Genomic DNA, 72089 nt, shown 5'->3' with positions numbered 1-72089 from the left:
AGCTCCGCATAATGATAAAAGCCAGCTCGTCCTTTTATTCTACAATTTTACAATCGGAGGCGGCTGATTTAAATAAAGTTGTCATAATCAAATGCAAATTTGGCAAAGTTTCATCTCCAGTTTCTAAATTATTATCCCCTGTTATTGCGCTTCAAATCTCTGAGGGCTTTCTATTTAAATCCACAAATCAAAGCTCAGACTTGTTGAGAATTGTAATAACGATAAGTAAAACCTTATTTGCCGTGGGTGAATCAAAGGAAATGTTTGATGACAGCATATAACCAGAGCTATAATTTTAGCATGTTGCTATAGCTACTGTTAGATTAGCACTGTTGACAAATATAGCACAATGACATGTCTCAAAAAAAAAGTAAATACATCTGACAGCTTCTCATTGCTTCAGTGACACCGTAGATGCATCTGCGCCAGATGGAAATGCCAACATGTGATTGCGTATGTTTTTACCTGTCAACAGTGAAGTAAATAGTTACTAGTCTGTCAAAGCAGTTCCTTTCATTCAGTAATTTACACCAGTGGTCCTCAACCTTTTTATCACCGTGGACCGGTCAACGCTTGACAACTGGTGTTTTGTATTTGTCTGTGATAATTAGTCTTACTGAAATGTTTATATTCCAGATAAGCTAAAGCTGATCGGTTAATTCTTGTCACGTGACTCATGCTGCTTGTGCACGCAAGCCGCACACCTTCATTGGAAATAACGCACTTGTGCTAACTCTAGAAAAGATGCGAAAATGCGAAATGCCCCCTAAAAGGCCATTATTTGGGATCTCCAGCTGTTGATCTTCTTGCACAGACATGGTGGATTCACCTGATTTGTTGACAAATGGGTTGTGGATCCATTCTTTTAAGCTCGTGGGTCTTTCACTGGGCCTTTTCCCCTGTCCAAAGACGTCTGTTTCTTACTCATTTTGCTGCTTGTGGGTTAAATTTTGAGTGACCGAGATGTAAGCGAGAAAATACTGTCATTTTTTAAAATAAAAGACTTTTCAAACATTAAACTCACATAGAAGACTCACATAATAAATAAAACAGAAATAATTAATGATTTCTTGTGCAGCCTAGTGGTTGAAGACCACTGATTTACACACAAAAAAATTTATGTTTGCAGTTTGTTCAAATGACATATTTAAAAAGAGCTAAATCCACACAATTCTTAAGTGTATTGCTACAACTTAATTGTTTTATGGTCAATCTACCTAAATTTGTTAAAACTAATAAGTTAACTTAATTTTGTCATGTTGAGCCAACACAAATCGATTTTTCACAGTGTTCACTCAAAAAAATGATATTTGCTGTTTGTTCTAACTATTTATCTAAGACAAGCTTAAACACAATTTTTGAGATTTTTTTTGGGACAACTTACCGTAATTGTTTTATCTGATTTATCTTCAGTCAAAGACTAGTGCAGGGGTGTCAAACTCAATTCCTGGAGGGCCGAAGCCCTGCACAGTTTAGTTCCAACCCTGCTCCAACACACTTACCTGTAGGTTTCAAACAAGCCTGAAGGACTCAATTAGTTTGATCAGGTGTGTTTAATTAGGGTTGGAACTAAACTGTGCAGAGCTGCGGCCCTTTTGGAACGGAGTTTGACACCTGTGGACTAGTGAATGCAATAACAGGGCTTTGGTTCCTAGATTTAAAATCTTTGGGTGTTTTCACACCTGCCTTATTTAGTTCACACTAGAGCTCGTTTTCCCTCTTGGTGTGGTTCATTTGGGCAGGTGTGAATGTAGCAATCACACTCGAGTGTAGGGTTGGGCGATGTCAACCAATTTGTCATCACAAGCAGCAGTGAATTAATATTTATGAAGAATTAATTAATTCAAAACGAATTAATTATTTGTAGCCTACCGTTTTAACTACCTGGCATCATAAATACACCTTTCCAAATCATAAATAAATAAAGATAAGTTACACACAAATTACCACCTGTCAATCACTTTTTCCGCAGGACTCTGATATGAATAGGTAGAGTGATCTGTGTCGTTACAATGGTGACCACAAACTTGGTTGGTAAAAAAGTTGCACAACCAACAGGAACCAACCAACAGTATCTGAGGTTTTCGGTAAAATTATTAAGTACAAGCACGAAAGCTAGAGATTGAAGCAGTGTACTGACACGTTACCTGATAGATTCAAAAGACAGAAGAGTCGGTATAGAGACAAGATTAATTAAATATCACGTTTAATAACTTTAGTGAAACGCGATCCAGCGGTACATTCGTGATAAATTGTGCACTGATCTCTGGGTTGACTGCTGCAGCTCAGATGCTGCAGTGCATGACAGAGTGTTTGTGTGTGTTCACATGATGTGCATTTTCAGCGGTATAGTGTGGAAGGATGGCTGTTCGAGTGAGAGAGAAAGATAGAGACAGAGGGAAAAACAGTACCTGATGGATCCTTGGTAATATTTCCGGAAGATGTAGCAGTTTAGCTAAATTGACTCACGTCTGCAGCTGAGGTGACTTGCGATGTGCCTTCGCCGTTTGCATTACATTAAACATTGTTTTCAGCCACAGCCATGCTACATTCTCAAAATGTAATGTCTGTCTAAAGTGATTCATACAAACTATATACTATGACCAGAGATACAATCAGGAATAGGAAATACGTTCAATAACATCTGGCGATTGAGTGATGTGGATTTTGTCACATGGCTACATTTTGGATCTTTTCAACTGGTTCAGACCAAAGCAATCAGTGTGGTGTGAAAAGGACCCAAAAAGGGCAGAAAAATGCTACAATGTATCAATTGTTGCCCTTGGTCTGGACCAAATGAACCCAACCACAGATTTGAAAGCACCCTTAACTAAAAAGTGTTTGGACAACATGAGGCAATCGTGTGGAACCCAGCATCTTTTATATTAGTTGTATTTCTTGCCAATTAAACTGTAAGGTACTCTAAACGCAGAAATCATTCACAATTGATAGAAATTCCCATTTGTTTCAGTAGCTGCTGTGAGTGCTGTTGTTTACTCAGAAGAAAAGACATGTTTCACTTAGCCTTGTTCGCATGAGTGAATGAGACTTGGTCTTTAATGCAGCAAAAACGCACACAAAAAAAAAACCTCCCAATAAAAGTAGGTCAAAAGACTTGAGCGCTATATTTCAAGTCTTCTGAAGCCATACGATAGCTTTGTGTGAGGAAACCTTTTGTATTCCCTCACACAAAGTGGTCTTTTTTTATTTTCGTCGACTGGAAGCACTTGTTTACTAAAACTGTGCATCGTTTGAGGCGAAGTAAAATGCACCGAAATGACAACCTTTATCAAAATAAACAATTTAAAAGATGATAAAAACTTGTAAAGACAATAAATGAAGAGTATTTTCTGTTGTGTGCGAATTTGAAACCTTTTTTTTCTATAATTTAAGTAGAAACTGTTGGTTCTTGTGTATAAATGGCCACTTTTACATATTTTTTTTAAATTGATTTTTAAACGTAGTGTTTAAAATGTTATGTTAAGTAATGAATGAAAAATGAATGTTAAGTAATGTGTATGTGCGTTAATAATACATAATGGTCAAAATTATAAATTTTTGTGATTTATTATATGGTTTATGACTAGCATCCTTTGAATATTATTTAAAGATCGTGTTTCATGAAGGCATTTGAAAAATTTCCAACTGTAAATATATGAAACTTAATTTCTGATTAGTAATAAGCATAGCAAACAGAATAATTAGCTTTAATTTTAAACGTTATTTAGATTCCTTTGAGCCCTCAGACTTTTAATAGTTATATCTCAACCAAATGTTGTCATATTCTAACAAACCAGACATCAACAGAACGCGTATTTGTTCAGCTTTTGCAATCTCACTTCTACAAATATTGGGTCATACAGCTTTGTGTTGTGCTGTCGTATTTATCAAGCAGTAAAATTGCCCATTCCCTTTGGCCAAAACATATCATCTGTGGATGAGAGTAGAAAGCGAGTACTGATGGATTTGTTTTTTTAGTTTGGAAAGAGAATATGAAAATAACATGTCTTTTATGACACTTCATACTCCAAAAGAGCAGCTCGTTGTATGTGTCTTACATCATTTCGCCACTTCTACATCACTGCGCCAGATTTCAATCTGATAAAGTGTTTACATGTTCTCTTGATTGGATAAAAAGGTCAATTTAATTGAAAGTTCATTTGGATTAATCTCACTCAGATTGATTAAGGTGTTTACATGAAGGATTTCCAATCCAATTAAGCTGTCAATCTGATTACTAATGAATTGTCAGGTTAAAGTGTTGGTTCACTCAAAAAATTTTAATTCTGTCATTAATTATTCAGCCTCACGTTGTTGCAACCCCCTGAGACCTTCATCCATCTCAAGACCACAAATTAAGGTATTTTAGATGAAATGTAAGAGCTCTCACATCCTCCATAGACATTAACAGTCCTGAGAGGTTCAAAGTGCAGACAAGGAAGTAAAAACATTTAGAAATGTTTCATGTGTCTTCAGTGGTTCAACTGCTCGCTAATGTCTTCTACATCAGATCAGGGTTTGCGTTCACTAAAGGGGCAATACAGTAGCCCCTTTCACACATACAGACCTTTCCGGAAAATAGCCGTCTGAATGTGTGAACAAGCCCTTTTTGAAAATACCAGTAAATTCGTCCTGGCTATTTTCCGGAAAAAGAGAAGTTGTAACATTACCGGTAATTTGCTGGAATGCTGCGCTGTGTGAACACTGAAGGAAAAATTGCCGGAAAGAGCACGTTCATGTCTAGAAAACGCTGATGTGAGACATCTACTCAAATCAGAACATTCACACGCATTCACGTCCATGCTGTTTATAAAAATTAAAGTCTTTGAATATTTTTCCAGACCCTTTTAGCTGCTAGATATTAGTCAGATAACATTTCTTTGTTCCTTCTTAATGCCAACTGTGTAAAAAATATCGATGAGATGCTTATGATAAGCCGTTGTTTACCTTCAAGCTCTTGTGCTCGTGAAGCAGCCAGTGAGCGCCAGCACACACATATTATGTACATCTTGACATGTGAAAGTGTTCCTCCATTTGTTTTCATCAAAGTTGTTCACAATACTGATCCATCAACAGAGATTGTAATGTATGTTTGCGAATACAAGCGCTGCCATTTAGAGCTCATTTCTGGTTAATGATGTCAAAATTTACCGGTATTTTGGAATGGATGTGTGAATGGTCTGTTCGAGAAATTAAATTCCGTAATGTCTGTGCCTGTGTGAACAGCGTTTTTTTGAATTTACTGGTAAAATCTTTCCGGAAATGTTCCGGATATTTATTGGTATCACTGTGTGAAAGGGGTAATTGTTTCCTGTTGAGCTGGTGTCTATCATTTTTCACGATCACCCTGACTAACTAACGAGTGACAGAACATATAGGTGAACCATTTCGTATTTACTGCTTTTTGGTGCACAATATGGTTCTTGGAGCTTCATATGATTACAGTTGAACTGCTGAAGTCACATGAATTGTTTTATTTTGTTAACATTGCCAGATTGGTTCATTTTAGAGATTTCACAACTATTAACATCTCCCAAATCAAGTCTAGGGTGGGGAAATACACTGTAAAGAATGCTGTGTTTCACACAATTGACAACATTAAGAAATTAATTAAACTTAGTTTTTATAAATTTAAGTAGATTAAACATTAAACAATTAAGTTTTTTTCAGTTCACTTTAAATTAGTTTGAACAAACAGCAAACATCATTGTTTTGAGTGTGTACATGCATACATATTTTACACATGCACACACAAACATGTATTTATGTATGTATTTATTGATTTACCTTGCCCACCCAATATTTAAAGGAATCATCCGCCAAAAACTTTTCACTTGATCCAAACCTGTTTGAGTTTCTTTATTTTGTTTAACATAATGTGTTTAAAGTTATGATATTGGTTATGTAGAAGTTATCCAGAGTTAGAATTATCCTGAAGACTGATGGAAAAGACTGAAAGACTGATGGAAAGCAGCAGCCATTGACTTCCATTGTTGGAAGAAAAAGTATTGTGGAAGTCAATTTACAAAAGATTTTCAGAATAATTTGATTTGTGTTCAATAGAAGTAAGAAATTCATAAAAGTATGGAACCACGTGAGTGTGATTAAATGGTGAAGAAATGTTCTTTTTAGGTGAACTACTGTATCTCATTAGCGTCTGAAAACATACATTTTTTTACTGGCCTGTTGACATTTTCTGCAAATTAATGCTCTAAATGAAAAACAGTATTACTAGAAATGTTGAAGATTATCAGATTATATTTTACCTAAAACAAATAGGCTACACTCAAGAAAATGATTTTGCTGTTTTTTTTTTAAATATACTTATTTAAACTGACCTGCAGCATTACAATTATTAAGATTTTTCAGGACAACTTAATTTTTTTGTGTTCAATCCACTTAAATTTGTTAAGGTAACTTAATGGATTTGTGTTGGGACAACATGAATAAATTGCATGGAACCCTGCATTGTCCACATAAACATGCATGTAAGATTTCCCCCACAATATTTGAAAGTCTGAAAACACTGAATATTTTATACTAACCCAAAACATCTTCAAAGATAATGGATCTCATCTACTCAAAAGCGTCTGTTTTCCCCTTGGTGTCTTGGTGAAACGTAAAGCAGCAGCAGATCATACACATCTATTTTCATTTACTTTCAAACTGCAGCGCGCTGCCTTAGAATAAACAGATCATTATCATTTACTGGTGTGAATACAAACATACTTGGCGTGAACAAGCCTAAAAATAAGGATTTCAGTATTAGCCTGCCTGCATTGTAAAAAAACAATGTTGCCGCCTCAAATTATTAAGTTAAATCCAACGAATTAACTAACATTAACAAAAATAAATAAATACTTCAGTACATGTGTTTTTCATTGTTTTTTCATGTTAGTAAATACTAAAGTCGGGCGATGTAGACCAATTTGACACCCGTACGATGTCTAATGTGAAACATTGCGATGGACGATGGCATCGTCATCATAGGCGGTGAATTAATTTTTTATGAATAATTAATTCATAATGAATAATTTTTTTGTGGCCTACCGTTTCAACTATAGGAAAACAAAATAACAAAATCATGAATAAATAAAGATAAGATACACACAAATTACCGTCTGTCAATCACTTTTTTTCCGTGGTTATTCTAGTATGAATAGGCAGAGTGATCTGTGTCGCTATAATGGCGACAAACTTGGATGGTAAAAAAGGTGCACATCCAACAGGAACCAACAGACAGTATCTGAGGTTTTCGCTAAAATTACTAAGTACAAGCGCGAAAGCGAAAGATTGAAGCAGTCTACTGACGCTGTGACACGTTACCTGATAGATTCAAAAGACCAAAGAGTCGTTAGATAGGGACAAGATTAATTATCATGTTTAACAATTATAGTAAGATGCAATCCAGCGGTACATCCTTGTTAAACTGTCCAACGTGCACTGCTGTCTGGGGCTTTGTGCTCAAAACTGTGCTCACTGCCTGGAGCTCAGACATGTGAATTTGCTGCTGTACATGCCAGAGTGTGTGTGTGTGTGTGTGTGTGTGTGTGAGATTACGTGATGTGCGTTTTCAGCGGTATAATGTGGAAGGTGGGCCTTTCAAAAAATGCTAGATGAAATGCCAGTGTGGACGTGAATTGTTTTTCGTTCTAAAATGGCATTTTAAAGCTAAGATATATTAGTGTAAATGGGGCCTAAACGACTGTTTTTTGCGAGCGGGTTGCTGCTGTGACAGGGGTAGGGTGGAGGATCAAGATGCCACCTCAGCATCGTGACATCGTCTATCAACCCAACCTTAGTAAATACAATAACTAACTAACAAAGCCTTACTGTACTGTGTTACCAATTAACCTTTCAAGTAATTTCAAACGACATTAGTCAAACTGACTTAAAACACAGAGTTAAAATTGTTACAACTTAAAAATGTATTTTAACTTGATGTACTTCTTTTTTTAAGTAAAATTTTTTAAGTAAAATTTAAAACAATTATTGGTTAAATTAATTTCTTTATCCTCGAAGATATAAATGTCCCAACACAAATCGACTAAATGAACTTAATCTTTTTACAAATTTAAGAGAATTGAACGTAAAACAATTAGGTTGTACCCCATAAAACCTTAAGAACTCATTTAAATAAGTAGTTTGAACAAGCAGCAAAAGTAATTTTTTATACACATTTTTTAATCACAAACATATTAAACACGTCTATTTGGCATCTGACAGGCAACATAGGCTATTATAGAAGAACAAATACTCAAAAAGTAAGTCTTCCATCTGTAAAAATGTTCATTAAATAGACATCTCTGCATCTGCGATGTACCCTATGTGTGTTATCAGAAATCTTGCTTTAATGATTGTTGTGCTTCATCACAAATTAAATTGAGTAATTTAAAATCCCCCTAATGGAAAAAGCCCCACTGAGTTAAAGCCTTGACAACAAAAACACTTCGCCAGTTACGTCTAAATTACCATTGTATTCCAATATCAATCTATCCCTGGCCAAAATGATAGCTGACCTCTAGTAACAGCTCACTTGGTCTCCCCTAAGGACTGTGTTTGAGAACACAGCCCTCACGCCACGATGATAATAGTCCAATTACAGAAGCAAAATCGTCTGAGTTGTTATTTCGGACAGAGAGCGGTATTAAACTCGCTGCTATTTGCCAAGAAAATGGAGGCCACTGCCGCGCCGAGGGATTATGTGTCAGTCAGTCCTAATGTGGGTAAAAATGAAAAAATGGACTGTAAAGACACGGGGCAGCTGCCGACGGCGTTCTAGCGCAGCTAACTACTAACCCGCCTCTGATAAATGCATCCGGAGGGAGCCATGAAAGTCAAATCAGAAATAGAGGACAACATAAAAAATACTCTCTTCGGGTATTCTGGAAATGCGCATACTGTATTAATATGATTCTGTGTGGATATGAGAAAGTCTGAAGGAAGGCAGTGGAGTTCAGGATTTTTAGGGAAGTAAATGTGAGTAGATTGTCAGTAACTTGTTTAATATCACCACAAGATGTTTCTTTTTAGCCCAATCAAGTTTCTCATCAATCAAATTCGATTAATACCCTTTTGATTAAATTTAATTGAAACCTACTTGCGTACACAGCATGGCTGAATGTTTTTTTTTAAACAATAATCTAATTGCTTTTGACCAATATTGCAATTTCGATTTAATATGAGACCCTGGAGACAAAAAAATAGTCAAAATTGCCTTTGCATTGATATTTTACCTTTACATGAAAGCTAAACAAATGAGCTTTCCATTGATGTATGGTTTGTTGTCACAGGATATTTGGCGGAGATACCACTATCTGAAAATCTGTATTATGAGGGTACAAAATAGATGATTTAAAAAATACTGAGGAAAAAAAAAAGTTGTCTTAAAAGTTTATTCATTTTCATCCGTTTTTCCAGGGCTGGGTCACGGAAAGAAATCCAGAACACTTTCCTTTCCCTAGACACTACCGCCAGCTCCTCCGGGGGGATCCAGAGATGTGCCCAGATCAACTGAGAGACAGTCCCTACAGCATGTCCATGTCTTCCCCAAGGCCTCCTACTGGTGCAATATTCTTGAAACACCCTTCTATAGGTGTCCAGAAGGCATCCGAAACAGAGACACAAGCCACCTCAGCTGACTTTTCTCAATGTGGCGGAGCAGAGGCTCTACTCCAAGTTCCTCATGGTGACAGAGCTGCTCACCCTGTGAAAAACACTAATTTCGGCCGCTTTTATTTGAGATCTTGTCCTTTCAGTCATGACCCAAAGCTTATGACCACGGGTGAAAGTAGGAATGTAGATTGACCAGTAAATCGAGAGCTTTGCTTTTTGGCTTCTTTACCACAACAGACCGGTACATCGACCACATTACTGCTGCCGCCGCACCAATCCGCCAGTCAATTTCACGTTCCACCCTTTAATTACTCTTGAACAAAACCCCAAGATATTGAACTCCTTCACCTGCGGTAAGGACTTTCTTTCAACCTGGAGATGGCAAACCACCTTTTTCCAGTGGAGCACCATGGCCTTGGACGTGCTGATTCTCATTTACGTAAGTCTTTAAAGTTGTCTAAATGAAATACCTAGAGAAACTGAGTTTTAATATATTTACAGTAGGACATTTACTAAGTATCCTAATGGAGCCTGATTTATGCTTAATAAATTTTGGCAATTTTATTTATTTATTTATTTATTTATTTATTTATTTTAATTTCATTTAGCTAGACATGTATTTCTGCAACATAAGACTGATCCAGGGTCACATATGTGATTTTTTTCCACACAAAGTGTTTAATCTTTATTGTTCAACAAAGGAAAACAATAAATCATTTTATAAATAACACCAACACCAAGTAATTGTAAATCAGTCAGGTTTACAGTTGCTGCAAATCTTTTTTTATGCTATTAATTACAAATGGCATCACTTCATTATATCAGCAATAATAAGTGTGTGTAAAAACAAAGAAATATTGTAAGTTCCATTGTATATTTCCACTAGAAGATGCAATTAACTCAGGCTTTTCAAAGCGAAAGTGAAAGTAAAAAAGTTAACTTGAATTCAAAGGCAATTTAAAAAAACTACATAGCAGCTCCCTGATTAGTGCATTATTGTACTGCACACAATTATACAATATATGCACATGTCATGTGTCCGATAATATGTAATTCCGTAACCTAGGACATATTTAAGATCAAACTGCACAGTTTTGTGGTTAAAGCCTCATTCACACTACAAGCGACTCGCAGCAACAAAGCGACAAGTGATCGTTTGTTTCAACCGAGAGTGAATGACTTCTAGCAACCTCCATCTACATGAGCATCGGTGACCAGGTGGGCGTGTTGAGCCATGTGACAAAATTGATCCTTCAACTATATGCAAATTAAATGCAACTTTCTTGAGTGACAGCCAATAGGAGCTTTAGTTGAGCTCGCATGATTCTCTCTCAGCTCGCTCAGAGGCCGGTTTTATACGTGCTGAATAGATCTACACAGACCTATGTTTGCAGCTAGTCGCCACCCAGAGCGACAGGCAGCTACAAAGTCACTGTTAGTGTGAATAAGGCGAAATTCAGTTGTAGGAGTTCAAAATTGTACGATTTTAAAGGAGGCTGGGCAAAAAAATACTAAATTGTACGAATAAGATCGTATAGAAATTCATATGATCAGCCATTAAATCAAAAGGTTATGAATTGTTGTGAGATAGTGTTGGCATTTCAGTGCACAATATTGTTTATTTAATTATGATTTAATTTAATTATGATTTTGAGATATTTTCTCATTTTGTGGGTGTCAAAAATTTCCCCCCAGTCGGCAGCTACGTATATAAAACACGAAAAAATAAACAGTTTTCACAATAACTACAAGAGCTGTTTTATTGTTTGCACATTTATTGAAATAAAGGCAAAATTACCCAATTAGAAGAAGCACAAGTGTAGATCTAGAACTTTTTTCAGTCTTTAATCTGTCTAGATATCATGTAGTAATTACAGTGTCTTGAGGTCATATATATACATAAATATTTGGACATCGACACAATTCAAACATCTTTGGCTCTATACACAAACACAAGGGATTTGAACAAATGAACAAGATGTGCTTGAACTGCAGCTTTATTTAAGGGGATTTACATCCAATTGAGATGAACAGTGCAACAATTACAAAAGTTTGCATATGTGCCTCCCACTTGTTAAGGGTCCAAACGCATTTGGACAGTCTGACAGTGTGCAGTTAAAGCACATCCTATTCGTTGGATTTCTAATCTATGGGCTCAATGCACAGCTATAGTTTAAAAGCCAATGATAAACTTCCGTTGAAAGGTTAATGTGACTATTTTCAATTTCTCAAGGTTGTTTTTACAGCATCGATGTTGTAATGTAATTACAATACATTCAGCTAAATAAACTTAAGCATTTATTTAGTTGTTCAAGCATATAATGAGATGAAAGACATCAGTAGCAACAGGCTAGCGCAGAAATTCCATTGAAAACACTGAGGTAAAATAAACTGTCATATATTAAAGACATGGCGGGGGGAAATGGAATTCAATGCAGTGCTTCTTGTCCGATCTGAGACTCACTTCATATCATACATTTAACAGGCAGTGTAGATTTTTGATTTTTTAAGAAATCAGATCTTAATCGTGACAATTGACGGGAAATCCTTGAACTGCCTAGCTGAAAATGAACAGTCTGTGTGCATATAGCCCATTGTGCTGGTGTTTAGAGCCAAAAATGCTAGAATTGTTTCAATGTCCAAATATTTATGAACCTAACTGTGTATATATATATATATATATATATATATATATATATATATATATATATATATATATATATATATATATATATATATATTAGATTTTTAAAATATTTTATTATGGTGTAATACTTTCATAAACTTTTCTAAACTTCTCTGATGAAATCTTGGTAAATATTAGAATGCCAATGCACCACAACAATAACCAGTAATAATGATAAGCCTAATACTACAACATAAATAGTAGTCATAAAAATTATAACACAGTCTCAAAGGACTTTTCTTCACCTGAAATGTTTATCTTTTCATCATGAAATGTTTGATCGCAATAATTACCTTGAATTTCCCTTCACTTGATTGGCATGATCTTTTTAATCTGTATGGCAGGGACAGTCACTGTAACATTGAACATATTTTGCAGTATTAAACATATTAATAAAGATTTCATCAGGCCCAGAAAATTCTTCAAAAATAACATAAAGAATGGTCTTGTCAGCTGCCATAGTCCCAGGGCTTGCATCATCAGAACTGGCTGCTTGCTTTTCAAAATGTTTCGTAACATCGTGTCAAGGCTCAATTCAGCCCTGATGCTTTCTCCGCAGACTGTTTCACTCTTGCGTGTCACATGACCAGGCAGCATTCGATGTTTAAAAAAATGCATTTTTAAAACATTACAATATGATTGCAAATGCAACTAATCTTTCAGCCCTAGTAGACTGCTGATGATAATTCACTCATAATCCGAGATGGATACAGAAAAGCTTTAACACACTTCCCCCACCATGATTCAGAGCCGTTGGCACCTGTTGACAGAACCAGTGGGTGGCAATTAAGCTGCATTTGGAAGAACATGGCATTTCAACACATTGCGGCTACAGTCATATACTGGAACAGCTTCAGCAGCATTTAATTGGACACATCATTATCTGTCGGCCCTGCATTTGGATTCTTGAATTACATGATTGTGTATTTTTGTTCTTGCCACAAAACCTACGGGGGGTCTCAGTCCTCTTCTTTCCACTTCAATTAGACTAACAATTCATTCAGTTGGCCGCTTTTCCACCCCGGTGCCCAGGCCGCCACAGAAGACCAAAACACAATGTGTCACGCAGACACTTGTTTACTCGAGGATGCCATCAATCTGTTACTCTGTTTAATTTACCATGGCAATTTGGTAATTAAAGAACTAACACTCTATTCTTTATTAAAGCTTCTCATTAGCTCTTGTTATCTGAGATTGTTTACCTCCTTGGAAAATGAGCTTAGAAAAATGCACCAAATGAGCTGATACAGAAGTGAAATAAACATTTAAGCAATTTTAGAGTGTGTTTTGCATAATTAACCATTAAACGCATACTCTGTAAATAATGCAGGGTTCCACACAATTCCATTAAGTTAACTAATAATGATTAAGTGGATTGAATATAAAACAATTAGGTTGTGCCAAAAAGATCTCAAGAATTGTTATTAAAGCTCATTTGAAATAAGTCATTTGAACAAGCATGGGTGACTTGGTGGCTCAGTGGTTAGCACCGTCATCTCCCAGCAAGAAGGTCGCTGGTTTGAGTCCCAACTGAGCCGGTTTTGAGTAAACAAAATTGGCCTTAGTGTATGAATGCATGTATGAATGTGAGAGCGTATGGGTGTTTCCCAGTACTGGGTTGCAGCTGGAAGGGCATCCCCTACCTAAAACATATGTGGAAACAGTTGTCTGTTCATTCCGCTCTGGCGACCCGTGATAAATAAGGGAGTAAGCCGGAGAAAAATGAATGAATGAATTTGAACAAGCAGCAATAACCTTTTTCTCGAGTGCATATTTACATGTTTGTGCGTGTATAGCTCTATTGTTATACTGTGCTCTCGATGTCAGAATTAGGGAGGGGAAATGAGTCATTTGCTTAATTTAGTTCTTTTGAACAAATTAGCAGTTTAGTCAAAGAACTCACATAATGTCATTTTATATGTTCTAGAACAATAATAAACTTCATAATATGTCAACGAGTCCAAGGTTTTTGATTCGAGTACCGCTTGGACTGATTCTATTTAAATCATGCTTTTTAGACCGATGATGTTTTAGTAAACGAAGTCTAAGACTAAAACTATTGGCACTATTATGTTTCAAAGAGCCAGTATAGGCAAAACACAGGCGAAAATGATTCATGATGGTGCGCAAACTGAAGAGCGGGAAGCAGGTATGAAGATAGTTGCGCGTTGGGTTCGGTGCGCATGGGGGCTGAACCAAAAAGCGAGCCAGACTAAAAAAAAACCGTAGAGCTGGGGGGTTGGGGGTGGAATTACTGGAGTTTTCTGGAAGACAGAACAATACGGGAGATGGGCGGGAGATGGCTCTGAAATACGGAAACTCCTGGGAAAAACGGGAGTGTTGGCAGGTATGTTTATATAGCGCTTTATTCGACTCAAAAAGTGCTTTACACATTGGGGGGTGGGGGGGGGGGGTTATTCACAGATATAACTTATTCACAGTTATGTCTGACTGAACCGCGCTGCTCTTCTGAACTAATACACAAGTTGGTCTTGATGGCGAATCTCCTCCAGAAATGACAGCAACTCTTTGTTTACAAGTTTGTAGGTGTTTGAGTAGTTGCTATCACTTGACGTGTATTCGTCAGGATCGACTATACCTCGCGTTTGTTTCATACAAATTACAAAACCAAAAAAACATTTGTTTTCAAGTGCCTGGTTCATTTAAAAGTAGAGATTTCAAGCTTTATCTAGATTTATTTCTTACGTCTTTTAAGCAAGTTTTCACTAAAATTCAGTGTGTTTGTTGAACACCAAAGTTTTGTAAAAGCAGACGTCTGGTACGAACTTTTTCATCAGTCTATAGCGATCGATGATTGGCTCTTTTGTACTAGTAGGCGGGGCTTCATTTACGTTATTGACGTTACACTTTTTCCCATTCAAAACTATTCAAGTGGCATGTCTTGTGTATTTTATGGTAGTTGATGTAACTCATTAAATAGGCTTAAAAACTGGTTAAGTTTGACCTCCATAATTTGGAAATAGACGTAGAATGTTCTCTAATTTGGATCTTCACTATTGACCTTATTCTCCGCAGACGAGTGGGTGCTGCCATTTAAATTTTTTTGGCACGAGACTTCCGGTCTCATTCACTTCCATTCATTTTTAGACATTAAAAACTGCTCGTTTCGCTGTTTGATGTTGCAAACCGATATTTCCTTGTTATATTATTCTACTTGGTCTGTATAGTCATGCAAACATTTGTTTGTAGAGCAAGTAGTTTGACCGTTTTTTGCCATTTATTATTCCTTGTCATTTCTCCCATAAGCGACTGAAACGGAAGTTCTAAGACAATCGCGAAAACAGGCGCACTTCCGCATTTTAGAATAAGGTCAATATCACAGCTATGTTATACAAGTGTAGTAGTTAAGCAGTTTGGATTTAGCTGTTTATCCAGATTTAATTAGTATTGGGTTCTATTCCCACATTCACCTCTGAAATGACATATAGCCATCTTAATTAACATATAAATAAAGTGAATTAAAATGAAGTAAATGGTGTCTTAGATTGTGAGCCGAAAGGTTCTTTTCGTAGACATTGGATGTAAGGGAAGCATCACCATCGCAACACTGAGGTGCCGTTGTCATTGTTGCCTCACACCTGAGGGGTTCCTATGGCAACGTGAGCCTCAGGTGAAACCGTTGCTGTTCTCAAAAAAGAAACCTGAGGTCTTTAAGCAGAGTCAACAATGAATCATTCTCTATGAGGGCATTGTCATATTCAAAGCTGCTGGGGTACGTTTGCGAACATGGCAGGTAATGTGATAACAGACCATTTGTTGAATGATAGTATCACTATGCAGGCTGTAAACGCAGAACTTTTTTATTTTTGGGGGGTCTCTTATAATACCATTTGCAATTGTATTTAATCATTTTCTGCAATGTTATCACAGCCGTCAGTGACGGCATTGTTTCCGAGTAGAAAGCCAATTTATTGCGCCATTATCAGTTAATATTTGATTAAACTGCAATGGAGACACTTGAAAGCATATGTTCGGTTAATCAGTCTCCGGCTTTGTTCGTTCGTTTTTTAAAAGACATTTGGAATATAATTAAGCGCCTTAACATTCCACACACATTCATCCCATTGTTAACAACTCCATATGGGGTGTGTTTCTTGCGGATGGATGAAACGAATATATCAGTGTCAAGACTCAAAGCAGTCAGCCTTTGAATGTTAAACACCAAAATAAAAATTAATTTCACACTTTTTGATAGTGTGTATTAAAAAGCCAAAGAAATAATAACTTTCCTCCGAAAGGCTAAACGAATGACAGTGATAGCTGCAGTTAAGACTGATTTGTTCGGCGGCCATTGAGTGAAAGATGAATCGGTCGTTCTTGTTTGTGCCTAAGAGGAGATGAGAGAAAGCTAGAGCCGCTGTGGGGGGAAGAAAATCTGCTGCAGATTTGTTTATATTGTCAAAAATTGTTTTCTTGAGGAGTCTTTTAAACTCCCATGTCTTTGCGCATAAGACGTTTTGTACACATATCTGTCATATTAAGCCTTGAAAAGTAACTGGGGGAAGACAAAAGGGGCTGCAGCATCGTGGGACATCTTTGTTTTATGTAAGCAAGCGATGCTACGCCATTAAATGCAGTTTTTGAATTTATATGCGCCTCACAGAATCTGTAAGATGTTTAGATTTTATAGATAGATAGATTTGGAGGCAAATGCAAGGTGCACTTAAAATGCACCGGTGGTACCAAAGAAACTTTGTTTAGTTTTTATGGATTTTTCTTGTTGGCCAAGGACGGCTGAGGTGACTGATTCTGCTCTGCGGTGTATTTGTGTGTGTTTGAAGTAGAAGAGTAGCTGTCTTTTTTCCCAAATAAAAGAAGAATCAAACCTGACAGGGTTCAAGTGCAGACAGACAGAAAACGAATCACGGATCGACGCCAAGCGTAATTACGTATCTCAATATTCACGTAATATGGTGACATTGCCAATACTTTCCCCGCAGTTTGATTGATGGAGGTAATTAATCTACGTCATGTGCCAAAGAACACAAGGCAATATGTCTTTGTTTAAACGTTGTAGCTATAAAATTCAATTTCACAGCTCTGATTGAGGTAATCAAACACGTTTCTTACTTCATTGTGAAATCCTGACAATTGGTAATAAAAGACAGTTGGTAAGTTCATCTATAATTATTTCCAAGATTAATGTGCAGAGACAGTCATAGATACAATCCCACAGTTATTATTATCATTGTTTTCCTTTTATTTAGGTATAATTTCAGATGTTGTCGATTCCAATTCTTATCGATTCCCTGCTAATAATTCAATCATTCAATCAATTGGCTGCAAACAAATGTAAAAAGTTTTGTGCAAAGTGTGGAATGTTAAAGGAGCACTCCACATTTTTTGGAAATACTCTCATTTTACAACTCCCCTAGAGTTAAACTGTTGAGTTGTACCATTTTTGAATCCATTCAGCTCATCTCTGGTTCTGACGGGAGCACTTTTAGCTTAGCTTAGCATATATCATGGAATTGGATTAGACCATTAGCATCTCCCTAAGAATATGGCAAAAGAATTTCAATATTTTTAAAAACATCTGTACTTGCACTGTGTACAAATTTGTGTATTATTTTCTAGGCCGATATAAATATACTCTCATTCTGGCATATTAAGGAACATTGCTACCGTACCATGAGTTCAACTGACACAATTATATTAGTGCCTGAAAATAGTTCCCAGCACCCAGCCCTTGCACCACTAGTTAGAGAATCTGAATCTGTGTAATATCATTGCGCCTGCTGCAGCCATCGTACAGCAGCAAAGCTCCATTGATTATTACGCCAGAATGAGAGTATAGTTCTAGGCATATCGGCTTAGAAAATAACAACTATTCATTTTTCTGTCTGTATTAGTACAGGATGAACTTCAGAAATGTGAAGCGTTAAATATGAAAATTATCAATCAAATCTCTTTTTCAATTCTTAACCGAGAAGCTAATGGTCTAATCTAATTCAATGGTCTATGCTAAGCTAAGCTAAGCTAAAAGTGCTCCTGCCATATCCAAAGATCAGGTAGATGGATTAATAATGTAAAACTCAACTGAATAACTCTGGGGGAGTTGTAAAATGAGTCTGTTTTGTTAAAAAGTGTAGTGTTCCTTTAAGAATTATGTATATTGAAGTAAGCTTCCTATGACAAAGCAGGTCTAACTGCAAAAAGCACAGCACAGCATTGATCTGCATCAGGCTACTCCGCTTGCTCACGCAGATTATGCAGCGCTTGCGCAAATGATTTTTGCCAGGCAGAATAACAGGCTGTGCGACTATGAGAAATGATCACCTTAAAATGTACATCGGTATGCAGGTTCAAGAGACTTTATTTAAATGAAATACATCCCTTTCTCTGTCGCTCTATTGGATTATCATGGAGGCTCCTGCATGGCAGATCGCCAGGTCAGCCTCTCACAGACATGAAAATAAAGTGTGTGTACAGGAATCGATAAATAGAACCGAAATGCGTGTGCCTAATCGGATCTACGGATCTTAAAAATTTGGAAGCGGTTTAAAAATGGAACCGGTTCTTGATACTTAACCCTATTATGTAGGCTTTATGTCAGCATCAGAAAGCATTGTTATTAGCGTTAAGTGAACTGCAGCCAGGAACATATTCCTTGTGGATTTTGGTCTTAGCTTAGAGAAGGAAAAAATAGAAATACCTTTGAAGTTACAGTTTGTAAATGTCCAATAAAAACATGCTTTTGATTTTCATAGCAAAGTAAATGTTTTTTTTCAGTTTTGAATGCAAACAACTAATAGGATTTAAGTCAGATATGCCACAAACATATGTCATTGTGTCTGCATGTAAGATTGTCTCTTAACATCCCAGTAATTATTCAAAATACTGAATTAGAAACCACCCAGAACATGTAATAAAACATCCTGAAACAATACCGAGCAACCACCCCAAAAAACATGGTCTTGCAAATCAACATCTGCCTGGAAATCAGTCAGAACCTGTTAGAAACTTATAGAAAACCTTCAAGAAACTACATAATTTGACAAGCCAGCAATGCATAAAATAATATAGCAACCGTCAAAACACCCTAGAAACGATTCCCAGTCACCATGCAAATCACCCAAGTCTTGCATGGCAACAATCACATAGAAACTGACACCCTTGAATCTCTAGCAACTACATCCAAGCTCTAAAGAGGGCTAAAACCACCTAGAACATCCTACAAACCTGCATAAAATACCCTAGCAACCATTACAACACCCTCAAAACCACTCCCAGTCAGCAGCACCCAAATCATCCAAGTCTTGCATGACATCAATCACCTAAAGACTGACATCCTAGAAACTGCACAAATACCCTAGCAACTATCATTACATCCTAGAAACCATTCCTTGTCAACCACCCAAAACGCCAAAGCACTGAATTCAACACTTGAAACCTCAAAGAAACTGTACAAACTACCTTAAAATTTCACAAATAACAACCCAGAACAACCTAGCAACCCCTAGTTATTAATAACCACCTAGAACATTATAGAAAGTACACCTAGCAACCATCAGAACCTACTAGAAACTACTCATAGCAACCACCCAAAACATCCTTGCCCTGAATCTGAGCAAACATAAAAACTATTTAGAACACCTTAGCAACCATTTAAAACTTCATAAGTATCAAACTTGTGAGGTTTTCATAGGCGAGCACTGTACACATTTTCTCCAAGTCTAGTTTTTGCCAAGTCTGTTTCATGCCGTCAGTGATGCAGAAATTGCACACACCTTCACCTTTAAATAAATTAGCCTCTTGGAAATCTAAACTCAGTGAAGAAATGTCAGGAAAGTCTATTTCATGAATCTACAATAGGTCTGCAAAAGGGAAGATTTTAGATTATATCTGATGTATTTATGCGCTTTTCTGTGCCCATACTGAATGCAAAGCTTTAATATTTCATTCCTATTTTCTTGCGTTTTCAGATACTAAGGCATAGACGCTATGCAAATACAGACCTTTGTGACTATTCTGCAAATGGCATTGGGATGATTAAACCAAATGCAATTTAACCTTCAAGTGTTTCACCCTGAAATAAGCATTTTATATTCAGGCAATATGGCCGTGCTTGGGACAGTTTTACCAGTTTTTCTTTAACTTGTCTTACATCCAAGCTCAAATCCCAGATTACCAATGCAGTTAAAGAATTGGTTCACTTCCAGAATGAAAATGTCCTTAAATGTATTCCTTGTCATCCAAGGTGTCCGTGTCTTTCCTTCCTCAGTCAAAAAGAAATTAAAGTTTTGGAGCAAAGAATTTTGGGATTTTTTCTCCAAATAGTGGACATCTATAGTGCTTAATGGTTTAAAGCAGAGGTGCCCAAAGTCGATCCTGGGAGGCCGATGTTTTGAAGAGTCTAGGGGTCCGTTCTTCGTACCTCGCTTAAATGATCTAAGATGATTTGGCAGATCCTGGATCTTTTAATCTTGATAACTGATCTCTCGCTAATTTGGTTCTTCAAACAAGTTCGCGAATCAGATTAGAATGTCTGGATAAACTGATCTGAGATTGCTGTGTGGGTTGTGAAGGACAGATCTATCGATCCTCGAAATCATGATCAGCAATGCAGCGATTGGCTGACGGCACAGCAGCGTAATGACATCATCTGATTAATATTCAATTATCCATGTGAGCAAAATTACATCAAATTAGCAATAAACGGTGCGTTAAATATGACACGCAATAACCTTCCACATTTGTTGTGAGCTGCAGGCTTTACACTTTCATGTGTCAAGAGTATTCATCATGTATTTCAATGCAAATCAGTGTATTTAGTTCTACATTTAGAAAATATTTTCTTTATTATAGTAGCCGTTTTTTTAATCGGTGTAAAGAATAACTGGATGTTTACAAAAGCATTTTGATATTGGTAAAGGTGTCTGAAACTTTTGTGAAGCATCAAAACACAGGCATATTAACTATCAAAACATGTTTATGACTGCATAAATGTATTATTTCTTTTAAAAAAAGTCACATGTTCTGCATTTCTATTATACACAATTTGTACTAAAGCTATCTAAAAAGTTCATATAAATAAGTTTTCTCTTTGCACAACCAGGTGAGTCTTTGTACTTTCATTTCGAGGGTGCAGATTGCATAAGTTTTATTAATATGTATAACTATATTTATTTTATTAATAACTATAACTTTATATATATATAGTTAAAAAATATGTACCAATTTCCCACGTGTATATAACTACTACTGTAAGAAAATATCAGAATTCGGTACATACTTTCTGTATTATCTTTGCTTGAACTGAGCCGATCTAATCCTGTTTATATAAATTGAACCTGCTCCCGATCAGGTTTGACCTAGCAGAACTGTTGCTATGACAACACCTCTCGGATCAGCTTTGAAGAACGAAACGATCCTGAATCGTGTCAAATCGTCAATATCCAAATCCAGCTAACTGAGTAATCCACGTACGAAGAACTGACCCTAGGTCCAACCTTAATCATACCTGAACATGCTAATCAAGCTTCTACTAGATATACTAGAAACTTCCAGGCAGGTATGTTGAAGCAAGTTGCAGGACTTTGCTGGACACCAGCCCTCCAGGTCTGAGTTAGGACATGCCTTGTTTTAAAGAACGCTCCACTTTTTAAAAAAATAGGCTAATTTTAAACTCCCCAAGTTAAACGAATCCTTTTTTAAACCATTCAGCAGATCTCTGGGTCTGGTGGGAGAACTTTACCTTAGCTTAGCATAAATCATTGAAACAGATTAGACCATTAGCATCTTACTCAAAACTTCAAAAAAGGTGAAGACATGGTACAGCAGCAATGTTCCTTGATTATTAGGCCAGAATGAGAGTATAGTTCCTAATCATATCTGATTCAATGATCTAAGCCAGGGGTGCACAAACTTGGTCCTGGAGGGTCAGTGTCCAGCAAAGATTAGTTCCAAGCCCAATCAGACACCTGGGCTAGCTAATCAACCTTTTACTAGGCTTTCTAAAAACATCCTTGCAGGTGTGTTGAGGCAAGTTGAAGCTAAAATCTGCAGGACACTGACCCTACAGGACCGAGTTTGGACACCCCTGATCTAAGCGAAGCAAAAAGTGCTTCCACCACACCTGTAGATAAGCCAAATGGATTCAAAAATTATAAAACTCAGCTGTTTAACTGTAGGGAGTTGTAAAATTAGCCTATTTCCAGTCAAACAATCAGTAATTTAATTAAAAAAAGATCCTTTTTAACTAAAGACAAGCATTTGTGGTTTAAAATGTACTTGAATAAGGTGAAATATCCTAAAATGTTGTCCTCAAAAATCTTATGTTCTTTTCCAGAACATCACCTATGGCAAGGAGGTGAGGACATTTTGAGGTGTTTTTTATTCTGGAAGTGAACTAATCCTTTAACATTAACCTGACACAACATTAATCCCATTTCCATGCAATGTTGCACGCCTAAATGTGTCCTTGGTTTCCTTTCACCACCTGATTTGTAAATTCCAAATATCCATGCGCATAAACAAATCTGTAGCCTTGGAGAGCAGACACATGAAACTATATGAGCAGCATCTCAAAAATCCACTTTCTCGCCAACGGTCGTCAGACGGATAATCTGACGGGTGAGAGAAACGGCGCGGGTTCGGTAATTCAATCCAGACGGCAGTTTGCTTCTCAGCACTCAGTCGGCTAATGTCATTACGGACAGGACTGTCGTAATGTGTCAGGGGACGAGGCGGAGGTGTCGCGGAGTCAGCGTCTGTAAGGCACACGGCTCCCTCCTCATTTAGCGCTAGATTTCCCAGCAGGCCGCCCCTGAAATGGATTGTTGGCTCTTGGCAAGGCAAACCACTCTATCTTACAAAATCTTTCAAGGGAGAGCTTAAAAAATGAGAAGACGCACTCTTTTGATTATTAAGGTCTTGCGTTGTTCGTCTGGGTGATGGAGTAGTTTGAAGTCGTGTCAGAATTATCCTACTTGCGAGTTGAGCTTGCATCAATAAAAGTCGCAACTGGCAGTGGGAAGTTTTATACGTTCTAAATGCAATTAAACAAGACACTTTGGTTTTGGTTATACAAGGTTGTAAGGGAAATATCAACTCTCTAGCTAAGGAAGCTTTTAGAAAATGCAACTCATGACCAAATCACATTTCCGATCGTTCATGATCATACCAGGTGTGTACAGTTCTGTTGTTTCTGATCTACCCATAAACAGAAACTTCCATAGGATAACTGGAACACTAAGGATTTACCGTAGTTTTCTTAAGTAGAATACTCTCGTAGTTCTGAGGCCAAGCTGAATCGTTCTCTTTGCTTAATTGTTCCATTCCGAGCCGATCAGTATCAGTCAATATGGATACGGTTTTATTTTCTTTCTACCTTGGAGCTTATAACGGAACTCTGGAGTGTAATACAAATGTGCCAGTTGTTGCCTTTGTAATGCAAGTGTAATGTAAACCGTGATAAAGATGATGATCAAGTCATTTTGTTTTTGGAACTAATTTTTTCTGATGTTCTTCTGCTTAGCCAGCTATAGAGAAACTGGCAGCCAGGCAACAGAGTGGCCACATCACATGCACCAGTGCCCATTTCTTTAAAGAAAATGGCTAGATACAAAGAAAAACCTGACAGATCTTCTGCGCCATGCAGTAATCTGGCTATGTGCACTCCGATCTGCTTATTTAAAAAACTAACAGCACAATGCAGCAGGCTATAACAAAAATAATGTTTAGTTATTATCTTTTTGACTGCATTTAAGTCTCAACTTATAACTTTATATCAACAATAATGTGCTGTTGATTCATTAGATGAGCAGATCAGAACGTGTGCAGTTTTTACACGTTACTAGTGCAGAGCTCCTGTCAAGCGTTAGCTAATGAACATTTTCGCCTTTATTTTCATTGATGAAATTAACACAGACACACACACACACACACACAATCTACCATCTGGAATTCCAGGCAGAGAATGTTTCCTTTTTAATTGTGGCCTACTGTACTAGGCTTGGAAATACAATTAACCGTAACTTGCTAGAACTGTTTGGCAGGATGGAAATGTGGATACAGATATTAGAAATAGCCAAGAAGATTTGGGTTAGGTATGTACACCAGGGTATTAACCTGTAACTCACAGTTAATGACTGGGATAGGTGTAGGACTATACTTCTTTAATAGGAATGATCTTCCATGATCAACAATAGTTGATTTAGGTGCATGTCTTGGAGCAAAATTGACTGAAGTACCTCATTCGTTCAAATCAAGCCTGCTATTTCCTAATCCCATTCCCTTCCACTGTTATATCCATAAATATGAAGACATCAATGAACTGACAAGCTGGTAATAAAATGCAAATCTGTCCTCGGTGCCTATTGAGAATGTCTGAAAGGACTCTCGGGTTGCCTTGGGTTACTTTTCCTGTGTATGAAGGCGCATCAATATCCAAACTTGCAGATTAAGAATGATGGCTCTTAGTTTAGCATTCCCCGATTCCCGCTTGCGCGCCAGCAATCACTCCTTTGGGTGGCCCAGTGGCCACCGAGCGAATGACAAATGCTACAATCTTCAGTTTAGCCCGAGCACCGGATTCTTTCTCATTAATAATGGAAAATACAACTGCATTTTTCACCAGACAGATTCAGGATGAAAGGGAAGGGATTGTGTGCTTTAGATTGCGGAGACAAGGTTTTTTCAAAGCCCCGGGTGACCTAAAGAAAGGCATTAAACGCTGAGGAATGATTCTGACATAAAACCGAAGGTTACGGAAGGCAGCTAATCCTACGCTCTGTATTCAAGCACAGAGAGTTTTCAACACACAGGTCTTAGCTGGAGTGTCCTGGTTTAAAATCAAGCCCTTCTTTAATTTTGCAAACCGCATTAATTCCACCCCCTTTAGGGGACGTGACGAACCTCTAGTTGCACAGGTTAGGAAAATGCATAGCCACACTAGTCCCATCCTTTACTTAGGAATGGAAATTAGATGATTAATTGAGGCCTTACCCCTTGTGTGGCTTGAATTAACAAATGTTGTTTGTGCCAGGTCTGCAAGGTCCAGAAAACCCTTGCTACAAATAAAGCAAAGCAGCTCAAATCCTAAGACTTTGTTGAAATCTGTGATCTCTCGAGAAGGTACTTCAATGCCTGTGTCTAAACGCCAGCAATTTAAAGATGCACCCTGTGGATTCGGCACAAACAACCTCGGCCTAAACAGACTGCGCTTAAATAGGTCATGATCTAGACGAAAGTGAAATATTTTTGGCTTTTTGAGAGGGTAAATTTGATTTCGAGCTGACTCATCCTGTTGACAGATGTCTGTATGAAACGGGTTTATGTCTAGTGCCCTTGAGGTCAAAAAATTGGATTACCGTCATTCAGTGGAAGTAGATTTTTCTGCATATTAACTTCTGCTGTTTGAAATTGAGGCTTGCTGAGACAAAAAAAGAGAGGATTATGCAAAAATTGTTCAAAGAGTCAATAGCTCCACCATGTGGTTGAATAAGAAAGTTGTCTAAGAGTAAATGTAAGGATCGCCAAACTGATAATTCAACCAAAAAGTCAATTCTATTATGATTGACTCACTCTTAACTCTTTACAAACCTCTTTAATATCTTTTATCTAGTATCTTTTTATCTAGTATCTGTTGAATGAAAGAACGCTGGAAAACACTAGACAATGATTTCCATGTAATTTTTCCTCTTCTTCAAAAAATATTTCAACAAAAAAGCAACCCATAAGGTTTGGTAACCACTTAAGGGTAAGAAAATGCTTTTAAAAAATGCTCAAAACATAATAATTTAACAAAAATAGTCGATGGATATTTACAAAAAAAAACCATACAATATGTCAAGTTTATTAACAAATAACATCTTGACCAAGTTTTGTACAACTGTAGGATGTAATATAAGCCTCAAACCACACTGTCCAGTCTTTTCAGCAAACATCTTTCCACATCATATAACATTTAGACAAATATAGGTGCAACAGGTGAGCCATGACTGGTCCGTGTTTAACGCGTCTTGTGCTTACTGGGCAACTTTCTGCGATCCTTTGTGGCGTTGCGTTTCCTCTTCTTACTCAAGAAGTTCTCCAGTTTTCCACTCTTTTTAAGCTCGCTGTACTTCTCCGCCAACTCCAGCTTCTTCTTGTCAGCTGTAAAGAGATTTTATCGATTTTATACAATTATAAACAGTGTATCACATAGGTTATTGGATGTTTCTTTGATATATGATGTACAATTGTGAATTTAGTCAGTAGGTATGTTTCAATCCACCTATTTTCATGCACATTTTGGAATATCACATTAAAAAAAGTTAGAAGTAAATGCCAAGATGCGCATACATTTTGAAATAGCACATAATAAATGATAACAAGGAGAATACACGTTTTTTATGCGATAAGAAAAAATGTGCATAAACTCTGATGGTAGTAACTTATTATACAAGAAACAAGGCCCAGAGTCATCTATAAAAAAGACAGCAAATAAGACTTTTTTGTTTAGAAATTACATGCCAGTTAATCAGGAAGTGACAATTTTGTTGTCTTTGACTCTTTGTCTTTGATTTAATAGAAACGGTGCTTTATTCGCAAATGTTTTATGCAACATTGCAGTTTTCCGCAAATCTAATTTGCATCGAGTGGAAACATAGGTATTGTATATGGTGAATTTTCCCAATGTCTTGTCCAAAACAATCTGTTACTTCCACATGTGCTACACATACACTGAAAAAGGCAAATGGTCAAGGAAGAAGTTGAAAGATATATTTACATTTCTTCAGGTAGAAAGGTTTGTGTCCTTGGCCGACCAGCTCTCTCTGTTTACGCTTGAATTCCAGCTCCTTTTCTCTCTCCTGCTCTTGTCTCTGTCGGGCCCTCTGCTGGTTGTCCTGTATTACACACACATATGCACAGAGATTAGATAAACTGCAATATTAAAGGTTATCACAACTATAATGATGAGTTGCATGATTATCTGATAAAGATTTAACTTTAAGGCAAGATACTGAAGAGGAATAAAGTAAAAAAAACAATTGGGCTACTTGAGGTCAATTTCTTGATTTCTTTGACAACTCAAGTGACCCCTCTTGAGTTTTAAGTTACAGTTAAACCTAAAATTATTCATACTCCTGGCAAATGAAGTTATTTCAATTCAACCAGCAACAATTTTTTGACAGGATATGACACAGGATTCTCCCAAAAGATGATGGCATCATTGTGAAAAAAAAAAAAGATTCTCAGCATTTTTTACATTTGAACAAAAACTGTAAGTCAGAATTTGCCAGGGCTATAAATAATTTCAGGCTTGACTGTTTATACATTTTCTTGGATTGTTTGTTTTGTTCAAAAATTCGTTTTACATTAAGTTTTATAAAATGTTATTTACACAGTATATGCAAATGAGGTACTATTTTTAAAACTAATGCAATGCATACATTTCTAGCACAGAAATCTAAAGACTGGCTAAAACCAGGCTCAAAATGTATGAGTGTGTATGTGTGTATATGCGTGATTTTTTAATTTATTTTTTGCTTAAAATCAAGATCAGGATTCTCACACAATTCTGTAGATGTGAAATAAAGGTTAATATGAGTAGGCTATTATTATTAGTGTTATTTTCAAGCATATGGTAAAACAACAACAATATTATTAGGCCTATGTGTAGTCTACTGTTGGTTAAAATGCTAAATTTTGTATAGACTTAGAATGGTGGACTTGAACAGACTTTAAATTTGTCCTGGTTGTTAATTCACAAGGGATGACATCAGAATGCAACTATTCATAATCCTGAAGTTGAATTATTATGTTTGAGACATATGCTTGTCATTTGTCTTTGACAACATTATTAGACCATTTTTTACTGATAAAATGAGACATTCGTCATTATCAGAGTCAACGCTTGCATTATATTCAACATTATGACACAAATGACATTCTTGGGCGAATTATACCTTATAAATACAGTATGTGACACTTTTAACATTTGTTTTAACATTGGCTGAATTCAGATCATGTGTAGGGTCGAATTAAGATCGCAATATTTTTTCGATTAATTGTGCAGCCCTAGTGTGTGTGTGTGTGTGTGTGTGTATATATTATATATATATTTATCACAACCTGAAAAAAATGTTGGATGAAATGAAACTAAATCCCATCCAAAGTTTGATAGATTTATAGCTCATTAACGAAGGGTAAAAAAAACTAACTTTGAGAAAAATATGAAGTTAAAATTAAATTAATTAAAACTAAAGTGTCATAATACGTCAAACATACCATTCTCTTGAGCAATGCTTTCAGTTCTTCTTGTTTAGCTTTTGATTTGGTTTTCTTGAGTTGCTTTCTCACCTCCTGAAACAAATAGCAGTGAGCATACAAATAATGAATCATGAAAACAAACATTAATCAATAAGGCGGTTCTGATTTTTACAAACCTGCGCTTCCTTTTCTTGGATGTTCTTGATAAATTTGTATGTCTGATTAAAGATTTCAGGTTTGTATTCTCCTGAGAGGTCATCAAAGCGAGGGTCTCTTGAAATCTGAAAAGGTCATGATTGCATAGTGACAAATCAGGTCTTCATTGTTCGAGCAAATGTTAAAGGGACAGTTCACCAAAAATTAACATTTACTCATCATTTAGTGTTGACAACAGGAGTTTCTTTTTTTTAATCCTGCTGAACACAAAATCTCTTGAAGAGAGATCTTTTGAAGCATTTCGGAAACCTGTCGCATTTCCACAGTCCATTTCCACAGACCGTTTCGAGCCAGAGCATTTATCAGGCCTGGCCGGGCCAATTGCCCTGGAGGTTGAGAGGTGAGGCTGAAATCATGTTGTGTTTCCACGCAAACCCCACCCCAAGAACACCCCATGAATCAATCGTTAGACAAACCACCTGGTTAAGTGGAATCAGGCGGGCAAAGCACACCATCGCATCATCACGAAACGATTAAAATGAAGACAACAGAAACAAGCAAAGGACACGCTACTGTACAGCATTACATGTCTATACCCACAGGTCTATGTATTTTCATTCATTATAATTGTTTACTCACCGATCGTGACCGACTGTTGGCGTTATGCATTGAGTGGTCTCACCACTAACGCACGGATGACCCAGCGCACCATCCATAATATAAAACACAGAATCTATTCAATAATAACTCTGTATACAGCGTTTTTATAACATCATTAATTAATTAAGGCTATATGACACTTGATATGTAATTCCTCGTTTTTTAAGAGAATAATTTAAGGATGTTGCATATTATTAGGTTATCTTAAGTAAAGGAAACCATAAGTGTCTCAGGACATAAGAGCAAGCAATAAAATATAGGCTATATCGTTGCGCTCGAGTACAGCAGCTTTCCAAAATCCGCATCAGTTTTAAGAAAAGAAATGTATCATACATTTGATAAGATTGTCTTAAATATTTCAGAACGGCATATCTAGACTGATTCTCCCCAAGGTAAAATTAAGATTTAAATTATAAAATATATTCCTCTGATAAAGCTCACCATTTTAAATTTAGGTTTTTTATTTTACTACATCATATAAAACATAAACACTTGTTTGAGGACCTAGAACACATTTTTTTTGTGCAGTTTTTCCCATTCTGTTTATAAAGCAGTGCAGGTCTGAATGACAGAAAATAACTGAAAGGTAGTTTCTGATGGTTTTGTTCACCTAAAATTTTGCATGATTTAATGAATATCATTGTATCTAATTAATTTATAAATAATAATTCAAAACTCCTCTGTTGTTTACTGTTTTTAGAAAATATCTAAAATCTTTTTTTCAGATTTGTAAAATAAAAGTTTAAAATGGCTTGAAACGGGTAATTCTTTTTTTTGTATTGTATATACATAAATTGACATAGCTTTTGTTTGTTTTATATTGGTTTATTTAATGTGATTTTATTATATCCAGTATTTGTAATTCTTTAAATTATTTCAGACAAAAGTCTTTCTGTTGTATTCATATTTTGAATCATCTCCAAAATAAATAATGAAAGAAATAAGCCGCTTGCATCAATGACAGAGCTGTAAATCCAGCGCTTTTTCCGACGGTTTCTCTCTCCCACACACATGCAACTTAACATGCATATTTCATGCACAAACACACTCTTTAAAGATGAGAAAAACTCTCGACAACTGAAAGTTAATGTCTTTAATATGGTGTAAAGATTATTATTATGAAACATCAGAGAAAAACAAGAAAAATCACTTATTAAATTAAAACTACTTGGTTTATTGTATGCAACAACCTTAAATTTAAAAGGGAAATATAAGGGTGAGCTTCAGCAAAAGACTCCTAGTCTGTAAGGTGTTTTTTAGAATATCTTAAACTGACCAGTAGCTATGTTTCTTCTTTCCCTTATTTGTTTATTTATTTATTGGAGCATGTACTCGTGTGTGATGGGAAAACTAGTGTAATGACAGCGGCACACCATCTTGCAAACTCCGCCTCTGCTTTCACTCCGCCCCAAAACCCCAGCTGACTCACTTTAGCCCAAGGTATTCAGCGGACAAAAAAAAGGCTGACCGCTGGCCCCGAAAAAGCCCTGCTTTGGCCCGATCATGCCTCGGAAGTGACTATGGAAATGCGACTGGCCATGGCTCGCTCGCTTTAGACGTGACATGGGAAACGCAGCTATAGACTTCTGTTGTAGAAAAAAAAATGCCTACCGGTTTCCAACATTCCTGCAAACTATAACCTTATTGAAGGTGAATAAATGATGAATAAATGTCCATTTTTGAATTGACGTTTTAATTAAATGAACATTTGTAACCTACCATTTTCTTTACAGGAACCACTTTTCGTAGGAAAGGCACACGTTGCTTTGAAGAGATCTCTTGAGGTCTAAGACAAAAAAAAACAGAGAGTCAGACAAAATGTACACAAGAGCCACATACTGCTAAACAAAATAACTAGCATAATTATTTAATAGTTTTAAATAAGGACATAAAATAATTAAAAGGTGGTTACAATTGTATTTTAAAGCAAAATAAAGGAAGTTGATCTAAAATTTTAAATAGTCAACATTGTTTTTGTTATTTGAAATAAAACTGACAGAATATAATGACTTGAAAAGACAAATATTTTGCATGTTGTTCGGGCTTTGATAATTAATTGAGATAAAATAAGTTTAAAAAAAAGCAGCAAAATGGCAAAAAATGCCATTATTAAATGCACATATTAAAAGGATTAAAATATGTTGAAAAGAAATATTTTAACAATAACAATTTTTTTAAACTTACATTAAAAAGGACCCAAACTTTAAATAAAAAATTAGTAAAAACACTGTAATAGTAGCAGAAATATAAAAATAATAAAATAAAATAATTGAAGCTAAAAACAAACACTCGTCTTTAAAATTAGAAAACAATCACATGAAATTTCCTTTTTTAATCAAAATAAGAAATAGCAATAATAACGAAACTTAATTTAGAACACATTAGCTACCCAAACCAAAGTAGATCAAATAACTAACGCTAAATAGGAACAGTTTTTTTCATATATAGGTTGGGCGATGTTGACCAATTTCACATCGTACAATGTCTAATGTGAAACATCACGATGAACGATGGCATCATCGTCATAGCATAGGAGGCGGTGAATTAATTATGAAAGAATTATTAATTAATTAATTCATAATAAAAAGATTTTTTGTATCCTACCGTTTCAACTACCTGACCCCCATGATCTTTGTTTTACCAATAAACAAATAATAAATAAATAAAGATAAGTTACACACAAAATACCACCAGCCAATCACTTTTTCCGCGGGACTCTGGTATGAATAGGCAGAGTGATCTGTGTCGCTATAATGGCATTGACAAACTGGGATGGTAAAAAAGGTGCACAACCAACAGGAACCAACCAACAGTATCTGAGCAAGTGCAAGTGCAAGTGCAAAAGCGAAAGATTGAATCAGTGTACTGACGCTGTAACACTTTACCCAATAGACTCAAAAGACCAAAGAGTCGTTAGATAGGGACAAGATTAATTAAATATCACGTTTAACAACTATAGTGAGACACGATCCTGCAGTACACCTTTGATAAACTGTCCGAAGTCCACTGCTCTCTGGGGATTTGTGCTCAAAGCACCCATTGACTGCCTGGAGCTCAGATGTGCACATACGCTGCAGCACATGACAGTGTGTGTGGTCACGTTATGTGCGTTTTTAGTGGTATAGTGTGGACCGAGGGCTGTTCAGAAATGCTAGTTGAAATGCCGGTGTGATTGTAGATCGTTTTCGTTCTAAAATGCCATTTAAAACTAAGACGTATTAGTGGGAACTAAGTGTGTATTTTTCGCAAGCGGATTACTGCTGCAACAAGGACGGGGCGGAGGATCGAGATGCCGGCTCAGCATTGTGATGTCAGCGATGGACGATGGCATCTTCCACCGACCCAACCCTAATAGATACATGCACCAGTCAAAAGTTTGGGGTCAGCTTTATTATTTTTTTTCATGTTTTCTTTTTTTAAAGAACATTATTCTGTTCATCAAGGCGGCATTTATTAAATGTAAAAAAATAAATAAAAAAAACGTATAATTAATTGTTAAATATTTATAAAAAATTTAAATAACTGCTTTCTTATTGCATGTAGTTTCAAATGATGTTATTATTCCAGTCTTGCTTTTATTAATATTAGCATTAATAATATTAATATTTATAATAGTAATAATTAATATAAGAGTGATTTCTGAAGGATCGTGTCATTCTGAAGACTGGAGTAAATGAAGTTGAAAATTCATGTTTAAAATCACTGGAATAAATGTTTAATTAAATTATAAACTACTTCTGAACAGTTACTTCATAATGCAATAACATTTTACAATTTTTTACTGTATTTTTGATTAAATAAATGCAGCTTTGGTGAGCAGCAGAGTTTTCATAGTACATATAAAATAACACAGCTATTACCTGTGTTTATTTAGTCGTTTCATGGGCTCGTTTTTCTTCTTTTGCTTTGTGTCTCCATAAGCAATTTTATTGTACGCTTTGGTCCCGACTTTATTCTGAAGCGCCATGATCTCCTCAAACGACATGGTTGATAATTCTGTATGAACACAATTACAAGAGTGTAAATATAAAATCTTTTTGAGAAAATAATTAAGAAGTAATAAGAAAAAACAATGACCTTTTTTAATGTTTCCCTCCATGTGTGACTGTGTCTTGCTGTTTCCTTCTTCTTCATGTTCACTATCAGACTCGTCTTCATCACCCGCTGCGTCATCTTCCTCATCCTCTTCTGGAGCCTCATCTTCTTCCTCTGCGGATCCCCCTTCATCTCTCATTTCCTCCTCATCCTCTGCTGGAGCTTGATTTATGCCCTTTTTACTGAGTAGAGCAAAGTTTCTCTCCATCTCTAACTCGTCTTCTTCATCATCAGAACTCTGAGGCTCCAGTTTGGCGGCTCTCTTTGTTAATTTTGCCTTTTTATTCAGGTTTTTGTCCATTTTTAAAAAAATAAAATTCAGCTTGTTTATGAGCTGTGGAAAGATACATTGATCATAAAGATTTTAATAGTTCTTGACTTTTCATAAATAGTTTTTTAGTTTGCTAAAATAGACTTTTTGTGACACTTTTTTGTATTCTGAAGGTTTTTACTGAGATATATTTTATACACAAGTCAGCTGATTAAGCATTTCATTCAGTCTCCTCCGGCTTAGTTCCTTTATTCATCACAGCCAAATTAACCCCCAACTTATTCAGCACATGTTTTACACAGCGGATGCCCTTACATTTAACTTGATAGTAAACTATTGAAAATTGTATTTTTGTTCACAGTATTTAATGAATTATGTAGTATTAAAAAGAGATTCACACGATCGCCCCTGTAAAAATCTTTAACTCAAAGCTGTCAAAGTAAAACAAAAAATATGAACCTGACTTCAAACAGTAGTCAGATTTTTAGCAATGTAGCATTATGCTAATTTTTGTATAAGAATGACTTGTATGAAAGTGTAAAATTAGTACATGGCATAAAATATTAGAAAACTTGTTTGTACAAAAAATATATAATTCCTTATGTGGATCAACTGAGAAATTATGGTGATTAATAAAATTTAGCAATGATAACATTTAAACTTTAACATTAAATATTACATAACAATCTTACAACTTATGAAAATTATTATTTAAAAATATGGATCTCCACATGACTATATACACTTAGAGGAAAAGTTCAGACGCAAAACATCTAAAGTGCCATATGAAATTGTCCTCTAATATCAGCATTTTTTCTCAGGCTCCTATGTCTTGATTCAGTAATTTCACATTTATGGCAAAGAATAGGTTATTTTATCGCATTTAACATGAAATGACTAAACATAAACATAAGAGGCTGAGTAAAATAATCATCGTAGAAGAAAATTACAGATGGCACTTGTAGGTATTTGCATCTGAACTCTTCAGCTATAATTAAAGTTATATGTTAGTAACTCAATGCTCGCGCTTACCGTGTTGTTGTTTTCATTTGTAAAGTTACTTCAGAATACAGCAGCCTAATATTACGATAAACGCAGGAGAATCTTAACATGACATATTCATTATAGATGCAGTGTAGTTCCAGGTAAAAAGAAGAAAAAAAAACTGTCAAAACATAGTGTGTAATATAACCAATAAAATGAATATTTGCGAGAAAGCCTCTTCTATCCACACGTGGAAGTCTATGAACTGCGCATGCGCGTAAATCATATCAAATTAAAAGTCCCACGTTTTTATAATCTCATGTCAAAATAAAACGTATTCATTCAGTTATTTATTGGTCAGAAAAAATATATCTGTATAATAGTTTCATATTTCTATCTATCTATCTATCTATCTATCTATCTATCTATCTATCTATCTATCTATCTATCTATCTATCTATCTATCTATCGTCTGTCTGTCTGTCTGTCAGTCTGTCTGTCTCTCTCTCTGTGTGTGTGTGTGTGTGTGTGTGTGTGTCTAGATTATTTTGTAAATACTTTTTAAATTAAATATTAATCTATGGATTTAAAGTCCGATTAAAACATTTTAAAAAGTTTTCCTTCAATGAACTCAATAATGTCCTTTTTGACATGATATTGCGCAAGTGGTTGTTATTTTCTTTTTGTATGGCTCTGGCAAGTTGAACTATCAATGCATTCTAGGTGTTGTTGTTTTTATGTTTTTATTATATCTATATGTTATGATATGACTGGACTAACTGCCGAGAACTAGAACTAGTCCACAACTAAATTCAGTAAAATGCATAACATGGCAGCATTTATGTTGTAATGGAGTAGCCTATATGCAAACTGAATTTTTAATTTCATTCAGCCAGCCCCAGGACCTCAGATTATTTGTCATCCCATACAAAATCGGTGCACTTGATCTGATTTCTTAAATCTGATTTCTTAATCATCACTGCCTGGCTGAGATACAATATAAAGTGGCTATCAGATCATACAAAAAGCTCTGCATTATTCTATTTTTCCACGCCATGTCTTTAAAATATGTAAATTAATTTTACCCCAGTATTTTCGATAGAATTTTTGCGCTGGCCTGCCGCTAATGACAGCGCCTGTGTTTAAACGGTCTTTCATCTTTTTTTACGCTTAAACAACAAAATGAATATGCTTTACTGAACATTTTTTAATTGCATTACAGCAACGATGCTGTAAAATAAACATTCTGAAATTGATAATAGTCACATAAAGCTCTCACCGGAAGTTCATCACTGGCTGAAAAACACTGCGCAAATAGCTCGTCTGTAAATGTTTCCATTGTCAAATTAAATTTAATAATAATAATTCAGAGAAAACAAATACAGATGTACAAGTTTTTTAAGACATTTAATTTAGAGATTTACATTCACTTGGTCATTTAACATAACTGTATTTTTTACAAGATTATACTCATCAAATGTCAGTTTAGTTAAAACTGATCAACTGTCCATATTTTACATATTGTCGATAATGCACACCCTATCCGCACGTCATCAGTTTTTTTCTCAATGACGTTTATGATATGCATTCATATTATGCATTCCTTTTATCAGTTTGATAGTTTTTTTTTTTATCTTTATTGGTTTCAAAATAAAAGTCACAACTTGAGTTTTCAGCCACGCAGTTCTGTGATGTCCCAGACCAGGTTAAGAGGCACGTCTTTCATTCTTTCTTCAAAGACACGATCAACACATTCACTCTGAGCCACGGTTAAAGAGTTCTTCCAGTCTCCAACTGTTCCTGAAATACAGTAATTAAAACAAATCAATACACTTAACATGCCTGATTATATGGTTAATTCTGCAAACATAGTGTTTTTTTACTCTTGCAATGGGATGTTCACAGTTCTGAATGATTAGTTCATAACAACAGACCCAAAAAATATACTCTAAAAATCTATTACTTTAATATGTCCAAATAAACGAATTAATAAATTAATTATGTAAGAAATGTATTCAAATGATTGTATATTTAATTCAATAATTAAATTTAATGATTTAACAATTCAACTAAATATGCTCCATTTGCACATTTAAACATTGCCATGCAAAAACTGATGTCTATATAGGAACAAAACTACTGTGAAAATAAATAGTTCTACCAACATTCTTTAATGTGTTTTTCTTTGTTCCTAACATAAGAAAGAAATGCAGTCAATTATGGTAATAAGAGTATTTTTGGTTAAATTTACCTGGTTCAATCTGCATCATCATCCAGGGGAATTAAGACTTGTTTAAATGATATGGTTAAAACAGCTTTAAATGCCAGTTTTTTATATTTCACTTTTCTTTTACCTTTGCGCATAAAAACTCCTTTCGGCTGATCTGTGACCTCCTGAGGAAGGGACTCATAGTTGGCCACAGGGTCTACTTTCATTTGGTTGAATGTTGTTCTTTGCACTACTTTATCGATGGCGGCATCTGACAGATTCTTGCCAACAAACTTGCAAATTTTCACAATGACAGATCTGAGGTCCTGATGGAGGATTTGTGCATGTTATTATATCTAAGAACACTTTGATATCTCTTGATGGAAAGATTAAAGGGTCATAAAACAAACTGGTCTTACCTTGATCATCTCTTCATAAGTCAGGATCAGGATGTTGTATTTGTCTTTGTTTGTCACCCATCCTTTAACATGGTCAAACCAGGAGCCACCAATCACTAAAATAAGACACAGCATTAACGTATTCAAGGTTTGAAAAAAAAAGTTAAAAAAAAGTGAAATAAAACAAGTTATGTGCCTTTAATTTTATGAAAATAATAAAACAGGAAATGTATATTTCAATGTTACATATATATTTTACAAAAGTTTGAAAAATTTTGTAAAAGAAATTTAAGCTAAATATCTGAAAAAAAAAAATGCATCCCATAATTAACTCTAACTCGTACCTCAAAAATAAGCTTTACAATTTTGTTTGGCTGCAGTACCAGACATTACCACCAGTTGTCATCCAGTTTCCATTGGTGATAATTTGAGGGCGCCCCAATTTCTATATATTTTTTAATACTTTTGGCAATATTTGTACATTACACATCAAATTACAAAGTAGTATGGGCAGTTTGGTGGTATTTGATTTTATTTGAGCCTCAGAAATAATCTGTAAAAGACATTTTGTTACTCATGGATTGCTGTAATTAAGTAATGATGCATATTCTTGTTGCAAATTAATTAATTACAGTTGCTCAGTAATATCTATGGAAAATCAGTCACCTGCTCAGTCATCAAGTTTTTAAATTATATATAGTTTGTCAAGATTGCTTTAATTGCAAATAATTGCACAGGTTAAAGGTGACAGTAAACACAAAACACACAAAACTATAAAAACAAACATTGGTAAAATTTATTTAAACTGAAGAACGTTGGAAATATTTAGAACATTTAGACCTTTCCAACGATAAATAGTTTAATTATATTAACATTTCTTTGAAATATTGTAAATTTCAAGCTTTTTGCCACCAGGATGATGACAGTTATTCATTCATTCATTTTCTTGTCAGCTTAGTCCCTTTATTAATCCGGGGTCGCCACAGCAGAATAAACCACCAACTTATCCAGCAAGTTTTACCTTCCAGCCGCAACCCATCTCTGGGAAACATCCACACACACACTCATACACTACAGACAATTTAGCCTACCCAATTCACCTGTACTGCATGTCTTTGGACTGTGGGGGAAACCGGAGCACCCGGAGGAAAATCACGCGAAGACAGGGAGAACATGCAAACTCCACACAGAAACGCCATGCCAACTGAGCCGAGGTTTGAACCAGCGACCCAGTGACCTTCTTGCTGTGAGGCGACAGCACTACCTACTGCGCCACTGCCTCGCCGATGATGACAGTTAAATGATTAATATATACATTTTATCAGTTAATATATAAAAAGAAAATGCAAAGAAAAAAGTATTGATTTATAAATTTACTTTGACTTGTATTTCAATACAGACAATTTGGGTTCTTGCATCACATTTAAAAAAAAAAAAATTGGAACAGTAAAGCATTTATCACTTTTTAATCTTGCCATTACTTTTCACAACACTTAAAAGACGTTTAGAGACTGAGGACACCAAGTGATGAAATCTTTCAGGAGTAATTTTGTCCCATCATTCTTGCAAACAAATCTTGAGGTGGGCAACAATACGGGGTCTTAGTTGTTGCATTTTGCGCTTCAAAATGCGCCACACAACTTTTATTGGAGACAGTTCGGGACTGCTGGAAGGCCAGTCAAGTACCTGTATCCACTTCCTTTGCAGCCAGAACTTTGTAATCTGTGCAGTGGTTTTACCAGTTGCATTTTTAAATGTGGTTTTACATTGTCTCGTTCAAATAAGCATGGGTGTCCCTGGAAAAAAAGTCAGCATATTGTGGTCCAAAATCTATACGTACTCTTCAGCATTAAAGGCACCATCACAGAAGAGCAAGTTACCTTTGCCAAGGACACTGACACAACACCATACCATGACAGACCCTTAATTTTGGACTTGTTGCTGGTAACAGTCTGGATGATCTTTTTCATATTTGGTCCGGAGCACACGGCGTCTATTTCTCCCCCCAAAAATGCCTGAAATGATTCATCTGACCACAGTACATGTTTCCGCTGTGTGATGGTACATCCCAGATGCCTCTGAGCCCAGAGAAGTCGACATTGCTTCTGGACACTGTTAACATAGGGCTTCTTTTTGGCACAGTACAGTTTTAACTGCCATTTGTGGATGTAACTATGTACTGTATTGTGGTACTTGACAACAGTTTGCCAAAGTAGTCCTGGTCCCATGTGGTCATGTCACTTATAAATAAATGAAGATTCTTAGTGTCTCCTAAGGGAACGGACATCATGGTACTTCAGCTTAGGCTTGCACCCTTTTCCCTTACTCACTAAAATTCCTTCAAATTCCTTGATTTTTTTAAATGATTTTATGCACTGTTGATGATGAAATATCCAAATATCTTCTTGTATTTCTTTGAAAAACATTTTTTTTTAAACATTTTAATAATTTTCTTATGTATTTGTTGGCAAACTGGGGATCCTCAGCCCATCTTTGCTTCTAAAGGACTAGACCTTTCTTGGATGCTGTTTTTGTACAAAATCATACACTGCAAAAAATGCTTTTCTTGCTTAGATTTTTTGTCTTGTTTCTAGTCTAATTATCTAAAAATTCCTAAATCAAGAAGAATTTTCTAGACAAGCAAAACACATTATCTCGTTTTGAGAAATAATATGCCAATATTAAGTGAGTTTTTCCTTAAAATAAGCAAAATAATCTGCCAATGGGGTAAGCAAAATGATCTTACATCAAAAGAAAAAACAAGATTATTTTGCTTACCCCATTGGCAGATTATTTTGCTTATTTAAAGGTAAAACTCACTTAATATTGGCATATTATTTCTCAAAACGAGACAATGTGTTTTGCTTGTCTAGGAAATTCTTCTTGATTTAGCAATTTTTAGATATTTAGACTAGAAACAAGACAAAAAATCTAAGCAAGAAAAGCATTTTTTGCAGTGTAACTACTATCATCTGTTGACATCACCTGCTCAAGATCACATCATTATTTAACCAATTTACCTGATTACTAGCCCTAAACTGCTCCTGTCCCAAATTTTTTTGGCGGTTCATTCCGCTGTGGCGACCCCAGATTACAAAAGGGACTAAGCCAAAAGGAAAATAAATGAACGAATATTTATTATGCATTCACTGACAAATGTATATGCACTATTTAAAATAGATGAGATATGATACAAAAATTAGGCTAAAATTTTAAAATAGTCTACAAGACAAAATTGTATATTATATCTTTAATTTATATGATTACATTACAAACTAGTGTTTATCTCATTATTATTATTATTATCATTATTATTTACTAAGAAATGTATTTGTTGTGCAAAAATGTTGCTCTTACTGCATCCTGTAAAGAAATTCGCTAACATCTCATCGTAGCTCGCAGAAGAATCCAGGTTTTTCATTTTGTTGGAAAAATGAAAGTACGACACCATGACGTCTTTGGGGTTCCTCATGACGTAGATGACCTGATAGCAAAAACAAACATTAAAAACACGATGTCTGACCTCTAAACAATCAAATCGACTGCAGAGTTTACACACTTTTCCTTTCTTCTGGAGAGCTTTGGGCATCAGCGGCTCCAGTAAATGCGAACAGAAGAGTCTTGGAGATGGACGTGCGTTGTAATCCTTCCCTTTTTCCCGATACTCAATCCAGGGCATTTGCTCATATGTGATTTCGTTGGCTTTCTCCGGGAAATCCTCCTCGTATATTAAAGTCATGATCCGTTGGGTCCATACTGTACCTAAGAGAGACATATAGAAATACACTGAGCTTTTAAAATGGAAAATGATAAATATTCCTGTTATATAACAAACAGTGATGTCTTAACGTAAGGTTTAGCTACAGCTAGTTTAACTTATACTGACATTAACTACATTTTGACATTGAAAATATATTAAATTTAACCTCCAAAAAGTATTTTCTTGACCTCCAAATTTCCATTTTTAATTTTGGTTTATTGAGGTTGACATTTATTATATTTTACACTCCTAAAAAGATGAAGATATGAAGAATATATTGTTTAACATAAAAAGATAAACTAATATAGATGTGATTTTGTCTATTAGAGCAGCAGTGCAACATGTCCAAAAATGCATTTTTAGATTTCTAAAATGTAAATTAATTTTGTGGAATACATTTCATAGACCTATATATCATGTTCTGAAACATATGTTTACCTTTATTCTACTGAGATTCAAAATTACAATGTATACCACACACTTACCAGATTTGGGGAAGGTAACAACAAAGACATCATCTTCCCTTGTTTCAAAATCCTTTATACTGTCAATATATTCTGGAGTAATGTCGTGATTGGTTTCCATAGTCAGGACAGTTCCTTTGTACTTTAACAGTTTGTCACTTAGCATTTTACATTCCTCCTGAGCCATGTTTGATTTCTTTCTGAGCCAGAATCAGCAAGACTGTAAACCGCGAAGTAGATCCTGTTACTGTATATTCAGAGCCAGATTTCATTGAGAAAAGAGCTTATCGTTGCTGTTACACAATATAGAGTTAAAGGGTTGTTTATTTATGACCAACCTTTGAACTGGGAGAATCAAAGTAAGTTATACATTTAAACAGGCGATGTAAAGTTCAAGAATGCATGGTCTGTAGCGTCACACACTCCTTATACTGTAAAGGTTCTCATTGACAATGATGGATCCACAGAACCATCTTTTAACACCTGTAGAACTTTTTCGTCTCAGAAAGTGTTCTTTTGTGTGGAAAAGATTCTTTAAATTATTAAAATGGTCACCATATTAAGTAAAAATGGTTTATGTAGCCATAGAAGAGAACAAAAAAAAGTTATTTTATCATTGTGAAGTATAAGTTAACGCAAGGAAACACAACATGCAATTTTTATATAAAGTTTTTCATTATAAACCATGAGCAAGTGTTTGCCAATAAACCTAGTACCTGGTTGGGCCATCCTTATTAGCAACACCTAAAAACAAGCGTTATCAATAACTTTTAATGAGACTGTTACATCGCTGTGGAAGAATTTTGGCCTGTTCATCTTTGCAGATTAGTTGTAATTTAGCCACATTGGAGGATTTTAGAGAATGAACCGCCTTTTTAAGGTCATGCCACAGCATCTTATTTGGATTGAGATCAGTGCTTTGATTAGGCCATCCCAAATCGTAAAATTGTCTGGCATATGATAATTATTATGATCTAATTTAGATTAGTTTATGATCATTTTTTCTGATAGACCTGCAATGCTTTTAGGGAACAGAGGGTAACATTTAGAGTCAGTATGATTACAAGTTTTTTTATGATCAAACTTTAAGGTTTGTTTTGTAACATTTTATTTGAGATTAGTTTGAGTGTTATTATTTTACTAATTATAATTTATCAAACACTTTAAAGTCATTCTGTGGCACTCCTGAAAGCTGTCTAAAGCCCTGGATTGAGAACTTCTATTAGATATGCTGACAAATGAAATACTGTGACAGCAGAAAATGTTTCATATTTGTCCTGTATTTTTAAAATGGGATTATTTTAGCCTAATTTAAAGGAATAGTTCACCCTTTACTTCAATCCACAAACTAGTACATTACTTTAATTTAACCTTGATAAATAAAACAGGATAGTGTTTTAAACAACTTGGGGGGAAGTTCATTTAAATTTTGGATTTGACATTCACGTTTGAAATCATATTATCTATGTTTATGATCTGAACTTGTTAGAACTTGTTCAGAATTTATGCTAAAAAACATAAAAACAAACATTGGTTATCCCACTATAAACATAAAAACCATAAAACTGGAAGACATTTAATTTACAGCAAGTTATCAGTTTTTTCTTCATGATATTATGCATTCCTTTTATCAGTTTGATAGTTTTTTATCTTTATTGGTTTCAAAATAAAAGTCACAACTTGAGTTTTCAGCTATGCAGTTCTGTGATGTCCCAGACCAGGTTAAGAGGCACGTCTTTCATTCTTTCTTCAAAGACACGATCAACACATTCACTCTGAGCCACGGTTAAAGAGTTCTTCCAGTCTCCAACTGTTCCTGAAATACAGTAATTAAAACAAATCAATACACCTAACATGCCAGATTATATATTTTATTTTACAAACACAAAAAACACATTTTTTGTTTTTTTATTTTTCTTCTTCTTCTCTTGGGATGCGATGTTCACAGTTCTCAGTTGAGTCATAACAATAGATTCCCCAAATAAAATTCCTCTGTAAAAATCTGTGACCGTAATTTATTCAAATAAAACAAATTAATAATTTATGTAGGAAATGTATGCAAATTAGTGTACATTTAAATAAATAAATAAAATATGCTCCATATGTCCACTGTGGCGACCCCTGATAAAATAGGGACTAAGCTGAAAATGGATGAATGAATGAATGAATAAAAAAATGAATGAATGAATGAATGAATGCTCCATTTGCATATTTCAACAAAACATTGTTTTACAAAAAAATGCTTGCAATTTTTTTTTTCAAAGTCGCTTTATCCATTTATTATTATTTTAATTGCTTGCTATCCTTAAAGGGACAGTTTACCCAAAAATCTAAATGTCCTCACCATTTACTAATGCTCAAGTGGTTCTGAACTTATGAATTTCTTTCTTCCAGTAATGCTAAACAAGATGTTCTGAAAAATGTAAGGAAAAAGCAGCCATTGATGTCTCTCTATGAACAAAAAATAGTGTGGAAGTAAATGGTGGTTGTTTTGCCCAAAACATTCTTCAGTTTAGTTTTCTTCGTGCTTAACATAAAAAAAGAAACTCAGAGATTGTGAATCTCTTTAATGCAATCAACAAATTAGAAAAAAAAATGGTGATAACAGAATTTCGTCACCTTAGAATTATAAGGTTCTATCTGACATTTTTGTCAAATTTGAGTTATTCATATGTTCTTAATAAATGACAACTTATTAACATGATGTGATGTTTTTTTTATTAAGTTTTAAGACTTTTTATTTAAAAAACAAAAAAACGTTTCATCTACAAAGTTGAACTCTAGCCTGCATTTCAAATGCACACTCAATGACCTATCAGCATCAGCTTCTTTGCAATATCGCCAGACTGCTCCATTGATAGTAGGAAAGACCAAAAAGAAACACTAAATCACTAAAGTCAACTAAAATCACTTTAGTGACTAAATAATGGCGCACCACACAAAATTAAGAAGAAATCTAAAACTGAAAAATGTGTGTAAATGTGATGATTTAGAAGCATTTTTTGACTGAGATGAAATGTTACAATTTACATTGTTGAAAAAGAAAAAGATATTAAAAAATATATAATATATTAAATGTGAAATATTTTTATTTTTGTGTATATATATATAGTCAGTGAAAATTTTCTTAGTGTTTATTAAACTCATTTGCTCATTGTCCATTTCTTTTAAAGTCTCAAATGTGATATTAAGCTTTGAAGGGAAAATACTTAATTTAATTCATGGGACATAATTCAGTAAATAAAGTTCAATAGTTCAGATAAAGCATAAAATTCAATGTATATTACCATATTAATTACATAAAATTAACAGCTGCACTAGATAAAATATTTAGCACAGCCTTATATGCTTAATTTGTTCAAGAAAAAAAAATTCATCGTAAAACATTAAATAAATGTTCTAAAAAGCAAAACTGTAACTTTCTCAAGCATCAGAATATTGTTACAACACCAGTTTATTTATTTTGTGATTGTATTTCTTGATAAGTTGTCCTTCCTTTAATGATCTGCCAGATAAAACCTTATAATTCCAAGCGGAAAATTACTTTTTAGAATGAGAAGGTTCTATCTGCATTTGCCCTGTTTGCTTTACCCCAATTTGCAAATGTAAGAGAGTTTTGATAATTTACATTTAGAGTACATTTAGGGTCTCTGTAATGTTAATGTATGAAAGAGAACTGTTACACACATGTTGTTTGCTGTATATGGAATGCAAAAACTTTAAAGCTCAGTATCTCAAAATCATTCAGAACGCAGATAGAACCTTATAATTCTAAGGTGACGATTTTTATTTAATTTTTTACCCTGTTCATCTGCATTATCATCCAAGGGAATTTAAGATAGCTCAAATAAGTTATGTTATATTTTTAGCAATGTGAAGCAACTGCTTCAAATACCAGCTCTTTGTGTCTTAATGTCTTACCTTTGCGCAAAAAAGCTCCTTTTGGCTGATCTATGATATCCAGAGGAAGGGACTCATAGTTGGCCACAGGGTCTACTTTCATTTGGTTGAATGTTGCTCTTTCCACCACTTTATTGATGGCTGCGTCTGACAAATTCTTGCCAACAAACTTGCAGATTTTCACAATGACAGATCTGAGGTCCTGATGGAGGATTTGTGCATGCTATTATATCTAAGAACACTTTGATAACTCTTGATGGAAAGATTAAAGGGTCATAAGACAAACTGGTCTTACCTTGATCATCTCTTCATAAGTCAGGATCAGGATGTTGTAGTTGTCTTTATTTGCCACCCATCCTTTAACATGGTCAAACCAGGAGCCACCAATCACTAAAACAAGACACAGCATTAGTGTTTTTAAGGTCACTGTTTTAACCCCTTGACTGTCTCCCCAATTTTTGATCATAGACATAAAAATGACATGTTCAACTCAATCTAAATGATTGCCAGTCTTCAATACTTTGGTGCATATATTTAAGCTTGTTCTTATTTTAATGATGACACTTGTCAGATTGTAGCTAAAGTAAAAAAAAAAGGTTTAAAAAGTGAAAAAAAAAATTATGTGGCTTTAATTTTCTGAAAATAATAAAACAGGAAATGTATATTTTAATGTTACATATATGTATTTTACAAAAGCTGTTTCAGCCCAAATTTGATGGAAAATCTAAACTAAACATCTAAAAAAAAAAAAGCATTCCATTTTTGAGTTAAGCTTTACCCTAACCTAACTCATACCTCACTAATAAGCTTTCAGTAAAAATTTGTTTGGCTGCAGTACCAGACATCACCACCAGTTGACATTCAGTCTCCATTGGTGACAATGTGAGGGTGCTGTTTTGAGCAATATGATATGATACAAAAAATAGGCTAAAAATTTAAAATAGCCTGCAAGACAAAATTAAAAGTTATATTTATTACATTACAATCTAGTGTTTATTTAATTTATTATTATTATAATTAATATTATTTACTAATAAACGTATTTGTTGTGCAAAAATGTTGCTCTTACTGCATCCTGTAATGAAATTCTTTAAGACCTCATCATAGCTCTTGGAAGAATCCAGGTTTTTCATTTTGTTGGAAAAATGAAAATACGACACCATGACGTCTTTTGGGTTCCTCATGACATAGATGACCTGATACCAAAAAACAAACAAACTTATTAAAACCCAGATGCCTGCCTGACCTCAAAACAACTGAATCGACTGAAAAGCTTGTACACACTTTTCCTTTTCTCTGGAGAGCTTTGGGCATCAGTGGCTCCAGTAAATGCGAACAGAAGAGTCTTGGGGATGGACGTGTGTTATAATCTGTCCCTTTTTCCCGATACTCAATCCAGGGCATTTGCTCAAATGTGATTTGGTTGGCTTTCTCCGGGAAATCCTCCTCGTATATTAAAGTCATTATTCGCTGGGTCCATACTGTACCTAAGAGAGACATATAGAAATACACTGAGCTTTTAAAACAGAAAATGATAAATATTCGCAAAATATATGCAAAGTTTAGCTAGTTTAACTCATTTCGACATTAACTACATTTTGACATCAAAATATATATTAAATTTAACCTTCATAAACTAGAATGTAAATCAAAATGCATTTTCATGACTTTGAAATTTATTTTGATTTAAATTTTAGTTCCTAGAGGTTGACATTTAATATATATTACACTCCAAAAAAAAAAAATGTGGATGGAGAGATGAAGAATACATTGTTTAACATATAAAAAACGACACACAAATATAGATGTGATTTTGTCTATTAGAGCGGCAGTGCAGTTAAGAAGTATATTAATTAAAAACTATACAAAACATGTCTAAATTGCATTTGTAGATTTCTAAAATGTAAATTAATTTTGTGAAATATATTTCATAAACCGACGGTTCATTCTGCTTTGGCGACCCCAGATTAATAAAGGGACTGAGCCAAAAAGGAAATGAATGAATGAATATTTCATAGACCTATATATCATATTTTAAAATGTATTTGAAAAAATAAATTTTTACCTTAACACTACTGAGTTTCACAATTACAGAGTTTACTATACACTTACCAGATTTGGGGAAGGTAACAACAAAGACATCGTCATCTCTTGTTTCAAAATCCTGTAAACTGTCGATATATTCTGGAGTAATGTCGTAGTTGGGTTCCAAAGTCAGGACAGTTCCTTTGTACTTTAACAGTTTGTCACTTAGCATTTTGCATTCCTCCTGAGCCATGTTTGTTTCTTTCTGAGCCAGAATCAGCAAGACTGTAAACCACAGAGTGCAGCCTGTTATATCCAGGGCCAGATTTCATTGAGAAAAGAGCTAATCGTTGCTGTTACACAATATAGAGTTAAAGGGTTATTTTATTTATGACCAACCTTTGAACAGGGAGAATCAACTTAAGTCTTTATTATTTTCATAGAAGCAGACTGCCTACTGACTCCAATACGACTTAGGATAGGAGGAGGGCTTTTATTCCTGGGACCCGATTCAAATGAAGATAGGAATATGCGCAGGGCATGGTTTGAGGAGACACAAGGGTTAAAGAGCCTGGCTTGTGCAGAGGAGGTGAACCAATGACTAGGAGCTGCAACAAGACAGGCCAGGGAGAGAGACTGGGACAACTCATGAAGGTTTAGGGCAGGGGGAAATAAGATTGGCAACCCTGGGAGTGCTGACAGGACTGGTAGCCTGGTAACCTCAGTAGGACTTAAAGCATGGGATCTAATGGCAGCGATGGATGCCTGTGAAGCTTTGGCAGGGCTGGGGTACAAGAGAGCGCTGGTTAACCTGGAAGTCAAAGGGGTACTAGCCAGGGGAATGGCGATAGGATTGGATATCCGAGGAGTACCATTTGGGCCAGAAGCTTGGGGAATGCAGGTAAGACCAAAGACCTGAGGAGTGTTGACAAGGCTGGGGGCCTGAAGAGCAACATTAAGGCGGGAGGCCTGAGGGGCTCTGGCTGGTGGTTTAGTAGGCCACAATGGAGAACCACATAGCTTGTGAGACTCCCATGGGGGTTCTGGCCATTCGTGGAACTCAGAAGATAATTCCAGCCAATTTTAAGACTTGAGAAACAACTTTTTCTATTCTTGGGTTTTGGGAAATGGCTCTGGTCATTTGGGGAGTTCAGTCGATAACCTTAGCTGTTTTGAAAACTCAGAGGGCAGTGTAGGCAATTCAGGGAATTCAGAAGATGGTACTGGCCATTGGGAAACACTGGTATGTACTGGTCTTCCAGGGAGCTCTAGAAGTGGCACAGGCCTTTTGAGGTGTTCAGGGGGGACTTGAACCATTCGGGGAACTCAGGAGATCGCTCTGGTTAGTTGGGGAACTCTGGAGACAGCCCTGGCTTTTTGTGGAACTCAGGAGATGGTCCTGGACGAGAGGGCAACTCTGCAGACCTTTTGAGGAACTATGGAGATGGCTCTGGCCATTCGGGAATCTCTGGAGATGGCTCTGGCCATTCAGAGAAACTTACGGAGATGGCTCTGGCCCTTCGGGGAAATCTGAAGACAGCCTTAGCCATTCAGGGAACTCTGTTGATGGTTCTGGCTGTTTAAGGACCTCTGGAGACAGCTCTGGCCGTTTAGGGAACTCTGGAGACAGCTCTGGCCGTTCAGGGTTCTCTGGAGACTGCTCTGGCCATTCAGGGAACTCTGGAGATGGCTCTGGTCATTCTAGGAACTCTGTACATTGCTTTGGCCATTTAGGGAGTTTTGAAGGATGTTATGTTTGCCAATAAAGCGCCACACAGGGGATTCATTGTAATTCTCCTCTATGTCAAAGGATGGCACCAATCTGGTCGTGAGGCCTGAATTGACAGACAGCGATGAAGTACAATTAATTGCGGAAATAGTCGATGGTGGTGGTGGTGTCTGCAATACCTGCTTCAGTGAGTCCACAAACACCTGAAAAGAATTGTAACCTCTGATCCAGTGACTATAGTGGTCCAGCATTCTGTCACAGAAGAATATGGGAACCAGGGCGATAAGTATGTAAACAGTTTATTATGTAAGGATGGAGGTTAAACAGAGACACATGAAACAGGTTGCAGGATAGAGATGGCTTGACAGGCGGGATGAAACGTGGAATATGATGGTAACCAGGAGAGGAAGGAACCAGACATGGAGACCAGACAGGGAACCAGGAGAGATCAACAATAGGATAGAGACACAGACACGGGAGATAACAAGGAACAGGGAGTGGTGAGTGAATCTGAATAAGTGTTAGACACCGACTGTATGAAAAATATTTTATCACCATAAAAACCTCTTTTTTGGTTCTTTATGGCACCTTGTATTCACCAAAAATTATATACAGAGGTGTGATAAAACGTTTGTCCCTTATAGATTTTTTTTTTTTTGCATGTTTGTCACACTTTAATGTGTCTAATCCTCATTTCTATTGCCCCTAAACCTAATACCTGGTTGGGCCATCTTTAGCAGCAACAACTATAAACAAGCGTTTTCAATAACTTGCAATGAGACTGTTACATCACTGTGGGAGTTTTTGGCCTGCTCATCTTTGCAGAAAAGTTGTAATTTAGCCACACTGGGGGGTTTTAGAGAATCAACCGCCTATTTAAGGTCATGCCACAGAATCTTATTTGGATTGAGGTTAGGACTTTGACTAGGCCACCCTAAATGTTCATTTTGCATATCTTCAGCCATTAGTAAGTGGACTTGCTTGTGTGCTTTGCATCTTTTAAGCCTGTTGTATGATAAATATTATGATCTATTTTAGATCAGTCATATGATCATTTTTCTGATAGACTTGCAATGCTTTTGGGGAACAAATTAAGGTCAGTCGTACAATCATTTTGACAATCTACTTAGACTTACCATGCTTTAATGAAACAGATACTAACATTCAGCCTTTATGATCTACTAAGAGTTATTTTTTATGATCAAACTTTAAGGTTTGTTTTGTAACATTTTATTTGAGATTAGTATTGGTTTTAGTATTTTACTACTAATAATTTATTAAACACTTTAAAGTCATTCTGTGGCACTCCTGAACTTCTGTTATAGATATGCTGACAAATGAAATGCCATGATAGCCGTCATAAACAGACTCAGCAGAAAATGTTTAATGTTTTATCTTTGTCCTGTATCTTTAATTGGTGTCATTTAAAGGGATAGTTCACCCAACATTTTATATTTACCCACTCTTTACTCAAGTGCTTCCAAACCTTTAGTTTCTTTCTTCTGTTGATCACTAAAGAAGATGTTTCGAAGAAAGCTGGAAACCTGGAACTATTGACTTCCAAGGTAGGAAAAAAAATATTGTGGAAGTCAGTGGTTACACGTCTCCAGCTTTCTTTAAAATATCTTCTTTAGTGTTCAACAGAAGAAAAAACTCAACAGGTTTAGAACAAGTGAAGCGTGAGTAAATCATTACAGTATTTACATTTTTGGGTGAACGATCCCTTTAACCCACATTGAAAATGTCACTGTTCAATGTCACGCAGTTCTTCTTAAATAATCAGTTCAGGAGAGTTTACTTTTTACTAGGGCTTTGTCCCTAGATAACCCCTTCATAAAAGTCATGTTTGCAGTTTTGAACGTGGATAAGAATGCAGTGAAGCAATCACAATAGGACAAAAAAAATCGATCCACAAACGAGTATGTTACCTTAAGTAAACAAATAAAACAGGATGCTGTCTTAATCAACTTGTGGACAAGTTCATTTAAATTTTGGATTCAACATTCACGTTAAAATCATAATATTTATGTTTATGACCTGAACTTGAATGTGTTTGCTGACATCTAGTGGTTAGAATGTCAGAAACATCCAAAAAGTCAGGAACCTGAATTTCTCCTCATAAAAACTCATAAAAACAAACATTGGTTATCCCATTATAAATAAAAAAAACATTATTAAAATCAGGAGACATTTAATTTAGATCAAGTTATCATTTTTCTCTTTCTGATATGTTTGTGATCTTCATTCATATATTATGGATTCATTTTATTAGTGTAAAAAAGTTTTAAAGAAGAATTTTTAAAATATCTTTATTAATTTTAAAATAATAGTCACAACTTGAGTCTTCAGCTACGCAGTTCTGTGATGTCCCAGACCAGGTTAAGAGGCACGTCTTTCATTCTTTCTTCAAAGACACGATCAACACATTCACTCTGAGCCATGGTTAAAGAGTTCTTCCAGTCTCCAACCGTTCCTGAAATACATAATACATAATACATTATATATAATTATATAATATTTATTATAATAATTACATGCATCATGCCTAATTATATTTTATTGTACAAACATTTCTGGATATACACTTTCTTTTTAAAGGGGCTGTTCTGATTGTTTATTATAGAGTCATAACAACAGACTCATCCTCATTTTTATGTAAGAAATGTATGCAAATTAATGTATATTTATTTAAATAATTTACCTTAATTATCAAATAATAAAAACAATCTTCTAAATGCATATTTAAACATACATTGTCTACATAAAAATGCTTGTATTTCTTTTTTATTCATTCGCTTTATTTATTACTATTTTTATTGCTTAAAGGGACAGTTCACTCAAAAATTAACATTTCTTCAATATTTACTCACACTCACACTCAAGTTTCTCTAAACGTTTATGAATTTCTTTCTTCTAATAATGTAAAACAAGATATTCTGAAAAATAAAGGGAAAAAGCCGCTATTGATGTCTATATATATATATATATATATATATATATATATATATATATATATATATATATATATATATATATATATATATATATATATGAATGAACAAAAAATACTGTGGAAGTAAATAGTTATTGTTTTGCCCCCCCAACATTCTTCAGTTTTTTTTCTTTGTTCCAATCGCAAGACAGAAACTCAAAGAATGTGAACTATCTCTTTAATGCAATCTACACATTTGAAAAATTATGGTTTTTATGGTTACAATTATTATATATTTTTAGCAATGTGAAGCAACTGCTTTAAATACCAGCTCTTTATGTTTCAATGTCTGACCTTTGCGCAAAAAAGCTCCTTTCGGCTGATCTGTCATCTCCTTAGAAAGGGACTCATAGTTGGCCACAGGGTCTACTTTCATTTGGTTGAATGTTGTTTTTTCCACCACTTTATTGATGGCTGCGTCTGACAGATTCTTGCCAACAAACTTGCAGATTTTCACAATGACAGATCTGAGGTCCTGATGGAGGATTTGTGCATGTTATTATATCTAAGAACACTTTGATAACTCTTGATGGAAAGATAAAAAGGTCATAAAACAAACTGGTCTTACCTTGATCATCTCTTCATAAGTCAGGATCAGGATGTTGTATTTGTCTTTATTTGTCACCCATCCTTTAACATGGTCAAACCAGCAGCCACCAACCACTTGAATAAGACACAGCATTAGTGTTTTCAAGGTTTGAAATAAATTATTTGAAAAGTTTTTAAAGAGTGAAATAAAACAAAAGTTATGTGCCTTTAGGTTTATAAAAATAATTAAACAGGAAATTTATATTTTATATTGTTACATATAATATGTATTTTATAAAACCTGTTTTAGCCCAAATTTGATAGAAAAGCTAAGCTTATTATTTAAACAAGTTGTATTCCATTTTAACTTAAGGTTAAACCTAACCAAAACCTAATCTATACCTCAAGAAATGAGCTTTTAGTAAAAAATTGTTTGGTCGCAGTACCAGACATCACAATCAGTTGACATCCAGTTTCCTTTGATGACAATGTGTGGACGGCCCCTATTTCTGTAAATTTGTTCACACTTTAACAATATTTGTAAATTTCAAAGAAGATTCTGAAGCAGTATGGGAAGTTTGCTGGTATTTGATTTAAACTGAGCCTCTGAAATAGCCTCTAAAATATATTTACATGTAGATTGCTGTAGCTAAGTAATGTGTTAAGACTCTGATGAGTATCCTTGTCACAACTTAATAAAAAACAGTTGCTCAGTAATATCTATCACAAATCAGTCACCTGCTCAGTCATCAAGTTTTTAAATGATATATAGTTTGTCAGGATTGCTTTAAGTGCAAACAATTTCACAGGTTAGGAGTGACAGTAAATGGATTTTGATCTTTTACTCTTCCTACATGATTTAAAACTAAAATCAGTGGTAAAATATGTATTTAGAAGACTTAGACCTTTCCAAAGGTAAATAGTTTAATGAGATTAACATTTCAATGAAATAAAGTAAACCCTAAGCTTCCGGCTTTTGAAATAGAGAAACATAATATTTACAATAGACAAGATGTGATACAAAAAATAGATTAAAGATTTATTATAGCCTACAAGACAAAATTATAGTTTATATATTGTATTTATATTATTTCATTACAACCTAGTGTTTATCTGATTATTATTATTATTATTATTATTATTATTAACTGTTTAATCTATTTGTTGTGCAAAAATGTTGCTCTTACTGCTTCCTGTAATGAATTTCTTTAACATCTCATCGTAGCTCTCAGAAGAATCCAGGTTGTTCAATTTGTTGGAAAAATGAAAATACGACACCATGACGTCTTTGGGGTTCCTCATGACATAGATGACCTGATACCAAAAACAAGCTTATTAAAACCTCGATGTCTGACCTCAAAACCATCAAATCGACTGAAAAGCTTGTACACACTTTTCCTTTTTTCTGGAGAGCTCTGGGCATCAGCGGCTCCAGTAAATGCGAACAGAAGAGTCTTGGAGACGAACGTGTGCTGTAATCTTTCCCTTTATCCCGATACTCAATCCAGGGCATTTGCTCATATGTGATTTGTTTGGCTTTCTCTGGGAAATCCTCCTCGTATATTAAAGTCATGATCCGTTGGGTCCATACTGTACCTGAGAGAGACATATAGAAATACACTGAGCTTTTAAAATGGAAAATGATAAATTTTTCTGCTATATAAGAAATATGACCTATTGCAACATTTAGCTAGTTCAACTTATACCGACATTAACTACAATTTGACATCAAAATATATATTAAATGTAACCTCCATAAACTAGAATGTAAATCAAAATGTATTTTCATGACCTTGGAATTCATTTTGATTTAAATTTTGGTTCATTGAGGCTGAGATTTAATATATATTACACTCCTAAATAAGTGTGGATGGATATATAAAGAATACATTGTTTAACATGTATAAAATAACAAACAAATATAGATGTGATTTTGTCACAAAATTTTGTGTTAGAGTAGCAGTGCAGTTAAGAAGTTTATTAATTAAAAACTACACAAAACATTTTCAAAAATGCATTTGAAGATTTCTAAAATGTCAATTAATTTTGTGGAAAATATTTCATAGACCTATACTGTATGTCAAATTTAAAAATATATTTGAAAAAATATATATATACTGAGTTTCACAACTACAGTATATTCTACACACTTACCAGATTTGGGGAAGGTAACAACAAAGACATCGTCATCCCTTGTTTCAAAATCCTTTATACTGTCAATATATTCTGGAGTAATGTCTTGGTTGTCGTTTACAGTCAACACAGTTCCTTTGTACTTTAACAGTTTGTCACTAATCATTTTGCATTCCTCCTGAGCCATGCTTAGTTTCTTTCTGAGCCAGAATCAGCAAGACTGTAAACCATGAAGTAGAGCCTTTTATATTCAGAGCCAGATTTCATTGAGAAAAGAGCTTATCGTTTCTGTTACACAATATAGAGTTAAAGGGTTATTTATTTATGACCAACCTTTGAACTGGGGGAATCATTTAAAGTTCACAATACATGGTCTGTGTGTGTCACACATTCCTAAAAATTACTGTAAACGTTCTCATTTGTTTATTTTAATTATTTGGCAGGGAGCATGTACATTAATTAGCATGGCTGCAAATGCACCAGAATTAGCCAGACATTAATGGTTCCATGGAACCGTCTGTTAACACCAGTAGAACCTTTTCATCCTACAAAGTGTTCTTTAGAGTGGAAAAGATCTGTTGGATAATTTGAAATGTTCACTGCATTAAGTAAAAAATGGTTCTGAGCTATTCCAGCGTTATGGATGTGACATTTGAAGTAAAAACTCAAAACATAAATTTGCATATGTTAACATTATTTTGAAACTTTTGTTTATGTTTTTCAGAACAACTGACCACACAGTAAAGGGAGCAGAATAATATCAATCTGTAAACATGTTTTGTACTTTAAATGATGGAAATAAACATGCGTTCCGGACATGACAAAAAAAGTCTGTGGGTTTACATTATACAACATACTTTGTACAAATTCTGTGAATAAAACTGCACAACCCAAAAGAAACAATCCTAATCAAAAAGGATAAGAGTTGGTTCTCTATAAAACGAAAATGATTGATTTTATTTTATTTTATATTTTCACATTTATGAGGAACAAGTGTTGTTATGGATGTGTCATCTCTACGTTATGGATGTGACAGATGTGAAATTGCCACTTGTGTGTCATTGGTAAATCAAATAGAATAGTTTGAAAACGTTGACAGAGACATTTTTTGCGTATTTCTAAAGTACTGTAAAATACTTGCTTTTTGGTAAATTTGTTTGCATGGAATTGCTCTTCTTTATTTAACTATAAAAGGGAACAACAAGTTCTTTTATCACTGTGAAAACCCTTTTTTTGGTTCTTCATGGCACCATCTATACATGAACAATATTATCTTGTGGTGTGAAAAAATTAGGTCTGAAAAAAATAATTTACCCCTTACTTACTTGTTAATGTTTCAGATCATCAATACAAATAAATATTAGTTTTAAATTAAATATTAGCTAACACAAGTAAACACATCATGCAGTTTTTAAATAAATGATTTTACTATTAAGGAAAAACAAAATCCATACTTAGCAGCAACAACTATAATCAAGCATTTTCAATAACTTGCAATGAGACTGTTACAGGGCTGTTAAAGAATTTTGGCCTGTTCATCTTTGCAGAAAAGTTGTAATTTAGCCACACTGGAGGATTTTATTGAATGAATGTTTGAGGGCATGCCACAGGATTTCAATTGGATTCAGGTCAGGACTTTGACTAGGCCACCCCAAATCTTAATGTTAATGCCGTAATATTAAGATCAGTTTTATAATATTTTTTTTTTACAATCTACTTAGACTTACAAGGCTTTAAAATTAAAAAGTGTTTATACGATCAAACTTTAAGGTTTGTTTTGTAACATTTTATTTGAGATTAGTTTTAGTTTTTGTATTTTACTAATTATAATTTATCAAACACTTTAAAGTCATTCTGTGGCACTCCTGAAAGCTGACTAAGGCCCTCGATTGAGAACCTCTGTTCTAGATATACTGACAAATGAAATGCCATGATAGCCGTCATAAACAGACTCAGCAAAAAAGTTTCATGGGATTTATCTTTGTCCTGTATCTTTAATTAGTGTCATTTAAAGGGATAGTTCACCCAAAAATTTTAATTTACCCACTCTTTACTCAAGTGCTTCCAAACCTTTATAAGTTTCTTTAGTCTGTTCACTAAAGAAGATAAAAAAAAAAATAAATAAAAAAGATGAAAACATGGAACTACTGATTTTCCGCAGGAAAAAACAAATACCTTGGAAGTCAATGGTTACAGGTCTCCAGCTTTCTTTAAAATATCTCCTGTTGTGTTCAACAGAAAAAAAGAAACTCAAACAGGTTCAGTATAAGTTAAGGCTGAGTAAATCAATGATTACAGACTTGACTTTTTTCATATTAACCCTTTAACCTACATTGAAAATGTCACTGTTCAATGTCACAAAGTTCTTCTTTAATAAAAGATAATGGCAGTTCATGAGTGTTAATTAGGGCTTTGTCTCAGGATAACCCCTTCATAAAAGTCATGTTTGCAGTTTTGAACAAGGATAAGAATGTAGTGAAGCAATACTAGTAGAACAAGAGATCGATCCACAAGCTTGTATACACCTTAAGTAAACAAATAAAACCTGGTGTCTTAAACAACGTGTGGACAAGTTCATTTTCAATTTAAAATTTGACGTTCACACTTGAAATTAAATCATAATTTTTCTCTTCATGATCTGAACTTGAATGTGGTTGCTGACATCTTCTGGTTATTCTGGGGAACTGAGCAATATCAAAAATCTCAGAAAGGTCAGGAACCAGAATTTCTAATAAAAAAAAAAAAAACACTAACATTGCTATTCCATTACAAACATTAAAATCGTTACTATTCTATTTCTTTCTTCTTTTTTACAGCTATTACAAATTCATTCATTCATTTTCTTGTCGACTTAGTCCCTTTATTAATCCGGGGTCGCCACAGCGGAATGACCCGCCAACTTATCCAGCAAGTTTTTTTTACGCAGCGGATGCCCTTCCAGCCACAACCCATCTCTGGGAAACATCCACGCACACACCAGACAACTTAGCCTATCCAATTCACCTGTACCGCATGTCTTTGGACTGTGGGGGAAACCGGAGCACCCGGAGGAAACCCACACGAAGGCAGGGAAAACATGCAAACTCCACACAGAAATGCAACTGAGCCGAGGTTCGAACCAGCGACCTTCTTGCTGTGAGGCGACAGCACTACCTACTGCGCCACTGCACATTTTATTCCTTTATATTTATATCCTTTATATATGCTTTTTATTTCCTATATTTATTATATCCTATATATATCCTTAATATTTAAATTCTTTTTCATATGTAAAGATATTTGCGTTTTAGTATTTTACTAATAATAATTTATCAAATAATTTAAAGCCTTTGGCTCTTGTGAAATGGCTCCCTGACAAATTAAATATCAACATGACCGTCATAAACTGACAAAGCAGAAAATGTTTCATGTGATTTATCTTTGTCCTCCCAGCAGGCATAGTATGTCAACATGATGTCAGATTAATGTTGTACCCCAACGTCATGGAGATGTTGCATTTTGTTATGTAACGAAAATCCGGTTGACAGCAAAACCCAACATCAGGCCAACATTAATATTCAACATGGGACAGATATTGCATTTTGGTTGCTTTCTAATGCAACCTAAAAACAACAAAATATTTAACAATGTTACAGCTTGACGTTGTGTGGACATTACCACTATGACGTCTGTCAGATGTTGGATTTTGGTTGCCATTCATTCATTCATTCATTCATTTATTTTCCTGTTGGCTTAGTCCCCTTATTAATCCGGGGTCGCCAAAGCGGAATGAACCACCAACTTATCCAACACATTTTTACGCAGCAGATGCCCTTCCAGCCGCAACCCATCTCTGGGAATCATTCACACACTTATACACTACGGACAATTTAGCCTACCCATTTCACCTGTACCACATGTCTTTGGACTGTGGGGGAAAAATTTATATATACATCTTATGACGTTGTGTGTCTTTAAATTGGATTTTCCACCTAATTTAAAGGGATATTCACTTAAAAATAAAATGTACTCACCCTTCTTTTGTTGATCACTAAACACAATATATTGAAGAAAACTGGAAACCTGTAACCATTGACTTCCACAGTACAGGAAAAACAAATACTGCGTAAGTCAATAATTAAAGATCTTCAGTTTTCTTTAAAATATTGTCTTTAGTGTTCAACAGAAAAAAAAAACATACAAGTGAAGGGTGAGTAAATGATTACAGAATTTTCATTTCTTGGTAAACAAACTCTTTAATCCAAATATTGAAAATGTCATGGTTCCATGTAACAAAAAACTAGAGATTTTGGCAAACTTTAATCAAAATCTAACCATAGATTCTGCTTTGGAACAGAGGCTTTATCGCAATATAAACACCCCTTTAACCTATAATGCAAAAGAGAGATAAATCTACATTGTAAAAAAATTCTTGCTGCCTTAAATATTTTAGCTGAATCAAATGAACTATTCTAGCCATTTCAATTTAAATCAATCAAACGGACTGGAAATATTAAGTTAAAGGGCACCTATAATGAAAATCAACTTTTGTAAGCTGTTTGAAATCTGTGTGTTTGTACACTCTCAGAAATAAAGGTATAAGCTGTCACTGGGGTCGTACCTTTTTTAAAAAGTACGCATTTGTACTTAACGGGTCCATATTGGTACCTTAAAAATATATTAGTACCTAAAAATTTGTACTTTTTAGGTACTAATATGTACTTAATATGGACCTTGTAGATACAATTTTGTTCCTTTTGAAAAGGTACCACCCCAGTGACAGCTTGCGTAGCTTTGTTTCTAATAGTGTATAGTGTGTCCACTGTCGATTGTTTAAACACAATTAAGTGCGTCACACATCGGATGCGTCGCTTAGTGGCACGAAACAACGCACATGACAGTTGGAAGTATCGCACACCAAATGCGCACATTCGCATGATATTTAAATGAAACTATTGAGATGGCGCTCTGTGGCATGGCAGAAATATGAACAGCGACCTGAGTCGTGGCTGGCGCTGCGGACAGCCGCCAACTTGCGGTGCCGATGTGTTTACCTTGATAGTAACCTACGTTTAGCATTCTGAAATGCATAGCGCTTCGTAGCGCAACTCCGAGCAGCGTTTCTGGTGTGTGACCTCCTTGAGTCTATTTTTTAACATTTCCTGACGTTAAAATAGGACCCAAATCCCAGTAATTTTGAGGCCCACTGCAACGTGACGTAGCAGTGTTGCTTTCCCTGCCCACCGAATTGATTGACAGGCACCATGTTTCTATAATAGCATATATATACATGTTCACAGAACATTATTTTGCAAATAAACTGAGATAAAAATATTTGTTCCAACTCTCTGTGATTTTTTTATAAGTTTTATAAGTTTAAACCATTTTATAACCAAGCATGTTTGTAATAAAGACAGTAAAATCACTGTTATTCCTAACCGCTATAATCACCACCGCCACATGGTGTCAGTAAACGCTTATATGTCTGTGAATCCTCATTTCAGAAAGGCTTGAAAAACTCCATCACAAATACATGAAACAAACTTACTTGGTATTTTTGACTAATGAGGTGTATATCAGCTTCATCCAAGTCAGTCTCTGTCACTGAGCAGTATATCTGACTTAACAGCATGATGCTTAACAGCAGACAGGCACATGGGAATGATGGGTGCAGAGAAGCAGCTCATTTGCATTTAAAGCTACAGGCTACAAAACAGCCACAGTATTCTTAGACACAAAAATGGGCAGATTCTGGAGGCTATAATACATCATCTGATGGGTATTTTGAGCTGAAACTTTACAAATACATTCTGGAGACACCAAAGGCTTATCTTACATATTGTAAAACTGGTACAATAGTTGCCTTATTCTTTAATTAGAATATTAAAATAAGTTAAAGCAACATAAAAATACTCATTGTCTTGACTTTTTGTCATTACATTATTACAGTGTATCTAAAAATAGCTAAATACACTTCTAAAGCATGTATATCTATGTTAAAAAGGCTTGCCATAGATTACTACTATTGAATCTTTTCCACATAACGGAACATTAAATCACATGTCGTGATTTAGAAGTTCATTTAAAGTTGATTTTTAAATGAATTTTGAACCTTGAATTTCCAGAAATAAGCCTAGTCATATAACAAAATTTGATCTCAATTGATATGAGTGGTTAGATAACTACAAAGCCTCCATTTTTGCTGTTTAACATGCTTAACGTGTGTGTGGTCGAGTGCGATACACATCTACATCCAGCCCGGGATGGATTGTCCGGTTTGTTAAGCCGGAGTAAAACACGGTTCTCTCTTTTCCCACACATGGGTCACATAATCCTTCCTCCGAGAGCCCAACATGGACTGCTTCACCAGTGGGATTATAGCAGGCTTCATATGTCTCTATAGAGGTGACCTGAAGATCTGTGTTTAGATTGAGATCTACAGTCCGGCATTACAAATCCTATACCTCTGAGAACTACACTTGTAGAGCAGGCTAATTGGTTGGGTTTCAAGACAAAGTTTTGAGGAGGAACGTGCAGTGCTTTGGTTAATTGCTGTTATAGATGTTGAGGAATATTTAATGCGGCCATTTCTGGCTGTGAAAAGAGATGGAACAGTTTTAGCAACTAGTCTAAATATAAAATAAAAAAGTTAAAATATATCACTTTCATCAAAAGTTTTTGAAAATTCTAAGTGACATAATCTAAACTTTTTTATAGATATCTTTCATATACAGTATATATAAATATATGTATATATCTTATTCAGTTTGTCTTTTCTTTAAATATCAAGTAATTATTGAAATGTAATGTTTAGATATGAAGTTTTTCAAACTTCAGATGTTTATTAACTTAATTTTTTTTATCAATTGTTAGGTAGAGTAAATATTGTGTTTTTGCCTCTTTGCATCTCATAAAAATAATTGAAATATTTTTTCCAATTTTAAAGGGGAAAATAAGGCATTTTTCTAATTAAGAAAATAAATGAAATTAAAAGGTATTTAATTTGTATATAAAAAACTTTTATTTATGGCAAGTATTGTTGTTTTTGTTCTTTTTAAAATCTTTTTCCAACATAAAATTTAAACAGTTCTTCTTTTTTCTTCTCATTCATTCATTCATTCATTCATTCATTCATTCATTCATTCATTCATTCATTCATTCATTCATTCATTCATTCATTCATTCATTCATTCATTTATTCATTCATTCATTTTCCATGGACTTAGTCCCTTATTTATCAGGGGTCACCATAGCAGAATGAACTGCCAACTATTCCGGCATATGTTGTTGCTACTGTACATAGGCTCATTCTGAAAATATTGCCCTGTGTACATTCCTGAAAAGTTATGGAGTTGTGTAGCCAGAGGAACATATGGCTGCATTTTGTCTTTAAAAGACACTCTAAAGCAGGGGTCTCAAACTCGCGGCCCGCGGGCCATTTGCGGCCCTCAGTGCAATATTTTGTGGCCCGCGCCGACCACTGTACACTGACAGAATCAGCGGAGCGGGGAGAGAGAGCGCTCCCCACTCCGCTGATTCGATCCGTACACAGCGGTCACTGGCATTCCCCGCCCGCCGTGTAAACAAAGAGGCGGGGATGCCGGTGACGTCACCACGCACCCCGCCCCTTTGTTAGACGCTGTGACGGGCGGGAAGTGTTAGGAGGGAACTCGCGCCGGCCAGAACCAAGGTAAGCTGTTCCCGCCCCTGCCTGCCACTTAGCTACCTATCTGCAGCCTGCCACCTACCTAGCTACAGCCTGCATCTTATATATATTATAGGTAGATACAGACTGGTACAGACTGATGTGACTGGAGTGGGGTGGGGGTGTTTTATTTATACATATATACGCCTTTTTTTAGGTGAGGGCAGGCACGTGCACACATAGGGCTCAACCTGTGCAGTGCACATGCCCTTTTTAGTCTTGGATAGAAGACTAAAATGATTCCAAAATGATCAAAAGTGCCCCCGCGACGCGGCACACCTTCGGTCCCGCCCTTCAGTAGGCGCGCGACAACACAGCTCTTGAGCACGCGTGCGACAACACAGCTGATCAGTACGCGCGCGATAACACCGCTCTTCAGTACGCGCACATCCACTCTGCAGTGGGTGAGCGAATGGAAGTTTTGAGTGAGTTCCCCCAAGCCATACTGATGGTCTCAACTGCTTCCGCTCTAAAGCCAAATGTGGTTCAGATTTGTGAGAAGAAGCGCTGTCAAGTCTCTGGCAGCAAGGAGTAGGCAAAAGACGCCATGTTCAGAAGAACTGTTCATAATCTTCACTCAATGTTCTATTAATGTTCAGGACACTTCATGTTCAGAAGAAATAATTAAAACTGTTAATAATGACATTTGAGGACTTTTTTTTTGTGAAATCCCTTATGCGGCCCAGCCCCACCCAGACTTTGCCTCCTGCGGCCCCCAGGTAAATTGAGTTTGAGACCCCTGCTCTAAAGGGTGGTATAATGCCGTTCCTTTTCGAGTTTACCAGCTGACTGATTACTTCCGTATGGATGGCTTTCTCACTGTAACCGGTTTGTCCAGTAGCTCACCATGTACATCAACGGAATTAAAACGCAGAGAAGAGTTGATTTTCTGGATTTTATTTAGGAAACACTGCTGGTTGGGGTTTGGGAAGGAGGAGGGTGGGTCGGTCAGTCAGTCAGTAAGTCAGTCAGTCGATATCGGCCTCTGGTGGATTCACTAGAGAAGAGCAGGCATGAATTTCACTCGAAATTTAAGAGAAATTTAAGATCTAAAAAAGCATACACAGCAGCCTCTGGCGGATTCGCGAAAACAAAAAACGCAAAATAATGTACCTTCTGGGACGTATTTTGGAGCTCTCTAGAAATGTATATAGGGCTATGTTTTAAGAATGAGCCTGGATTGTGTTTTACGCAGTAGATGCCCAGTCACTTTTTTAGTTTGAACGTTTTTCTTTGAATAAATTTGTGTTAATATTTAAGAGGAGAATTTAAAAGAAGTGTAAATGTATTAAAAATAATGCATTTTAAAAAATATATATTTTTCTATGAATGAAACTAACAGTAAACTAAGGTATTAAATAACTTTTTTGACATCTTACTGTTGATGTTTCTTGTATACAAATTTAAAATTATTTAAAAAAGTAATTTAACTATAGTGTAAATAGTGATTAATAATAATAATAATAATAATAATAATAATAATAATAATAATAATGATAATTCGTATTATTACTATATTATTATTTACAGTTGTTTGCACTTTCTTGCATAAAAGGTATTTCTATCTCCAATCTGTAATCTGTTTTCAGATGCAATAAATATTGTATTTCATTTAATTTGTCTGTTCATCAGTAAACCATTATATCAAAGGCTCTTCGCATAAACATTAAGTCTCTCCTACAATTTCTGTTTCCCCTTTCTCATAACAATACTGTTTACAGACCTGCTGTTTGTTTGTAAACTTCAGCTCCAAGTCTTTTGTGCTTTGTTTTTTCTCGAAGGATCTGAGACGTTTATACAGTCTGTTTTGTCTGTTGTCTGCACAAACTACAGTATCTACAATGAACCTTGCATTCAAAACGGTGAGTCAAGAGGCACGTAAAGGGCTTTTCAAAGCATAAAGAGTCTAAAAAGGTCTGCCATTGTTCAAAGTAGGGAGCAATGTACTTGCTGTTTTAAAAGGATCTTTTCAGGTAGGCCGTAAACCGATCCTGGGCCTTTCCTGGCGAGGGTGTGCCTGGGCATCTCTGATTTACCTGAGGGACCAGACCATTTTTCAGGTGGGGGGAGTGTAGAAAAAGAGGCAGCTGGTGACTGGTGGCCAACGATGAATGGATGAAAGAGGAGAACTCTGAGAAATTACAAACAAAGGTGCTGATGAAGGTTACTCTGAACCTGTGTTGATCGTGTCGTCCTCGGTTTCTTGAGCTGAGGAAGAAGAATAAGTCAGAACAGAGATTAAGATAATGCAGGTGAATGAGGGAAGAAGTTATCGCTATAACTTCATAAGTTAATGATAATCCAGTGATCATTTTGATGTTTAAATGACATCAACTTGACATTGATGTAAAAAAAACATGGCAAAATGCTAATTGTTTTGATGTCAAAACCTTGACGTCTGTTTAACATTGACGCATTGATGCTCTTTTGACCGCCAACATAATGACACACAAAGTATAATATAAAATATTTCTTAGCTTCAATTGCAATTTTGTATCCCTATAATGCTAAACTAAACTACCTTGATGTTAAAATTACATCAAATTGACATCTAATATTGTCGTCAAAAAAAACAAAAAAAAAACAACTAAAGTAACAATTGGACTGATTTTTGAGGTGTTTTTTGACACAAGTGATAGATTTAAAATCAGATTTCTTCCTCTTCTTTTTTTTTTACAGTCAAAAGCAAGGTTTTCGGGGGGTCTTAAGGCCCATGTTGTTTTTTACAATCATTTTTTTATGTTCTTTTTGCTATTTGGGCTTATAGGAACCTACTTAAAATAAAACCAAAGTATCATCTTTTGATATGATGTACTTTTAGAGAAAAACGATGTCCAAACGATGTCCGATTGCCCATTTTGGACAGTTAAAATAGTGTTTGGGACATTTCATATGCTGCAAAACAGTTGCAGGATGACACTGTATGTCTGTAACAAAGTATACCACATAAGACATAAGGCATAAGAGCAAAAATGTGCTCGTATGTGGTCACTAAGCCCTAGGAGGTTAAAAATGTCATTTCAAAAACTGAATTTAAGATCTTAAAATTCACAGAAATATTGTCCTGTAGGTCTTAAATCAGTTTAAACAGGTCTTAATTTTCCTTTGTTTATGTAAAGCTACTCAATCGATTAAATAAATATTCAATCACCAACAATACATCTAAATAAAACTTTAAGCAAAACTCAATTTGTAATTAAATTTTGGATTAAATTAGACTGCAAGTTCTTGTTTTGATATTTTATTATTTTATAAGTTTTACAGAGGGGATTAAGGAAATATTTGGAGAAACTCCAACCAGCCAGAGAAGAAAATGTTTTAGATAATCAGGCAAATTATAAGCAAATTCTTTAGGAAAAAAAAAAAAAAATAAAAAAAAAAAAAAAATATATATATATATATATATATATATATATATATATATATATATATATATATATATATATATATATATATATATAATTGCCATTCAGAATATAGATAAGGGTAAAAAAAAATCTAAATTTGGTGGATGTAAAGCTGCTAAATTGGAGATTTATGATACAAAAAAGCCTTTAAAATAAATGCTTGAAAGTTTATTTTTTATGTTTTCTTTACATTAGACAGAAAAAAGTTATAGGAAAAGTCAAAAAGCCAGAAATCTTGAAAGTCACAGGTTTAAATAAAAGATATTTTTTGCCTGCAGTGTCTTGCTCACAACACAATGAATGTTCTACTACAGATATTTTAAACTTGACAAGTGGTGCTCAGGATAACGGGTCGGGTAACGCTGTTTTCTGGCACAAGTTAAAAGTGAGATGCTAAAGTAGTTCAGGACTGACGCCAGAACGCCTGCAGTGTCAAACAATGAAGCGTCAGAAATGAAAACAGGACATGTACAGCTGACAACTCCCCTCAGGATGAGTCTGCCGAAAACATCGCCTCAAGAAACATGCATAGTCATATGTCAGCATAATTTGTTGATTATTCAAAGCACTGCAGATGATGACATTTTTACAATAGAATGGCATATGCTTTTGCTTTATCAATTTCATTGCTTGCATATGTTATTGTATACTTTACTTTTTATATATTAGTTTATTTTATTTTTATATACAATGCATCTTTACCTAAATAAGTACGTTCCTCAAAAATATTTTTTTTAAATAAAGTTTCTTTTGGATGCTATACAATGATATATTTGTTTATAATAGTTTGGTCATTACCAAAGTTAAAACTAGAGCTAATTTAACAAAATAACTTAAAATTACAGTCCAAAATTATATATTTTTGCAATGCCTTATTTGAGTTTGATTGTATTATCTTTATATTTCTAATTATCTTAGGTGACCAAACCTTTATTTAATTAATAAAATGTGTACTGGTTTGTAAAATGCATCAAAAGGTATTGTTTATATTATGGATAAAAAATATGAATTTATTAAAAGGCTGTGTACTAATTCATGCTGTGCACTGTATATGAAATATTTATTTAATATTTGTGTTTTTAAAAATGTAATTAATAAATGTTATCTAATAATTAAACTATATTTTTCCTTTTTTGTAAATATTAAGTTTTATATTCATTATTTTTGCTTTGACTTACACCTGTATCTTTGATAAGATTAGTCCATATAAAAAATATTCAAAAATTATACAAAATGTTAACATTTTTTGCGTTGTTGGTTTACTTTTGAATCATTTGATGAAAGTGAAATGTAAAATGAAAATGTTGTTGTTGTTATTATTATTTTGGGGCAAAAATAAAAGACAAAATATGTTTGCAGTTAACATTAACAAGATCATAGTCAGATATCTTTTAAAATAAACAGGATTAAGCCAGTAAATCGAGCAAGTTGTTGTGTTACTTTTGACCCAGCCACGTGTTTCTTCCGTCCCTGCTATACGGGGTCAAAAGTAACAATGTGCATCTTATGTTTAAAGTGAAGGTGGGCCTATATTGGAGTTGTCTTACACTGATACAAAACAACACCTGATTTTGACAGACCACTGTTGTTAGTTAGTTAATACAGCAAAAATAGATTTCAGCTAAAAACATTATCTTTCAAAATGAGTTTTTTTTTTTATGAAAAATGTTTTTTTCGCCCCCAATCTCCCCTTGAGAGTGTATTTAATAAATAAATATTTTTCAGATAAATAAAAAAATCGAGCAATTATTCATTAAATTTAATAGTTGCTTGATTGTTTATTCATCTGAAAAAATATTTATTTTCTAGAATATATACAAAATGATTAATACTTTAAAATGCTCCAAATCGAATTTACTATAGGCTACTGTAAGTCATCACAATGTGGTATAATAGTATGAGATTTGTTAAGCATATTACATCACTCAGAATGTATGAATTCGGATGCAATAGGAAATACATTTTATTTTCATTTCCTACCACTCAGGAGAGAGAAAATGATTTGCAAAATGATGTTTTCAACAGGAAATCTTTATTCGTGCACACTTAATCTTATCATACACCATCAGAGCGGCAGCGCGGAAAGTGGGCGGGGCGTAAGTGAATGAGTGACAGTTCCATCCTCCGCTTTGACAGAGCAAGTGCACGGGGCAGCATGCGGGATTCGAGCTCATCGAACCAGATGAAAACTTTAACGGAATAATAATGAGTTTAAACAACACAATCAAACCCGCCCCGGTTTGTGTTTGTTGTATTACATTATTGATATTACTACCATCCCTGCGTGCCATGCACTGAACGCGCCCAAGTGTCTCCGGTTACACTTGAACTGATGTAATATGTGGCCAAAAGCGAATTGAGGATTTAATACGATGATTTTAAGGAGGCTGTTTCATGTACTGCCTGCTTTCGCTTTTACGCTTTTTATTTTGGTTTTGCTGGATCTGCAGCTGCGCACCAGGAGTGACCAAAAGCCCCAAAACGCGCACAATGGGCACCAACGGACAACTTTTATATCAGAAACCACGGCTGAAAACCAACACAGAGATGGTGCTCATGAGAAAGAAAAAGCAGAAGGTCAGAAATGGACGGAGGTGAGGTCTACACCACCTTTAGAGCTCAGTGACATCTTCATTGCGGTGAAAACCACCGGCCGCTTCCACAAGAGCCGCCTTGCTCTTCTTCTGGAGACCTGGATCTCTGAGACTAAAGAGCACGTGAGTGTTTCATGACTAGAAAAGATTAATTAATTTAAGATTACTATAAAAAATTAAAGTCAAAGTTTGTGATGGTTTAAAAATCTCCTCTTAGTTTCAAGTTATGACCACCAAATTAACTCAGGTCAGAACTTCAGGAAGTTTTCATTTGGTCTGCAGTATGTCTTCTAACTGCTCATTTGTGGTTTTCATAAAGCAGATAATCAAAGCTATACACACTATTCCATAGATATTAATAGAGGATATACATTTTTAAAAAACTTTATGTGTCTGTCTATCTGTCTCTTTGTTGCAAAATCCAACTAAACTAAGACCTACAAAATGGTAAATCAGGTTATCAACACTGCCAAACATGTCACAAATGTGCTAAATCAAGATGAAACATTTTTGCAATGTGCCAAAACAAAAAACACATTCGAAACTTGGTCATTCATGTAATAAAACACGTTAAACATGTTAGCACGCAATAAACATGTTAAAACGTGTTAAACATGCTAAATACATGTTAGCAACATGCACATTTCTGATAATTATTAGCTAACAATGCTAAAACATTTTAGTAAATCTGCCAACTAATGCTATTGTAGTGTAAAAAACAGATGACAGAGCACGCCTAACATGTTAAACGTACTAGGAAATATATTAATTCATAATAATGTACAAGTATTTGTAACAAATAGCATTGTAAAAACATAATTAAGCTAGTAACAAGCCTAATATGCAGCAAAATGCTAACATGTAAATTCATGTTAACGACGCACTAAAATATATTAGCCATACTGTATATTTTTATTTTGATTAACATGTTAGAAACATGTTAGGAAACTGCTAATCATTCTAAACTTGGTCATTCATGCAATAAAACATGTTAGCATGCAATAAACATGTTAAAACATGTTAAACATGCGAAATACATATCAGCAACATGCATATATATGATAATTATTAGCTAATTATGCTAAAACATGTTAGTAAATCTGCTAACTAATGCTATTATAGTGTAAAAACATGACAGAGCACGCTAAACATGTTAAATGTACAAGGAAATATATTAAGGCATGATAAATTACAAGTATTTGTTAAAAATAGCATTGTAACAACATAATAATTAAGCTAGGGTCAAGCCTAATATGCAGCAGTATGCTAACATGTAAATTTATGTTAACGCCATACTAAAATATATTAGCCATACTGTATGTTTTTATATTGATTAACATGTTAAAAATATGCTAATAATATGCTAATCATTCTAGCATCAAGTAAACAGTATATAAACAACATGCTAATTGGGACTGGTGAAAAGCTAATAACTGAGATAATAAATATAAGCTAATAAATATGGTTCCCATGGTAGACATTGTAATAACATCTTCATTCATGCTAGTAGTATTAAAACATGCTAGCAATATGCTAAATGTGTTAGCCATCTCCCTAAAGATGCAAGAATGTGCTAGCAATCTGTTTAAACAAGTTATAAATACTCTTAATATTTCTTTTTTAGTTTTTCTTTCTTGAGATACAAACTCTTCAAATGAATGCTTGCTAATGTTACAGGACGTCTGGCAGATGTTTTGCACATCCTGTGGCATCAGTTTGAAGTCGTGTGCAAACGTTTTGGTGAACGAACAGGTGCGAAACCTCAGACTCGCGTGGTACCAAAACCAGTCAGTTTTGGTATGACTGTCTCACAAGTGGCATAACTTCTCAGATCAACAAGGACCATAAAGTTGCTGCAGCTAAAATCCTTTTAGCCAGCAGGAATGACAAAGTTTTATTAACATTGGCACCCTGCCGCAAAGATTGGCCCACCACAAATGGGTGAATCTATATTAGAACGCAGCGACCTGCCCGACTTCCTGTTTCGTCCGCCCTGTGCTCGTTTATAGACTGAAGAGGACTTCCTGTCTGTGTTCTCTAATTCAGCAGTAGCCTCATCTCGAGGGCTAGAGATGGACTTTTAGGTCCTCTTTTTGTTATGAGAAGCAGAACTCACAGCTGTGACTTTTGAAAGCTTGCAATGATGATAAGGCAGTGAAAATACAGTTTAAAGAAGACAACTTTAATGATTTAATTATTAAATCTTACATAACAAAGTCTGAGTCTTTAAACTCAAATCACTCTGTTTAAAAAAGTAAATCAGTTTTGCTGAAGGATTCTTGGTTTTAGGCTGGTAGATACTGGATCGTCTCCGATTTGACAGATTTAAATGAGCAGACTAAGTGTGTGGTTACTGTATTGTGGCTTTGTGAAGCTCCTATGAATGAATGAATGAATGAATGAATGAATGAATGAATGATTCAATAAATCAATCAATCAATCAATCAATCAATCAATCAATCAATCAATCAATCAATCAATCAATCAATCAATCAATCAATCAATCAATCAAAACAGGATAGACAATTTTATAACCTATTTAAAAAATAGACATAACACAATTGAAAAAAATACATAGTTAAAATGTATATGTAATTTTAATACTACTACTACTACTGATGATAATAATAATAATCATAATATTCATAATAATAGTAATAATAATAATATTAATAATAATTGTCAATATCACTAATTGCCAAAATTAAAAAAAAACATAAAAATACAACTTATACACTGCATCATTTGTAATGTTTACTTTTTTTTTATAATTAATAGGTATTAATAATAATAATAATAATTAATGTTAATAAAACATTATTATTATTATTATTATTATTATTATTATTATTATTAAGTATATAATTACCACATTTAATATTTTATATAACCATTGCATTATTCTTACTCTAAATGTGGTGATTATGTTATTATTAAAATATTATAAAAATTATACTTTATTATTACAAGGATTATTGCAGAAAAATAAAATATTATTATAATTAAATGTTTTATTACACTAATATTAATGTTATATAATAATAAATATATATTAAATTAGACAATTATTAACAAACTTTTAAATTACTATTTAATTATTATTTTTATTAATAGTATAAAATTACAATTACTAAAATAGAAAATTAACACCCCATTATTAAATAAATTAATGTATTGATTAATTAATTGATTGATTTTTTAAATGTATTACTGGCTGATTAATTCATTAATTTATTGCTTGGAATTTAACCCAAATATTTTAATTCCTTAATAATTCCTTACATTTATATAGCCCTTTTCTGGACACTCAAAGTGCTTTACACAATTTTGGGGGGAATCTCCTCATCCACCACCAGTTTGCAGCACCCACCGGGATGACATGATGGCAGCCGTATTGCGTCAGACCGCACACCACACACCAGGTGATTGGTGGAGAGGAGACAGAGTGATAAAGCCAATCATGATATGGGGATGGTTAAGAGACCATGATGGACAGACTAGTGGGCAAATTTGGCCAGGATGCCGGGGTTAAGCCCAGTGGCATAGCGCAAAATGAGGAGGCCCCCCTGCAGGGATCGCTG

At 34.9% G+C, this 72089-nt stretch overlaps 4 protein-coding genes across 6 annotated transcripts in view; 1 reads left to right on the top strand and 3 right to left on the bottom strand.

The window, feature by feature from the left end:
- Window positions 1-26099: 26099 nt before the first annotated feature.
- On the bottom strand, window positions 26100-34954 carry rrp36 (ribosomal RNA processing 36). 3 transcript variants are annotated; one of them, XR_015521067.1, is made up of 8 exons: window positions 34734-34954; window positions 33413-33764; window positions 33196-33331; window positions 30855-31121; window positions 28696-30301; window positions 28538-28612; window positions 27036-27153; window positions 26100-26419 (listed from the first exon to the last, which is right to left on the bottom strand). XR_015521067.1 is itself a non-coding variant. In NM_001079944.1 (8 exon segments), coding segments are annotated over 7 exon segments (963 nt in total). In that variant the 5' UTR covers window positions 33732-33764; window positions 34734-34954; the 3' UTR covers window positions 26106-26276.
- Window positions 34955-36084: 1130 nt separating this feature from the next.
- Window positions 36085-41805, bottom strand: sult3st2 (sulfotransferase family 3, cytosolic sulfotransferase 2). The gene is given in 6 exon segments (NM_001079947.1): window positions 36085-36485; window positions 37040-37220; window positions 37314-37408; window positions 40650-40776; window positions 40852-41054; window positions 41538-41805. Coding segments are annotated over 6 exon segments (900 nt in total). The 5' UTR covers window positions 41704-41805; the 3' UTR covers window positions 36085-36357.
- Window positions 41806-43179: 1374 nt separating this feature from the next.
- sult3st3 (sulfotransferase family 3, cytosolic sulfotransferase 3) lies at window positions 43180-55107 on the bottom strand (the record flags this gene model as incomplete). Its single annotated transcript, NM_001082876.1, is given in 6 exon segments — window positions 43180-43332; window positions 52457-52637; window positions 52731-52825; window positions 53878-54004; window positions 54084-54286; window positions 54845-55107. Coding segments are annotated over 6 exon segments (900 nt in total). The 5' UTR covers window positions 55011-55107.
- A 12945-nt stretch (window positions 55108-68052) lies between these two features.
- mfng (MFNG O-fucosylpeptide 3-beta-N-acetylglucosaminyltransferase) overlaps window positions 68053-72089 on the top strand; it is a 30660-nt gene continuing 26623 nt past the window's right edge. The window contains 1 exon segment of the mRNA NM_001007788.1: window positions 68053-68631. Coding sequence (NP_001007789.1) covers window positions 68287-68631 — 345 coding nt within the window. The 5' untranslated portion in view covers window positions 68053-68286.

This window comes from Danio rerio, chromosome 22 (genome assembly GCF_052040795.2).
Source record: "Danio rerio strain M-AB ecotype USA chromosome 22, GRCz13ab, whole genome shotgun sequence".
In the NCBI taxonomy this organism is placed as follows: domain Eukaryota; kingdom Metazoa; phylum Chordata; class Actinopteri; order Cypriniformes; family Danionidae; genus Danio; species Danio rerio.
Note: the sequence above shows the minus strand (reverse complement) of the source record. Positions and strands in the feature narration are given on the sequence as shown.